This window comes from Astatotilapia calliptera, chromosome 7 (assembly GCF_964374335.1).
Source record: "Astatotilapia calliptera chromosome 7, fAstCal68.1, whole genome shotgun sequence".
NCBI lineage: Eukaryota > Metazoa > Chordata > Actinopteri > Cichliformes > Cichlidae > Astatotilapia > Astatotilapia calliptera.
The window spans coordinates 23,635,346-23,696,293 of NC_137428.1; the positions used below are offsets into that span (position 1 = coordinate 23,635,346).

At 40.5% G+C, this 60,948-nt stretch overlaps 5 protein-coding genes and 2 long non-coding RNA genes across 11 annotated transcripts in view; 5 read left to right on the forward strand and 2 right to left on the reverse strand.

Moving 5' to 3' along the window:
• Nucleotides 1–6,496, forward strand: part of fubp3 (far upstream element (FUSE) binding protein 3) — a 27,044-nt gene extending 20,548 nt beyond the window's left edge. The window contains exons 13-19 of the mRNA XM_026173745.2: nt 3,839–3,999; nt 4,275–4,348; nt 4,459–4,535; nt 4,834–4,890; nt 5,069–5,119; nt 5,236–5,360; nt 5,946–6,496. Of these exons, the coding sequence (XP_026029530.1) occupies nt 3,839–3,999; nt 4,275–4,348; nt 4,459–4,535; nt 4,834–4,890; nt 5,069–5,119; nt 5,236–5,360; nt 5,946–5,954 (554 nt within the window). The 3' untranslated portion in view covers nt 5,955–6,496. The remainder of the gene's footprint in view (nt 1–3,838; nt 4,000–4,274; nt 4,349–4,458; nt 4,536–4,833; nt 4,891–5,068; nt 5,120–5,235; nt 5,361–5,945) is intronic.
• Nucleotides 6,497–12,018: 5,522 nt separating this feature from the next.
• prdm12a (PR domain containing 12a) lies at nt 12,019–15,727 on the forward strand. The gene is made up of 5 exons (XM_026176916.2): nt 12,019–12,427; nt 13,842–14,032; nt 14,148–14,303; nt 14,522–14,636; nt 14,760–15,727. The coding sequence occupies exons 1-5, from the start codon at nt 12,202–12,204 to the stop codon at nt 15,197–15,199; spliced, it is 1,128 nt and encodes a 375-aa protein (XP_026032701.1). The 5' UTR covers nt 12,019–12,201; the 3' UTR covers nt 15,200–15,727.
• Nucleotides 15,728–17,106: 1,379 nt separating this feature from the next.
• Nucleotides 17,107–20,719, reverse strand: LOC113025692 (uncharacterized). Of its 2 annotated transcripts, XR_003272825.2 has the most exons (5): nt 20,413–20,712; nt 19,778–19,851; nt 18,542–18,771; nt 17,492–17,581; nt 17,107–17,403 (listed from the first exon to the last, which is right to left on the reverse strand). It is a non-coding gene; the product is annotated as an uncharacterized LOC113025692 (long non-coding RNA). The 2 variants fall into 2 exon arrangements; XR_003272827.2 differs by lacking the exon at nt 19,778–19,851 and having other exon boundaries at nt 20,413–20,719.
• On the forward strand, nt 20,031–31,515 carry fbxw5 (F-box and WD repeat domain containing 5). 2 transcript variants are annotated; one of them, XM_026173746.2, is made up of 10 exons: nt 20,031–20,148; nt 21,968–22,163; nt 22,255–22,412; nt 26,878–27,061; nt 27,399–27,547; nt 28,433–28,762; nt 28,855–29,035; nt 29,123–29,270; nt 29,355–29,567; nt 30,876–31,515. In XM_026173746.2, exons 2-10 carry the CDS (start codon nt 21,977–21,979, stop codon nt 31,147–31,149), a joined length of 1,824 nt encoding a protein of 607 aa, XP_026029531.2. In that variant the 5' UTR covers nt 20,031–20,148; nt 21,968–21,976; the 3' UTR covers nt 31,150–31,515. The 2 variants fall into 2 exon arrangements, with proteins under 2 accessions (XP_026029531.2, XP_080160391.1); XM_080304265.1 differs by lacking the exon at nt 20,031–20,148 and having other exon boundaries at nt 21,802–22,163.
• A 5,420-nt stretch (nt 31,516–36,935) lies between these two features.
• Nucleotides 36,936–49,440, reverse strand: traf2b (Tnf receptor-associated factor 2b). 2 transcript variants are annotated; one of them, XM_080304267.1, is made up of 11 exons: nt 49,269–49,440; nt 44,678–44,880; nt 43,515–43,593; nt 43,176–43,274; nt 41,112–41,273; nt 40,931–41,005; nt 40,699–40,777; nt 39,108–39,316; nt 38,699–39,002; nt 38,311–38,459; nt 36,936–38,223 (listed from the first exon to the last, which is right to left on the reverse strand). In XM_080304267.1, exons 2-11 carry the CDS (start codon nt 44,851–44,853, stop codon nt 38,005–38,007), a joined length of 1,551 nt encoding a protein of 516 aa, XP_080160393.1. In that variant the 5' UTR covers nt 44,854–44,880; nt 49,269–49,440; the 3' UTR covers nt 36,936–38,004. The 2 variants fall into 2 exon arrangements, with proteins under 2 accessions (XP_080160393.1, XP_080160392.1); XM_080304266.1 differs by lacking the exon at nt 49,269–49,440 and adding an exon at nt 48,839–48,977.
• coq4 (coenzyme Q4 homolog (S. cerevisiae)) lies at nt 49,388–56,372 on the forward strand. 2 transcript variants are annotated; one of them, XM_026173749.2, is made up of 7 exons: nt 49,388–49,576; nt 51,112–51,264; nt 52,279–52,375; nt 53,375–53,477; nt 53,595–53,724; nt 54,213–54,306; nt 55,945–56,372. In XM_026173749.2, exons 1-7 carry the CDS (start codon nt 49,513–49,515, stop codon nt 56,123–56,125), a joined length of 822 nt encoding a protein of 273 aa, XP_026029534.1. In that variant the 5' UTR covers nt 49,388–49,512; the 3' UTR covers nt 56,126–56,372. The 2 variants fall into 2 exon arrangements, with proteins under 2 accessions (XP_026029534.1, XP_026029533.1); XM_026173748.2 differs by having other exon boundaries at nt 49,390–49,576; nt 51,109–51,264.
• A 369-nt stretch (nt 56,373–56,741) lies between these two features.
• Nucleotides 56,742–57,179, forward strand: LOC145430014 (uncharacterized). Its single transcript, XR_013910390.1, has 2 exons — nt 56,742–56,860; nt 56,950–57,179. It is a non-coding gene; the product is annotated as an uncharacterized LOC145430014 (long non-coding RNA).
• Nucleotides 57,180–60,948: the final 3,769 nt, after the last annotated feature.

Below are 60,948 nucleotides of genomic sequence, written 5' to 3' on the forward strand. Positions count from 1 at the left end.
GCTGCCTTAGTGTGTGTGTGTCTGTGTGGGGAAGGGCAGGTCAAAGGGGGCCTCTTTACCTAAGATAAAAACATGGCAATAGAAATGTCAAGTGGCTTTTGTGCATGTAGTGGGGCGAGGGAAACAAATAAACCTGGGCGTTGCGTCCCCCTCTCTGTGCATTAGCATATGAAGTGGGCCAATATGGTGGAGATGGCGGTGGGTCTGGGTGCTGTCAGGCATCCCTTAAAGGGTGCAGTGATTAATATCTTTACGATGCCATATGCAGCTCATTGCCCCTCTGTTCTGACCTCATACACACCGCCACACCGAGCTTGACGAATCAAGCCACCCACCAACCTACTCAGACTTTACCAGAGACGTGACGTTAGTGCAAAACACATAACCAACATCACAAAGTATATATCAGTATATCCGTACATTTGCCGTAGTACATCTGTATATTTGCTTAACTTATCTGTATATAATTGCTCTTATTGCACTTCTGATTAGATGCAAACTGTATTTCGTTACCCTGTATTTATACGTGTGTAATGACAATAAAGTTGAATCCTGATCCGAAAGTTACACCGCACAAGTTTTAACCTGAAACATCTAAACCCACAGTGGGCTGCTACCTTTGCTACTGGCTAAAATTACCATTTGTGTAGGAACTTTTGTTATTCATCATAATTTCAACCACTTGTTGTTTTGTTTTTGTTTTTTTAATGATTTAAGCTTTTAATGATGTGATTTTGATATGGGGTTGTTTTGCTAATTTAAGCTGAGTGAGTAAATATTTAAAAGGGGCCTGTGACTTTTTCAGCTCTTCTTGTCAAAGAGACAAAAATAAACTACCAATAAGTACGTCTGAGACGTAATAAAAGGTTTAGTTTTTTGGCTTTTTGGGGAGGTATTTGGGTTTAAACTGTTTATATACTGAATTGTTTGCACTTTTAGTCCTTTTTTTTAAATTTATTTAATTTTAAATCTCATTAGTGACAGACTGCTGAGAGCACGAAGGCACGTTTTTATCTACTCCGTTGTTTTCTATTTCATTTTTTAAAATTTATTTTATAACTTCTATTTTAAGTTTTTAAACTAACCAATGAGATGTTAAAATAAGATGTGATCTCTAATTGTTTATTTCTTTGGTAGATTCCTAATCTTAAAAAAAAAAAAAAAAAAAAGCCCAACCCTTCATTTGACTTCTGTAAAAGGTGTTAAAAATATATATAAACAGTCTTCCCTTGGAGATTAATGTATTTGAATGGGGCTACAGGTTTGTCTGTTTCCCTGCTCTCCCAGTGGAGCAGAGACTTTCACTGTTTAAAAGTAAATAAATAAAATTTTTACCTCAGCTGCATTTAGTTTGTTATTAGGCTGGGGTTTCAGTCTCAGCAGTATTTCATTTTATTTGGCCTTCTTGGACAACAAGTCAAATGGTGCATTGGTGTTTATCCCATAACACGAGTCAATACCCATCCTTATTTTTTTAAAGTGGGAAAATACTTGCATGCAGTTCAGCGAATATACATTTCTGTTCGTGTTTTAGAAGTTTTATTTATTCCACTATTTCAGCTATAACACCCCACTGTAATGTCATATAAAGCTGAATACAACGACATTAGAAACATCGCTGCCCGTTCTGCTAATTCTACTTTCCCTTAATGCCACTAGAAGTTTTATTTTCCCCACCAGCAGCTAACCAGTCCCTTGGCTTCGCCCTGAATGCCGTCACCAGTTGCACTTTTGTCTCCCTCCTTTTCTCCACCTCGCTAAACCAGTCTCATTAATAAAGCCTGTATTATCTGTCCTCACTACAGCCCAGTCCATGAAATGAATAGTCGGGGTCTTCATTGCTCTCTGCTGTCTGACTAGAAGAGCTCATAATGGCTTCATTAAGGCAGAAGTTTCATTTGGTTGACAATGGGTTAATGGCCCATGTGCAGTCTTTTGGCAGCATGGAATAAGGCTACCGGAGGAGGAGAGATTTTTGATGAGCGCTTTCATTCGGAGGTCAGCCAGGGTCATCAGAGTGTCAGCCACAAGTGAACAAATATGTAATTGATGTTGGGACAGCCCCGGTGTCCCCCCGGGAAGCACCCTCGGAGACACCCCCCCCCCCCCCCCCTCCTCTCATCACAGAGGACAACACCGAGTCAAGAATGAAAGGGGGTAAAAGAGACAAACGATATCCCAGAAGGAGGATACGCTTCAATTTTGGCCCCCTTTCTCCTGCCAGCTATGTTTCATTTCTCCCTGCTGGTGTAATTGCTCTCCCCACACGTCGGGAAGCTGGCATCCGATGCAGAGGAGGGGCTGTCGTGCAGGAGATGTCTTCCTTTGTTTCCTGATTTGCATGGATGTTACAAGAGAATGGTAGATAAGTGGTGAGACACATGCCGTATTTTTCTTAAGGTAGCACTCTTAGATTTGGTCAGAAGAGAAAGTTGGCCCAGTGCTCGCTCCATGTGTTGTGGAGCAAAGCACCGAGTCGGACCTCAGAAGAGAGGTTACGATGACTTTGGTCTTCATGCAAACCCTGTAAGACAAACTTGACGGTCTCGTATTGAATGACCAGAAAGTGTAGTGAGCGACAACTGTTTTCTTCTCTCATTGCTTTAGTTTTGATGAAGTCACACACAGATATCATTTCCTTCACTTATCAGGTAATAACCTAATTTAAAGTAAAGACCTTTACACGCCGGCTGCGTGAAATCTGTGCAAATAGTTCATGCGTTCGAAATATTTTTCAGACTCTCCTTTATTTATTTTGTTGTTTTTTGATACAGCCGTGCACACGGATTTTTATTTTTTTAATTTATTTTTTATTTTTTCTTCCCATATCTGAATAAACCGATCTGGCCAATCAGATCATTACACTAAAATAATACAGCTTTACATGTACAAAAGCCGTCGTGATACAGCTCCAACTCTGATGAAACCACAGAAACAACAGGACCAGCTCATCATCGCTTGGTCTCATCTTGTTTTTAACTGCTTTTTATTGTAATTTCTTTTAGTTTTTTAAGGGCAAATTTCTCACAAAAAGTGTGTGTGTGTGTGTGTGTGTGTGTGTGTGTGTGTGTGTGTGTGTGTGTGTGTGTCATAGCCAGTTTGACTCTGAAAATTCTGAATTTCGTGAGTTGGGTGTGTAACGGCTTTTAGCCTCTTGGCCTTAGAAAGATGGCACGATGCATAGATGGAGTCATAAATAGAAAGAAGAGGGGAAGCTGTTATTTATGGTTTTTACAAATTCAGTCATGCAGATAATTGGGAACTAGCGGTATATGAAAGCCAATCGTTAGGAAGGGCTGTGGACATCAGTGATAGCAGTAGCATGGAGAGGACAGTGGTAATGAAATCTAAAGTGGATTACAGCTCCTGTAAATATTAGTCGGGTGCATTCATAGTCAACAATTAATAAAACTGAGACGTTACTAAAATAGTTTCCTTGTCTGGAGCTTCTTTCAGCTGCTCCCGTATTCACAAAGGGTTGTCACAGCGGAGGATGAAGGCTCTTCTTGACATAACCCTCTCAAGGATTTGTTCCTCCTCTTGGTCTAGAGCGAGGGCTCTTTTAACATGTTAGGCGAATGTGTTAACCACTGTGCTAAACACATAACCTTGTTCCCAATTAGCTGTAAGCTTTTCACTGCTTTATTATGATAAACTCTGACCAGTACTGATAGTTGAGCACTTCAGATCTTGGAGTTTACTTGGAGATTAGATCTGGAGTCTTCCAAACCCACCTCAGCCCACAAGTGTTTGGCGTTAGTGCTAAATGCACTGTTGTTTGAAAAATGTGTGCAAGCTGCATATGAAAATTGAGTGCGTTTTTGTTTTGTTTTTTCAGGTGGAGAAACCATCAAGAACATCAAAGAGCAGTCTCGTGCCCACGTGGAGCTGCAGAGAAACCCGCCGCCCAACACCGACCCCAACGTGCGCATCTTCTCCATCCGAGGCACCCCTCAGCAGATGGAAAAGGCCCGCCAGCTGATCAATGAGAGAATTGGGGTAGGTGGTCTAGCTCCAGCCCCCCACGATACTCCCTCCCCAAAATGTCCATTGTCTGGTCTGATATTCATGAGCGCACATGTCAAAGCGGGGAGCTTCTCGGTTGAGCTAGGCTGCTCTGGTCCTGGTGGCCAGCAGGATGTCACCAGAGGTTAAACATGAAGAATCCATCAAATGGACTTAATGGAGTGCATCAGCGCTCGGCCCTGCCCTCTGACCTTGCCTGTTGGCTCCTTTTAAACACAAGTGTGGTCTCCTCTCTTTATCTTGTCCAGGGCCCAGGAATCGGGGGGAACAGCACCTTCGGTATGAATCCCTACAACCAAGGACCAACCACTCCCCCGCAACAGTAAGGGTCCATTTCTCTCCTCCTCACAGTGCATTTTAACACACACCTATGTGAATAAAGATGTTCAGCAGATGCCGTTTAAACTCACGATTGCAATCTCCTGTTTGAAGTGGGCCTCAGACGTTCATGACTGGAGGATGGGGGACAACTTTTCAGATATGGCAACCCCAAGGACAACAGGATAACGGTGAGTAATTTCACCAAGAATGTGCTTCTTTATCTAGACGAATACTGTGATGCATTTTAAGAAGTTTTATTAGCTATAAATTTGAAAACTGCGACCAAAAGCTCGGCAGCAGAGCACGACTAGCTCTGTTCTCAGTCTTTGGCAGCTTTCCCGGAGGTTATCCACGTGTTTCTTGCACCGACGTGTTTTCCATTTGCTGTCGGTGGAAATCATCAGAAAGCAGCATTGCAGATGGAAAAGCGGAAAAGTAAAATCTAGCCTCAGTAACTCTGGCGGCATTATCTGTGTCTGGTTTCAGGTCACAATGGATCCCAGACGGGCCAGATGGACTGGGAGCAGTATTACAAAAAGTTAGGCAAGTGTCACTCAGGAACAAAAGGACATTAATCCCTCAGCTCTTTGTTTTACTCTTTCAAGACTGAAGTTGAATCTCATCTGTGCACATTCATTTTTATTCACACAAGCCTGTTTTTAAAAAGAAAAAAAGAAGAGAAAGTCAGTGGAGTAGAAAATAAAAATTCTGCTCGTTATAGGTCAGCAAACCCAGGCCCAGAGTACTGTTCCTGAATACAACAAAGGATGGGGTATGTAGTTTTACCGTGTTGTTTTAGGAGTGCAGTAGATACGGATTTAAGCATATGCTCAATTCCTGCATTTGTTTCTTCTTCACCTAATTTGTTTTTCCCCTCCTTCTGTTCAGGCCAGGCGGCTAGTCCTGGATCTCAGCAGACCTCCAATCCTGACTACAGCACCTGGGTTGACGTCTACAGACAGCCGATGGCCTTCTTCAGCCAGGGCGCTCAGACGCAAGCCCCGGGTCTTCAGGTGAGGTCGGACTCAAATGTACAGATGTTGAAGGATCAGCCCGTCTCATACGGCATGCATTCAGTTTTATACTCCTGGAGTAAATATTAAAGTTAGGAGGATTTTATTTTTTTTGTATTGCTGCTGATTGTGGTTTACATTTAAGAAATCATAGTAGTGATATTTTACTTTAGCCAGGTGTAGTAAAAATATGTACTGTTTTTGTTTGGTTTTTTTGTTGGGATTTTTTTTTCTTGATAAATAAAATTACATTTGTTAAAAAAAGTAAAATATTTATATAATATATATTATCACTTTTTTTTTCCAGCTTAAATTGGTGTATTTAATACTAAGCTCTTGGAAAATAGGAAGAAAAAGCAACTTTACTCCCATTAAGACTGTAAATATTTTATCCATTAACTGACTGTTAATTAGAAATGGTTCACACTCAAAATTAAAACTGTTTTTAGAAAGCTCGCAGTATGCTGCTGCACCGAACACTGTGACGATGCAGCGTTTTTGCAGTGCTGTCAGTAGTCGCACGTTTTAATGGAAGTGCCTGACAAATGTCGATGTGCTAAACGTTGTCATGTTTTAACTTTACAGGATCATTAGAGAAGGCGCCCAGGTTAAAGACTTGAATCACTGAGGATGAAAACAACCCTTCTTCTTCTTTTTTTTTTTTAAACTGGGGGTGGGGGTGGGGGGGTCTAGATTTCCAGCGCCTTGAAGACTTTTTTTTTTTCCTTTTCTTAGTGAGAAACACTAGCTGTAGAGTGACTTATATAATAAAGTAATATTTCTAAAATCAGGAACATTTATTTGTTACTAAATGCTTATGTACACTGTTATTTTGGATAGACAGTATATGGGATCCCTTTGTTCTTTGGACTTGAGAGAGCTGTTCTGTTATATTTTTTTCTTCCTATATTTTCCTGTCTTTGCTCAGTTTGCGCGCCAAAATGAACCCAAGAGTTGTAACATTTCAAAAGGCAATATGATCTATTTTTTTCTAGCTCTGTCGAAATGAAACCATGATTGTGTGCTTAGCAGTCTTGAATACAGTGTTTTGTTGTCACATGTCGTAAGATGTTTAAAACGTTTGTTTAAAATGTCTTTTCTCTCCTTTTACATAATTCAATAAAATGAAACTGTGATGTTTTTTGTTACAGGTTTTTTTTTTTTTTTTTTTTTTTTTTTAAAGGTTAAAAGGTTTAAGGTGGGTTAATGTCAGCCAGTGGCAATAGTTCTAATTTAATTCCTGTTGTGCATTGTTATGCTGTTTCATTGTCATTTTTATTGTACTCTGGTTTAAAGAAAGGTGCAATATCTTATTTCACTTTTGAAACAAAGATGGGTTCTCTAATATTTTGACAGACTTTTTAACTTGTAGTTTTAAGATGATTTTTTTTTTTTTCCAAATGCAAATGTCATGGATAATTTATTACACTGATCTGATTTAGGGGGATGTTGCAAATAGCTTTTTTGACTTTGCTACCTTGTACAACTATGTATATATATGCTCATATATTTGACTGTTTAATTTAAACATCTGTTTCATATATATAGATATATAAATACTTTTTTTCCTGCGATCAGAGTTGCAGGAAAATTGTCCCTCTTTTTCTGTTCTGTTTTCATACTGAAAATGTTCAGATTGTGAATGTGCGATTTGAAATTTGATGTTGCATCTTGTTATGAAGCAAAACAAGACGTGGTGGATTTTGTTTTTATTTTATTTTTCTCTCCTCTCCTGGGTGTGTGTTCTGTACCTGAACTATTCAAGACTGCTAAGCCCCTGTAATTCGTACCTGTGTAATAATTAATGTAGTATTTTATGTTTTAAGTATTATGATCAAAACCTGTCTTATTTGGTACCTCCCAGTTCGCCGGCGCCCCCTCTGAGCCCTTGCTGTGGACTCAGCGGGGCGTTGGACTCAGTCCAATGCTAATACCTTTTTTAATTTTTTTTTTTTTTAATTTTCTTGTGTGATCTAATATAAATGATGCGTCATTATAGCAAGTGATTCTGGTTATTAACGTCATTTCTTAATGAAAAGGGATATAAATTCAAAATGTCTAATTATGGTGTTTATTTTGTTTGGTTCTTTTTCCTCCTCTTGTGTACAGTTAACCATGTATTGAAAACATCTGGACTACCTTTATTGTGTACTGTTGAGCTGAATTTTTATTTTATTTTCTTTTTTCTGTTTGAATATTGTAATCATTTGGATGTCTTTGGTTGTATTCTGATACTAAAGTGTTAAATTTCACATCTGAAACTTTCTGAGAGCTCTATTGTGTTCGTGTGTGTATATATATACTAACAGATGATACATAGAGGATATATAGGCCAAATGTATGTTTTCATGTTTTATAAGCAGAATATCTATTTTCTATAGTCCATTGCCAGTTCTCAAATTCAAATAAATTTTCCGCAAGCCTCTCTTGTGGGTGATTTATGCTATTACACGTTCATAATGGTAACTTTCCTGCACTGCCGAGCTGCTGCATGCTGTAATACTTCCACTGCGTTACGTCCACAGACAAAAAAAATACCTGCGTGTTTAAGAATCTGTTGCATGACTTTTCATTGAAACTGATTTTTGATTTATTATTAAAATAAGCCACTGCCTTAAGTTTCTGGATGAGGACTTCAGTTGGAGTTGTACTATAGCAGACTTCACCTTCAGAGCCTGTCAGGAAATCTAAAGTTGGCCTTCCTTTTATCTTTTTTTTTTTTTTTGTTGTTGTTGTTGCTCCAAATGCTGCACTACTTGGCCACATTTCCTCTACAGCCATTCCTCATTGCACTTGAAACAATTCTTGCACTTTTTCCTTCCTCATCCTTCTCGCACATTAAATGCTTAAAGCCAGCCTCAGCTCATTCCCCTGTCCTGTCCCACCCCTCCTCCTCTCCTGCAGCTCTTTCCAGCTTTGTCACTGCACATCTTTGCCCTCAGCAGGGAGGCTCTTGCCACAGTGGATCCTGCGTGGCCCCGTAGCGGCCCCTGCTTTGATGCCGTGCAGCTGTTTCCAAATCCAGCCCTTGATTTTGATCCTCTTCGTCTTTAACGTGCCATCCCTGTGGACGTTTTGGACCTGCTGGGTCCTTTGTGGCCATCTAATAATTTTTTCTTTTTAAGCAGAGTGAGAGGGGCACTTCATTATCTGTAGACACACCGAAGCATTTTCCTGCTTATCCAAACTGACAGTATGATGGGGAATTTATGCTGAATATGCCGATCTGTTGCACAGGCAGGTGCCCCTGTATTGAAACGTTGATTTAAAAATGATCCTGCTTGTACAATAGTACTGTGGCCTTTTTAAAAGCGACTGCTTTCAGTCTGAAAAATGAGAAGAGCAGAGCATTTAAAGTAAACCACATTTTTTTTGATGTATTTATGTGCAAGTAAAATATTCCTCAAATTATTTTAATGACTTTATGCAGGTTTTGCAAATGTTGTGCCAAATCAATGTAGTTCTAGGGACCTTTACTTCATTTTGAGGCCTCTATTGTTCCACCTCACTTAGCTTGTAAACAGCAAAATGATCTATAATTTCATAAACACTCTGCAGAGTGTCTAAAATTAGATGCGTCATTCTGCATTTATCTTACATCACCTGAGCCCGAATCACTCTTAAATTCCTAGATTTTTTTTTTTCCTCCCCAATCATAGCTGAACATTTTCATTATAATTCAATTTTATTTTGGCTATATTTGAGGTAAAATGGCAATGTAATGTTGGGAATATCGTTCCAGAATAACATTTTTAATATAAGGTAATTATAGTCTACTCGGCATGAAAAAGCCTTCGCAGTTCAGAATTATTGGATATTTTTAACACTGTTAGATGGGGGGAATGGCAGCAGTGGTTGTTTTATCCTCTTCCCCCTGCTCTGTGTCCAGGTCTTGTTTGTATAAAAGAGCATTACTGATTGGAAAGGCCAACTTCGACTCAGCTGACTGTACGACTTGTTTTTATTACGTCTGCATGCAATTTGGTGCAGTTTCATTAGAAAATATTTTAGAAAACGATCAATTTGTCTCAGACTCATTATTTTTAAAAGGTAAAAGTACAGTTGTCAGTATTTGTTTATTTTCAAATCGCACTCCAAACTAATGATGAGAGAAACTGGATTTGTGGGACTTTTATCCACAGCTTAGCAGTTTTGCGGCTGCTACTAAATTTGGGTACATTTTCTCTTTAGAAGTGTGAAGTAGATTTAAGGGGATAAATCAAGTCGTGACATTTTAATTATTACTGCAGTTTCTGCTGATTGATCGAAAAAGGAGACTGATATAACTTCGCAGCTTCACGTCGCAGCCAGTGTTGGGCAGGACGAACCAAACCATGTTTCAATTAGTTTCCATGCTTTAAGTAAAGGTGGGCCTCCACACACACACACACACACACACACACAACACCTCCACATCCAGCAGGTGGCCTGTCCTGTCCCGCAACCGAGGGAGAGAGGGGTGAAGAAAAAGAGGCTCTTAGGGGTGTGGGTGGGGTGGGGGCTGCACCTCTCTCACCTTTGCAGCAGATGAGCCGGCCTCCAGGATCCGGCGCACTGTGGCAGCTACCTTAATCTGTTTTTAATGACACTGCGGAGGATCCCGCGGGAGGCTCTGCGCTCCTTTCTCCCTGCTGGTTGGACAGCGTGTGTGTGTGTGTGTGTCTCGCTGAAGCGGGCCTCAGTTAAATTCATGCGGATGTTTGGGTAAAGTGTCAGTGATTTACGTTCTTATTTCTAACTAGCAACAAAAACGGGGAAAAAAAATTCCAAGCAAATTCTTGAAAGCATCTTTTAATATTGAGTAATTTTCAGTTTATTCTCTGACATTTTAATGTGTAAAGCCAATCATGTGTTTTCTCCTGTTTTTCTTCAGGGGTGTATCTCTCCATTCTCACCCCCTCCGATTCGCGTAAAATTCCGCTATTTACCCACAAACAAACGCTCGCCTTTGATAGGTTTCCCAGCAGCTCTTTGAAATCCATCAATTACCACATTCTTTGTGCAATAATTGTCAATCATCCACATTAAATTGATAAGCTTTAAATGGACAGAATAATGGCTTAAATTGTTTTACAATGGAACGGCTAAGCGGGATGATTTGCCATTGCTGACATGCCCGCGGCTTTACCAGCTCCGCATAATGCCACAGGTTAATGCATAAATAAGCAAATCAAATCCATGCGTTACCCCAATTCAATTCATTTAATTCCTCTTTAATAAAGAAGCGGCCCACCCCCCCCCCGTCCCCGCCATTTACCTCGGATTTGTGCGATGAATGCTATAAATGTAAATCAATCTAGATGAGAAAGAATCCCATTGAAAGAGCAGAGAAATTTCATCTGGGAAAAAGGAGACAAACGTGGGAGGGGCCCGCTCATAAAAAGCAGCTGTACACGGTAATCTTTTTTCGTGCCCTGTCACTCACCTTGCCTTTTCACTATCTCTGCAGCTCAACAAAACTCTCCGCTATTGTATTTACTTGCCATATCTTCTGTGCCATTACATCGCCATAGTCCATATTCGTCCAGAGAGAAAGAGGGAGAGAGAGAGCTCAACGTTGCCCACTTTTTTTTTTTTTTCGGACAATCCCCTTGTAGTTGTTGGACTGAAAAGAGGAGTGCATGGATGTCAAATTGCCCTCAAAACACCATGAAAGATTGATTTGCAGCACTTTTCAGGGCCCTGACATTACTGGGAGGGGAGCTGAATAGGAAACCTGTGAGCCAGGGATGGAATAAAGATGTCCTCTCTGCTGGAAAAGAAGGAAAAACTGCCCATTTAGCCCCAGTCCATCAAGCCCGAAAAATAGGCAGGAGAGGAAAAAACACAGAGGACTGCGACTATATGGAGAAGAAAAGGGCCCATATATACTCATCTAAACGTCGCCACAATACCGAGTGGGGGTGGAGGGGATCCGAACATCCATGAATATTAAACCGCTTACCTCAACAAGGGCTTGAAAAAGTGAACCACGTCAAAGCAGCTTTGCATTTCTTTTGCATGCGAACAAAGCTGTAAAAGAAAGAAAGAAAGAAAGAAAGAAAGAAAACCCTAAAGTTGAGCTTGTTTCCATTCTTGTTATTCCCGCGCTAACTCTTCACAAAAAAATTAATATTACCACCACATGAATACGAAATGCATGAGAAAAAAATGGGCGAGCAACTCCCAGACGCAATGACCCACTTCTGTACGCATGAGGGGAAACTTCTCGTTCTTCTTCATCATCATTTTAACACCACCTTCTCCTTCTTTATTCTTATTTATCAAACATACATCATTAAGAAAGTCCCAACAAATCCACGGAAGCACCCCCCCCCCCCTTCCCCGGCAGCACAGGTGTGCATTTAAAGCGGTTTTTTTATTTTATTTGTGTGCCTTTTTCGATCTCACAAGCATGACTACAATGGCTTTGCGCATGTGTGTTAATTTAATATGCAGCTTTATGTGCGGATAATTACCAAAGTAAAGTTTGCCCCTCCGCTGACCCACCCTCCCTGCCTCCCCTCACTCTCCCCTCCTGTCTCCGTTGGTTTTAATGTCTCTGCTGGTTTGTTGCCGTGCAGCAGGCAGGTCCACGCGGTGAGGGGTGTGTCATTAATAAGTAATTAGACAGGGGTCACACTAGCCACTTATATAAAGAGACCCCCACAACCAGGCAGGGCAGCTTTACTGCGCACAGTTTGGAGCAGAGAGAGGGGCGGACTGAAGAGCAGCTCCCTGTGTGTCCACTTCTTCTTCTCCTTCTTCTCCTCCGCTCGCTGCAGCTTCACTTATCATCATTTCTGGGTTGATTTTTCCCCTCCTCGCTCTTTGTGTTTTTTTTTTTTACTCGTCTTACAACATGGGCTCCGTGCTACCCGCCGACGCTTTGGCTCTAAAATCTGGATTTAAGTGTCCCAGTCGCTCGCTGTCGGACGTGATCACATCGGACATCCTGCACAGTTTCCTGTACGGCAGGTGGAGGAACGTGCTGGGCGAACACCTGGCGGAGGAGCGGCAGGGCAGCACCGGCAGCAGCCCCAAGACCGCCTTTACCGCCGAAGTCTTGGCTCAGTCCTTCGCTGGAGGTAGGCTGAGCTGCTGATGCTCTACTATTTCATTCAAATGTTTACCCACACTGCAGTGCGGGTTTGTGGTTTTTTAATGCCGATTTTGGTTTGTTTTCGTTACACCAGGTTGTGCGTAAAAGGTCCCCTTGATTTGCGCTTTATGGCTGTAGGACACATTTTTGGAAGTATTTGATCAAATCATCTTTCTTCGTTAATCAAAGCCGACAATAAAACTTTGTATTTTTTCCCCCATAGATTTTCTCTCTCTCAAAATTCTCATTTATTTTCATCGCTATAAACACGGACCTGTTACTGGCCTTCTACAGCGCTTACGTCCTAAACTTTCCCTGACTCCTCGCTGCTTTCCACGTTTTCTCCCAATTTTTTTCTGCTTTTATTTCGACCCATTTAACGCGTTAACCCTTCCCCAGCTCCGAGACCTCGCGCTGGAGGCTTGTTAGGCGTGTAACTGAAAGACGCGGAGCATTAAATTCATTTGGTTAACTTTGTGCTTGACCTGGGAAAGTTTCCACTTAAACCTCGCGGAGTGAAAGGTTTCCTTTCTTTAAGATGTCCCCGGGTTTTTCTTTTTCTTTTTTTTTATCCTGCATTCATCAATCTCCGGACAGTCTCTTTTCCTCTCTTGGCAGCTATGGGGCTCCGGAGCCTTTCTCTTTCTCTCTCCTTAAAAGATTTGCTGTTCCTCACATAATGCACCGTGAAGGCTAAATCTAATGCTATTCATTGCATGTCAACCATCTAATCGCCTTTCCATTTTTTTGTTGCAGAAATTTCTGAGGCTTTTAACAAGTCCGCGTTTCATTCAGTGCAAATTTATTGCTACAAAGTTCTTAAAAGGATAATGAATTTGGAATTAGCCGTTTCTTTTCCAGTAAACTTTAATGAATATCACATCTGAAGCATGACAAATTGTTGGACCCTGCGCAATAGAGGACCATTTAACCCCTATTCGGACGGGATTTTTTTTTTTTTTTTGGCAGCCGAAGTAATAAAAAAAAATCTTTGATTTTGACATTAAAGAAGCACGATTTTCTTTTTTTCCTCCCTCCTTTCTGTTGCGGATGAAAATGCTTTCCGAGAGGCTTTTGCACAACAAAAAGTTTCAATTCAGCCAGATAATCGAATTAAACGGAGGATGAGGTGTAGCTTAATATTTCGTGACTAAAATAAGATCCAGTTCATTTGCTGCTTTAAGGACTTTTTTCCAGCAAAGCTTTGGTGCTGAACGTCTCCCGACCACAGTGATCTGGCTCCCATGCCCTTTAACTGACACAAAGATTCATAGTACGCGGTATCATCTAAACTGACCAGCTGCTCTCAGTATTTTAACTTCCTTATAAAAAAAAAACACAACAAAACAAACAAACAAAACAAAAAACATTCTCACGTTTCTTCCTCTTTATATTCGTAGAGGTGCAGAAGCTGTCCAGCCTGGTGCTGCCCAGTGAGGTGATCATCGCCCAGAGCTCGATCCCCGGTGAGGGTCTGGGCATCTTCTCGAAGACCTGGATCAAAGCCGGCACCGAGATGGGCCCCTTCACAGGGAGGCTCCTGTCCCCTGAACACGTGGACCTATTCAAAAACAACAATCTCATGTGGGAGGTGAGCTTCTAACTTCATTTGTTCATCCCGCAGCCTGATGAGGCCCGTGTTATCCAAATTCCTTAGTCGGACTCTTTATAAATTTCTCCCACTTTTTATTGCCTTGTGCGCTCAGGTGTTCAACGAAGACGGCACAGTGCGTTATTTCATCGACGCCAGTCAGGAGGATCAGCGCAGCTGGATGACTTACATCAAGTGTGCCCGGAATGAGCAGGAGCAAAACCTGGAGGTGGTGCAGATCGGCAGCAGCATCTTCTACAAGGCCGTGGAGGTGAGGACGCACTTAGGTTCAGTCCAGATAGCAGCTGTAACATGCCCATGGCATTAAAATACCTCTAAGCGTGTAAAATGCAGGTGCCACCTGCTGGCTAGAATAAGAACTTAACCCGTGATTTCTTTCTTTATCATTTGCATCATTCACAGAGCAACTAATCGAAATTTCACGATGTCTAACTGATATTTTTTTTTATCTCGCCTTTTCCCTCTCAGACCATCCCGCCAGACCAAGAGCTGCTTGTCTGGTATGGAAACACTCAGAACACGTTCCTGGGAATCCCTGGAGTTCCCGGAACCGAAGAAGAACACCAGAAGAAAGGCAGAAATGGTGAGAAGCAGGTTTTATTTCACTGTGAATGAAAAAGGAGCTACTTAAAAAAAATCACGGTAACCACGTGAAACTCGAGCTGAAAAGGTTTTCAAACATCTCCTGCTCTTTTTTTCTCCCCAGATGACTCCCACCCCTGTGACGGCCCTTCCTCGTGCTCCCCCTCCTCCTCCTCCGCCACCCCCTCTTCATCCACGAGTCGGATGCGCTGCGTCATCTGCCACCGCGGCTTCAACTCCCGCAGCAACCTGCGCTCGCACATGCGCATTCACACTCTGGACAAGCCCTTCGTCTGTCGCTTCTGCAACCGGCGCTTCAGCCAGTCGTCCACTCTGCGCAACCACGTGCGCCTGCACACCGGCGAGCGGCCCTACAAGTGCCACGTGTGTCAGAGCGCGTACTCCCAGCTGGCGGGCCTCCGGGCGCACCAGAAGAGCGCACGGCACAAACCAGTGGCTGCCGGAGCCGATGCGTCCTCCCAGGTGTCCCCTCCTCCCCCACAAATGACAGCCGTACCCCACCAGATGCCCCTGGTGCACCACATCCCAACCATGGTGCTATGATGACGGAAACACTGGAAGGACTGCCAGGCAGGACGACGTTGCACTTTAGATTAGAGCCGATTAGAGCAAAGGGTGCTCAGTGAAAGGAAAACACGAGTCGAGGTGAAAGCATTTCTCGCCTAATTTGTTTTTGCGTGTTTCTTTTTGTCAGAAATCATGCTTTAATTTTTGTGTTTTGGGAGATGAAAGAAAGAGAGAAAAGACAACCCATATTTCGTTTTTATATCATTTGTTATCAGTGATTCTGTGCGTAATCCTTAAATCTAATTGATATGTTTGCATCAAATCCTCACCAGCTCAGGTGTAAAGTACCATCACAGATGTGTACAGTCATGTGAAACTAAGGGAGTACATGGTTTCCGCTGCATTGTTCCACACTGTAAACTAAAATAGTCACTTTAACGTTGTACAGACTGGGTACTTTGGAGAGTTAGGTAATTATATAAAAAATGGAATTGTATGCTACTGTACATGTGAATGTAAATACATTTGTGCTTTCTTCTATTCTAAATAAATGATATGATATTACATGTGGTGGTGTTTCAGTTATTTTCATACATTAGTTCATCATTAACCATATGCCCAAGTTTTATTATCATATGTAAAAGCATCATGTTTCCTTGGACAGTTAGATTCTTTCTTTACTTTCCACAACAGCTCCAAATATTTAAAGGAAAGTCAACATATAAAATAGAAACATAGAATAAATGATATTGGTTTGAGTCCTCTCCCTATCGTCAGCATGCAGGAGAAGAATTTAGTGAATTAAATCAGTGAAGTTGTTCTTCTGAAATGGTGCGTGTGCCTCAGGATTAAGCTTTTTTGGCTGTGTCTGTGTCTCTGGGTTTCGGAGTGTTTGTTGCCCATGTGTTTTTTTTTTTTTTTTTAAATACATATAAATGGAGGCAAAAAGGGATGAAACATAATGTTCAAAAACGTAGATACTTCTCTAGCTCATTGGCTCATCATTTTTGGCCTGGACTTGTAATAATCTTTGCATCATAACCATTATTATAAGTAGTTAGATGGGCATCTAAGGAGCGACTGGAGTTCTTCCAGTTTCTTGAAGACGTTTCACCTCTCAGCCAAGAAGCTTTTTCAATTCTAAAACCAAATGGTGGAGAGCCCCTGGTGTTTAATCCCCAGTGGAAGTTGTCCCTTAAGAGTGTCGATAACCCACTATTGATCATTTGCCTCATCATGGTCAGTTATCAGAAGATGAGGTGCTGAATTTTAACAATAAAAAGTTAATATGCAGTGTACAGTATTAAAGTACTGACCGGCATGGATACTTTAACATATTTGGTGTAATCCCATTAACAAGTAGTTGGCGTGTTTTTATGATTAGTGCATATTTCCTGTGTTGCCATGGTGTTTTCATAAACCTTGGAAATATTTTTATAATCCTGCACGCTCAGCAGACTGATCCCCAACAAGTCCTACAGCCTGAAACAGTAGTTTCTTCCACAGGATGGCGCCAGAGACACTAGAGAGAAGAGATGGTTTCACAAAAAGGTCATTTTGTGTGTTTTTATGTGCTATCTTTGCTCATATTGGTAAATAGACTGTAGGGGTTATATGATTCTCTGTTACTGTAACTCCTGTGTGCTCTCTATTATAACCAGTCCAGTTCTTTTTGGCCACTTCAGATATTTTTATACGACTGTTATTTTATATTTGTTGCATTTTCTGCCCCACTCTTGGCCAGATCTCTCTAGAAAAAGACAATTTTTATGTCAGTGACACTTTTTAGCTCGATAAATAAAAGTCACTTTACTGAAAACTGATTGCAGCCTCACTTTGTACGAGCAATCGTCTTTCTTCTTTTCTTTTCTTTTCTTTTTTTTTGACAAATACTAGAAATCACTACTTTACTGGAAACACACCAGGAAATACAAAATGAAACATCCTGCACAACTCTTTATTGGTTAAAGTCATGATGTGACATGATGACCTGACTGATGCTGCTGTATTTGTCAGCTGTCAGACATTATCCAGCTTCCCAAACAGGAGTTTTTAGATAAGTCATCATTATAACAAGCACAGAGCAACACAAAGTCAGACCAGAGCGGAGATTAAACACTTTGCAGGGTGTCCGGGTGGAGAAAATGTGGCTGTCGTTCCTCTCCGCACCGCTGAGAGGAATTAGGAAGGCTTTTGACTGGATGTCGCTGCATCATCAGACACTGTCCACACTTGCTTTCCTGGAGAACGAGGTAAGTAACAGCATGTTTAGGACAACTCTGCAGATTATTGTTCTGAAATGATACCATGTTACCCAATGATGAACACCTTTACACTTGTATGCCTCTCCTGATGATGTCCCGTCCTTTGCTGAGGAGCAACAGCAAGACACGACCCAGGCAGCCACATTGTGCAGCGCTAAATAAAGACAGAAACTTTATCTGTCTGTTATCTGTTGCAGCATTAGCCTAGCCTCTTCTGCTGAGATAATGGTGCAGCAGGTAAACTGATCCCTATCAGGTGTAACATATGCCATTAACAGCAATATGTCTGTGAAGGTTCTCAGTCATCCAGGTCATCGTAGTCAAAGGAGTTTGCAAAGAAAAGCGTCTGGACTTCTTTAAGTTGCTTGAAGAAAAAGATAAAGGACACTCTTTCGAGGATGCCAATGTTCACATTTTGGACAGAGAGGACAGATGGTTTGAAAGAGGAGTGAAAGAAGCCATCTATGTCCACTGTGAGCGACCATCTTTGAACAGAGGCGGGGGTTTACGACACCAACTCTCTGCCATCTATAATCCAGTTTTGAGATCCCTCCCCAGACGCCTTAACGCCCACTCACATCCTGGGCCATCTGATCTCAGGAATTCGCATGATAAGGTGGGGCCAGGTTTCACAATGAACACACCCGAAACTCTGGCTGATTGGGACCCACGCCCAGTTTCACACATAAAGTTACCATTGACCACTGACCATTGGCTCAGGCGATTAGAGGATCATCAGGGGGTCCTTTTGTCCCTCTGTGGGGGGAAACTCCCACTAGGTTTATATCTGGGACTCTCCACCATTTGACCTTAGAACTGAAGAAGCTTCTCGGATGAGAGGTGAAACGTCTTCAAGCAACTTAAAGAAGTCCAGACGCTTTCCTTTGCAAGCTCCATTGACATATGCCATTAACACATTCACCCAGGATGCATGTCTATGTTTTACATCTTTATTTCATTAAAAAAATAAAACATAAAAAAAAGCGGTGAAAATGTTGCTTATCTAAACAAAAATAAATGCATTACTCACATTATTTAATTAATAAATATATTCATTAATAAATCTTTATGTTTAAAACTTTAGGAAAAAATCTAGGGAAATTTAAAATCTTACCAGAACATATCAGTCACAGCATGGCTCCACGTCAGTGTTTTCTTCACCGGTCAGTCTTGTGTCAGATCTTGTGTAGCTGGTCAGTAGTCAGTGTTATATGTGCAGCGACAGTGCCAACCTAATGACTCAGCTATTTTTCAGTCACACAGGCTTCAGTACACAACTGGGGTGTCAGTTTACCACGAGCCACCACTCCTGTTACTGCCCTTCATTTCTCCATTGTCTGCTTACTTCATGGGCAAGAAAAGAAAATGAGATAATTTACTGATGCTAATAAAATGGCTTTTTATAGGGGTGGTGTATATTTTTACACACATATGAAAAAAGTTTTCCATCAGCTTTTTCTTAATTTTCCATCCAACGTCACCATGTCAACATAAATCTTAGAGCTGAAACAATGTTGGAGAAATAAAGTGAACAGTTTCTTTTATGAGTTTTCTTTTTGCATTTCTCTTTTTGCATTCATCAAAACAATCACATTATTTGTGTATGTCTGTTTGTGTGTGTTGCATCACTTTACATAAAAAAAAACATAAACAAGAGTAAAAAACTACCCAAAAAAAGTGTTATATCTATTGGCAGAAACTGAGTTTTCTTCTCTGTCTCTCATCTAACTAAACATATCAAATTCAGAGTTGGAGATGATGATGATGATGATATGAGTCATAAAATATCCTAAGTGTAAATGCTGAACAGGCCGAGTTAACTTTGTTGAAGTTACTTTTATGTCTTAAGGAAGGAGACAAAAGATTTTGCATCGATTGGTTAGACAGAGGGATCGAGCTGGAAAGGATTAGCAGCAGCTTTGCGTGATTAAAGAAAGAAAGAGAGAAAAGTGTGTGTCAGGAAGGTGGAAGGAGGACTTTGAGGAGTTGATGAACGGTCACAGCAGATGGAAGAGAGCATGGAAAGGTGAAGGTGTCCTCTGGAGAGAAGAGGAATAAAAGTCAGTCGAAGCAAAACCGAATACATGTGTGCGAATGAGCAGGAGACAGTGGTGAAGACAAAAGGTGGAGGTGGGTGGAGACGAGTGTCAGGGTTGACTTGTGACTGATAGATAGCAGCAAGCAAAGGCTTACAAGATGACAGTGAGACCTGAGATGTTAAGATTAGAGGAGTATCTCAGCGGGTTGGGGGGTTTGGAGACACAATTAGAAAGACAAGGCTGACATGTGCAGAGGATGTTAATGATGAAGCTGCCAAACAAAAGAGGACGACCACAGAAGGAGAACATACAGAGGTTTGGTGTGACATAACAGGATACTAGAGTGATGCAGATGATCAGCTGTGGCGACCCCTAAAGGGAGAAGCTGAAAGAAGAAGAAAACGATTATGCAGTTAAATAAAATAGAGTTGCTTTAGTAATCTCAATATGACACAACATTTATTCTTTATCTTTACTTTTGACTTTTAAATCAATTTTTCCGAACTCTTCTGTCGGACTGCATACGTTAAAGTTCCTCTGTGTGTGTATCGATTATTCTGCCATCTATTAGTAGCGTCTGTCCGTCTCGTAGCTGCTGCAGGATTGTTGTCATTTTCTGTGGCTAGCGTTTAGCGCTGGCTAGCCGTTGGATTTTTCTCTCCAACATACTCTGATCCAGCAGGTGGGTTGTGTCATTAAACCTGTATGAAGCGAGGCTCTTTAAATTAGTCAACGAAAGCTTTTAGTTGTAAAATTAGCAGCTAGCAGTCAATATTGAGTGTTGCCGGGCGCAGCTAAAAGTTGAAAACAAATGTCAGCTAACAGCTAGCTGCATTCTTAATAAGTTAGCTCGCTTAAAGCTAGCTACATAGTCTTCTGCAGTAGCTGAAAACGAAACTCTTTTCCAATTTAGACTGGCAAACAAATACAAACGTTTATTACTTACAACGTATTTCTACAGATGTCCGGTTTGTGAGGAGGAAGGCTAGACTGGTTTGATTTCACTGTAAACATAGTACCCGACATAAAATGTCCATGTTAGGTCATCGTTTCACGACGGTCCCTCACGGAAGAGCTGGGGACGTTTACTCCAAAGTTGGAGAGGGTGTCGATCACATTTTTAAAAACTCAGTTCACGTAAAATTTTCCGTTTTGCACTTTTGTGATGTAAGGAAATGCCACGCTAACATGGCCCTGTTCCAGCTGCTGTGAAGAGGACTCGACATGTCAGCTCCCCCTTCCTTTCAAAATTCTGCAAATAAAGCAGGTTTTAAGGAAGAGGGCAGGTCGTAGGTTCACTGACATCACGATGATGTCTTTAATGGGCCGCTGTCTTTGCGCTGCAACAGCTGTCAACAGCTGTCTGGCTTCAGATAATCTCATTAATGGTGGAGCCACAAAAATATGCAGCACCCTGACTGGTTATTTTATTTTAAAAGTGTAGCTGAAATTTTCATTATAATTGAGCTGAAATGAACAGAAAACGCTAATGCTAGAAGCTGGATCTGTATTTGTTCTTTATAGCTCGTGCAATAAATAATAAAAATAGAATTTCAGTCATATCTCAACTGACTGGAGTCAGAATAGGAGTTAATCTCATGGAGCCTGAGTGATGTCTTTATTTTACATTGTGTGTTTTATAAAGCAGTGAATGAGGTTTTTTATCCTTGGTTGAATCTCAACCAAAATGCAGCAAATAGAATATAAAATGCAATATACTCACATGGATAACATAAAAAGGATTATAAATGTGCAGTCATAAAAATATTTGTTTGGACAGCTTTAATTTGGAGTTGAAAGAAGCTCACAGAAACTGTCCAGTTTCCTTCCTGGCTTAAAATGGGCTTTTGGAGTTAGACCACATAGATAAGCGTGATTGGTCAAGATAAAGTTGCAATTCTGTACATTTTCCTGCCATTTCTGACCATTTAATGATCAAAAATATATTTTAAGTTTACTTTACGGACGTGTAGACTGTTGAGGGTGTACCCCCATCTCTTACCTCTTGGGAAATACTCCACAAACCTCATTTAAAGTGCTTAAAAATTTATTTTTTTAATCATTGTCCTTGTGGTTTTTCTCTGGCCAAAACCTCTTTGCTATTAGTCAGAGAATGGCTTATATTCAGATGAAACCCTGAGATATAATATTGCTGCTAATTTTTCTAACAACAACAGGGACTAATTAATCATCATCACCTAATATGTAGCAGTCCGGGAATCCATCAGCTAATTTTTCCCTCTCGAGACAATGGTCAATATTTCCGGGCCAGAGATATCTGAGACAAGACTTCCTGTTTTGATGATTTCAAGATGCACATCGACAAATGAGTTCCCTATTTTGGTATCCTAGCAGATTTTTTTTTTTTTTTTAACCTGAATGCAGACACAGACTGCTCAAACACAAAACCAAAAAGCTTCATAAAAAGTTGGCTCTTTTATACTTTGTGCCTGAAACCTTTGCACAGCACTATACTATACCCGTGTGTGCGTGTTACTCAGGATGTTAGGATGGAGTGTGGCCCAGTTCTGCCGGACAGCCTGGTGTTGGAGATCTTTCTGCGTCTGCCCCATGATGCTGTGCTGAGAGCTGGTCTGACCTGCCGACAGTGGCTGGCTGTCTCCAGAGATGAGTTCCTGTGGAGGGAGCTGTTCTACAGCTACTACCGCATTCCCCGCTTGGTACCCCGGCACCCTGGTAAATATCTTTATTATTTATTTGTTTCTGAGAGGAATTTAGTTACTGCTGAAATGTTCTCTCATTAATTCCAAAACCTGCCTGTGTGCAGCGGCTGTATCGTGGTACAGGGAGTTCAAGCGTCTGTTTGACTGCATCCCCTGTGTGGAGGTTCAAACTCTGAGAGAGCACACCGACCAAGTCCTTCACCTGGCTTTCTCTCATCGGGGTCACCGCTTCTCCTCCTGCTCAAAAGACTGTACTGTTAAGGTAAGATATGCTGCTGAGGTTTCTTATTGTCTATGGAGGACAAGGGGACACTTTTACTCAATTTTAGGTATTTTACTCATCTGGGGGGGTTGTTGCAGAAGATCAGTGGCAACTTGCACAAACAGTGCAAACAGAGTAAGGGAAAAATGTCTGACTACCTGTGCAGCAATGTCTTGCTGTCCAAATACATAGTGAGTATTACTCCAGGCCATAAAGTGCAAAGTATGCAGCAGTGCTCGCGGAAATTAGTGGACAACCAATGGCACAACTGAAGTACTCAATACCATCACGCAAAGAAAAAAATACAGTGTTGAGAGGACGAATAGAAGTGTAGTGGAGAGTTAGTCATGATTCCTGCTCAATCATCCAGCGCTTCCCACTGAAAACGCTTCATCCAGATGAACAGAGTCAACTTTCTGGGACAAAATATTTCAATTTTTTGGTTAAATACTGTTCGTAGAGTCGTGATTAATTAGAAAAAAAATTATGTTGGTTTTTATTTATTTGTCTAACAGTGATCAGTCTCATCTGTGACTGCAGTGGTTCAAGGAAAATGATGAGTAGTGTCAAAAAGTTTCGTGCTCTAAGACGTTTTTATAGAAATGGTGATGCTGAAAGCTTGCATAGGCCATTTTTTATTTCTCACAGAATATTACCAAGAATAGACGAGGGACTTGCTAAATATTCAGCCCTGTGAGCAAAACCGATAGTGGCAAGGCAAGGCAAGTTTATTTGTATAGCACAATTCAACAACAAGGTGATTCAAAGTGCTTTACAGAGACATTAGAAACAAGAACAAATAAAAAGCATGATTTAAAATTGATTAAAACAAGCAAACAAACTAACTAACTAATTAACAAACAAACAACAGTATATAAAATCAGAACAGTAGATAAAATCAGTAGTTAAATGTAAGTTTTGAAATTTAAGCTTAAAGTGTGGATTTGGTGCTTTATTCAAATGCAGCTGAGAACAGGTGAGTCTTCAACCTGGATTTAAATAAACTGAGTGTTTCAGCTGATCTGAGGCTTTCTGGGAGTTTGTTCCAGATATAAGGAGCATAAAAGCTGAATGCAGCTTCTCCGTGTCTGGTTCTGACTCTGGGAACTGATAAAAGACCGGATCCAGATGACCTGAGGGATCTGGATGGTTCATACTGGGTCAGGAGGTCATTGATGTATTTTGGTCCTAAACCATTCAGAGCTTTATAGGCCAGCATCAGAACTTTAAAGTCTATCCTCTGACGGACAGGCAGCCAGTGTAAGGACCTCAGAGCTGGACTGATGTGGTCCACTTTTTTGGTCTTAGTGAGGACTCGAGCAGCAGAGTTCTGAATGAGCTGTAGTTGTCTGACTGATTTTTTAGGTAGACCTGTAAAGATGCTGTTACAGTAATCAAGCCTACTAAAGATGAATGCATGGACTAGTTTTTCCAGGTCCTGTTGAGACATCAGATCTTTTATCCTTGATATATTCTTGAGGTGATAGTAAGCTGACTTTGTTATTGTCTTAATGTGTTTTTCTAAGTTTAGGTCTGCATCCATCACTACACCCAAATTTCTCGCCTGGTTTGTGGTTTTTAGATGTATAGATTGAAGTTCTCTGGTGACCTGTAATCGTTTTTCTTTGGCGCCAAAGACTATTACCTCAGTTTTGTTTTTGTTTAGCTGGAGAAAATTGTGGCACAACCAGTCATTGATTTCCTCAATGCATTTACCAAGAGCCTGTACAGGGCCTCGGTCTCCTGGTGACATTGTGATATATATTTGTGTGTCATCTGCATAGCTGTGATAGTTTATTTTGTTGTTGTTTATAATCTGTGCCAGTGGGAGCATGTAGATGTTAAACAGAAGGGGTCCCAAGATGGAACCTTGGGGAACTCCACATGTGATACTTGTCTGCTCAGATGTGAAGTTACCTATTGATACAAAGTATTTCCTGTTTTCTACGTATGTTTTGAACCAGTTTAGTACAGTTCCTGAAAGACCTGTCCAGTTCTCCAGTCGTTTGAGTAATATGTTGTGGTCAACTGTATCAAATGCTGCACTGAGATCCAGTAAAACTAGGACTGACATTTTTCCACTGTCTGTATTCAGACATATGTCATTAAACACTTTGGTCAGAGCGGTTTCAGTGCTGTGGTTCTGTCTAAAACCTGACTGGAAGGCATCGTAGCAGTTATTCTGTTTTAAGAAGTAACTGAGCTGTTGAGAAACTGCTTTTTCAATGATCTTACTTAAAAACGGGAGATTTGAGATCGGCCTGTAGTTGTTCATTTGTGTCTTGTCAAGATTGTCCTTTTTCAGTATAGGTTTGATTACAGCAGTTTTTAGTGATTCTGGAAACACACCTGATAATAAAGAAAAGTTGACGATCTGTAACAGGTCTGACTCTAAAGTCTTTGAGACCTTTTTGAAAAAACTTGTTGGCAGGACATCTAAACAGCAGGAGGAGGAGTTCAGTTGACCTAAGATGTCCTCCAGGTCTTTGCTGTTAATAGGTTGAAACTGTTTCATGGTGTTTAAACAGTTTTTTGGTGGACACAGTACATATCCTGGATCTGCTGTTGATGTACCAATTGCTTGTCTAATTTTTTGGATTTTTTCAGTGAAGAATTTGGCAAAGTCATTGCAGGCCATGGTCGAATGAAGTTCAGCTGCCACTGACACAGGAGGGTTTGTTAGCCTGTCAACTGTAGAAAATAAGACCCGAGCATTATGGCTGTTTTTAGTGATGATGTCAGAGAAGTAGGACCTCCTTGCACTCTTCAGTTGTAAATTATAATTGTGAAGTTTCTCTTTATGATGTCATAATGAACCTGGAGGTTTGTTTTTCTCCATCTGCGCTCAGCTTTCCTACACTCTCTTTTTTCATTTTTCACTAGTGTGGAGTTTCTCCATGGAGACTTTTTCCTTCCAGAGATAACCTTCACCTTAATGGGAGCAATAGTATCCATTACATTTAACATGTTAGCATTGAAGCTATTGACGAGCTCATTGACTGACCCTCTGGACAGGTCAGGTGTTAATGGGAAGACCTGGTTAAAAATTGCACTACTGTGTTCAGTTATACACCGTTTTGTGATCACTGTTGTTGATATATTTGTGTGGGCTGAGATTTTACTTTCAAAGAAAACACAGTAATGATCAGACAGGCCCACATCAGACACAGTAACCTTTGAAATGCTCAGGCCTTTGGAGATCAGTAGGTCAAGAGTGTGTCCTCTATTATGTGTGGCCCCTGTTACATGCCGAGTCAGCCCAAAGTTGCCCAGAGTGTTACTCAGGTCTTTAGTCACTTTGTCCTGAGGGTTGTCCACATGAATGTTAAAATCCCCAGCAATAATTACACAGTCAAAATCAACACAGATCACAGACAGCAGTTCACTAAGGTCATTAAAAAAGTCTGTGCAGTATTTGGGAGGCCTGTAAACATTAAGAAACACAACTTTGGATGGGGCCTTCAGCTGTAAAGCCACATATTCAAAAGACTGAAAACTTCCAGGAGATAGCTGCTTACATTGAAATGATTCATTAAATAAGACAGCAACCCCTCCTCCTCTCCTGCTCGCCCTGACCTCACTGATAAAACTGTAGTTAGGAGGGGTCGTCTCGATGAGAACAGCTCCACTGTTACTTTGGTCCAACCAAGTTTCAGTTAAAAACATAAAATCAAGGCTGTGCTCAGTGATTAAATCATTAATTAAAAATGTTTTCCCAGCTAGAGATCTAATGTTTAATAAAGCCAACTTAAGTGTTTTAGAGGTATTACTTGTCCCCTCGTGTTTGGGAGCAGTCTGTGGCACACAAGGTATGTTTACTATGTTTAAAGATCTTTTAGAGTGCAGCTCTCTGTGTTTTGACCAGGCCACATGTCTCCTGTCACCTAAAAGTACAGAAATTTTAAAACCTTCTAGTAAACAGGGTCCCAGCTTCTCCTGGGAAAAGTCACCACTGCCATAATCCTCACAGCCCGGAGCCTTCACACATCACGCATCAGACTGCGGAGACAGGGCATGAAGAGGAACTAAGGGGGGCGAGGCTGGGCAATGTGACTTCGATTGCTCTGTTGAGGGTGGGGCTCGATGGCGAACCTTTGGCCGCTCTGGTGGGGGGTTTATGGGGGACAAAAAGGGATTGGGACGGGGGGTAGATCTGAGCCCAGCATTGACCCGCTCCATCATCTCCTCAGTGAATTTCAGGTGTGGGGAGGAGGGAGAAAGGGAGGGGGAGGAGGGTGATGGCCTGTCAGGGGTTTGGGGGACTGGGGAAGGTCGTGGTCCCTTGTCCTGGTCGTTGGTGTTGTTGAGAGAGTTGGAGGCAAATAGGGACCCCTCTTCTTGCCTTAGATGTCTCTCCTTTCTGAGGCTCTTCCTCAGATGCCATGGATGTGGCGTTGGTTTCTCTAAAGTCTTATCAATATCCATCCTGCACATTCTCTCACATCTTCTCTCTTCCTGTGTGCAGCTATGGGACACTGAGCGGCCAGATGGTAATATCTCCTTGGTGCACAGCTCCAGCATGCGGCAGTTTAACTGGGGCTACACCCAGTTCTCCCAGTTCAACGCTGATGACAGCCTGCTGCTCGTCTCGGGTGTCTACCTGGGACCACACCACTCGTCATCAGGAGAAATCGCTGTCATCAGTCTAGGTAGGAACCATGAAATACTCCAAATTGCTTTTGAAACCTCATGAACATCATTAAATAGCTTGATTTGATTTACATAGTTCAGGCTCAAAGAAGGAAAAAATACTTTTTTTTAAATTTTGCGATTAATGATTACATTTCTGAATGAACTTCCATGTTAAATGCCATTTTTGGTCACATTTTATGGTGTAAGAGCTTTCACCCAACTTCATTATCCAACTCTCCAACTATGAGGTTATGCTCAGGGTTACTCATTTAAAACGTCACGTGCTAGTCTAAGCTGCATTTGTTCATTAATGTGTTCTCTGTGACGCTCTCCCCATTCGATGCGTTGCTACAGAAAATTACACGCTGTTGTCGCGGGTCAGGAACAAGCCCTATGATGTCTTTGGCTGCTGGCTGAATGAGACCCACCTGATATCTGGAAACCTGCACTGGATAGGCAACATGACATCCTGCTCTGTGCTCTGGCTCAATAAAGCCTTCCAGGTGAGACCATAGACTGTAGCCTTGATATTATTATTATAAAATCTGCCATGCAGTTATCATAAAGGAGGAAATGAGCAATATGTGTAGTCGAGTGGAAAATGTGTGTTTCCCCTGATTTAACCTATTTTCACTGTCAACATGTGAGTCTAACTAGAGTGTGTTTGCACAGGTAGAAAGCAACTAATTGTAAGATGCGTTTGAGATCATGAAAAGCCCTCAAAGACAGCTTACATTAGTCTATGAAATTAAAAACATATACACGCTTAAATGATAATAAAACACATAAAACCACTAAACTGTAAAAACTGATCAATAGATTGTAGACTAAGGCCATGTCATAATGAACGGTTCTGAATACATGGTACCGGAGATCCGGTGTAGGCATATCCCAAAGTTTTGGGGCAGAGAAACTAAAGGCTCAGGTTATGAAAGTGAGGAGGAGGATCTAGAAAACAGGATCTTGTGTGTTATCAAGTAGGTGCTTACATGACCGTGAGCGGAAAAACCTCCCAACAGCTGAGAAAACAAAGATTGCATCCACACATTAGTAGAAAGGTGGTGTTATTTTTCTTTTTCAGTATCAAAGACTGTTGGTGAGGTATTAATCCATTTGGTTTCTTTCAATAACTCTGAGAAATTTGGTTTGTTTTCTTTTTTTCAAAGCAGCAGACTGTAAACATATTTGTTTCTATTTAATTTTAATATGGCAGTGCTCTGTGGGTTTGCTCTTGTTTTGGAGCACAGACTCACACATCTCTAAAATCTTGCGTATATTCAGCAAATTCAATAAAATCGAGGAGCTCGTGGTTATGAATATATGTGAGCATGTGCAGCGGTGGGTTTCCAGGGGAAAAACAAAAAATAAACGTTCCTTTCCTGCAACAGGATATCGAATCGGAGAACGTCAACGTGGTCAAGCGCCTTTTCAAGATCCAGAACATCAACGCCAGCACCATTCGCACGGTGATGGTGGCCCACTGTCGGCGGCACGATAACCCGGACTTGCTGTTGGACTATGAAGCTCAGTCTCAGGCCCGAAGGCAGAAGGGGCAGCACCACCACCAGCCTCTCCTCTTTGACTTGGCAACGTCCGGTAGCGAGGAAGAAGAGGAGCAAGAAGAGGAGGAAGAGTGCCAGAGGGGAGCGAGAAGTCACGGCCTCCCCAGTCCTCGTCTCCCTCAGCCGACCATGTCGGGACTGGAGCACGTTATACATGTAAAGAATCTGTTTGGCTTTTGTTTTGTTTTTTTAGCTTTTTCATTTTTTTAATTCAATTTCTTTTGTTGCACTTTCCTTCTTCCTCCCAGAGCCGAAAAAACGTGGGGCAGAAGGAGCTGGAGATTGAGACCCAGGTGGCTCAGTTGATGGGCAGAGCCTACACGAAGCCCCCTGACCCCAGCCTCACTGAGCCGTCCGAGTCTGGGGAGGAAGACAAAACGTACTTACTCTTCACCACCGGCAGCCTTACATACTCCCCTCACCAGATAGGTAACAAAGTTATTCAGCAACGCTGCGATATTTTCTCAAAATTGTGCCAACCCTCTCTCACCTGGAAGCTCCTTTTTCACTTTCCAGGCATTAAGCGAATCAGGCCTGAACAGATGACCACTTCGGGTCCTGTTCTCGGCGAAGAGCGAAGTTCAGACGAGTTTTTTGATTCCCTGGATCATGTTATTGATATCCACGGTCACATCATTGGCATGGGCCTTTCTCCAGACCACAGGTAATTAAATGAGAAACATTTGAGCTTATTTGATCCTGTATCAGCTTTTTAGTTTAACATCACTTCTCCTCTGTCATTGGTCAGATACCTGTATGTTAATAGCCGGGCTTGGCCAGCTGGATGTGTGATCTCAGACCCCATGTCTCCGCCCCCCATCGCCGAGGAGATCGACCTGCACGTGATTGACCTGAAGAGTTTGAGAGAGGAGAGAAGAAGCCTGCGCGCTCATCGAGCTTTCACACCCAACGATGAGTGCTTCTTCATCTTCCTGGACGTCAGCAGAGACTTTGTTGCCAGGTGTGTTTGTTATTTTATTCCTCAGACACAGAAGTTTTTCACACTTGAGCCACTCTCCACTGGGCAACAGAAAAGGAAGCGATACTGCAGTGTTGGGTAAACGTGCTCACCATTTCACTGCTCAGGATGTAAGAAATTCCCTTTTTTTCGTTTTGGCACAGTGCGTCACAGTGTGTCAGTTGTACATGACGTTATTTCTAGTAACAGGGGTGTGTCAGAATTTAAAACAGCAATCAGACAGCTCGTTTGAATGAAGACGCTGCTTTCGGATGTTAAGGTTTACACTCAGGACGTGTCAGTCGTGAGTTTGAGCAAAAAGAAAATAATGAAGCAGAAACAAAATCTTCCCTCGAAACCGAGAAGAATCTGTTCAGTATGATGGGTGCTGTCATGAAGAGATTTTCCACTTACTGTCCATATTATTCCCCCACTACTTATATAAAAACAAATATTTCCCATGGCATGTGAAGATTTTTGTTGAGAGTGACAAGGATAGAGGGACAGCTCGGATTGAGCTGGTTTGGATATGTACGGAGGAGAGATGGTGGGCATAACGGACAGTAGATGTTGAAGAGTTGCCAGGCAGGAAGAAAAGAGGTAGACCAAAGGTTCATAGATGCAGTGAAGTGACACCCATTATCACTATAAGACAAAATGTAGATCCACAGCCGATATATCAGCAAGTTTGATTTGCTTCAGATTTCTCACAAGATAGAAACCCACAACTGAGACTCGGTTGGTGTCTCCTCCTAGTCCCAAACTGGTGATCTTTTGCATTTTAGGGAAATACGATACCGCATACTGTACCATACTACACGATACTATAGCAGGTTTATTTGTAAAGCACTTGAAACCAACCACATGGACCAAAGTGGTGTACAGAAGAATAAATAAAAGACAAAAAAAAACCTAGTAGATAAACACAAATGAAATAAATGAAATAAAATGTGTTCATAGATAAATATTAATAATCATATGCTGTTGTTTTAAGGGGTTTGTGGGCTGTGATTGTATGTTTATGTCTGAATAACTCAAATTCTGAACTCTGTGGTTTAATAGAAATATGTATAACACAGTTTTGTTAAACTCACTATTCACGATTTATTTGATTGAAACATTGATGAGGTAAAAGCGCTGCGTAACCACACACAGCTCCAGCTTCACAGGGGACTACCTTGATCTATTTCAAAGTAAAGTAAACGTATTCATGTGTTTGTCAGTTTTAATTGATATTCACTGCAAATGTTTACACATTAAATCAAACGCTCGGTAACCGCTCTGACTTACCCTCCAATCTCCCACCTGTAGTGGAGCCGAGGACAAGCACGGCTACATCTGGGACCGTCACTACAACATCTGTCTGGCGCGTCTGGCACACGACGATGTGGTGAACTCGGTGGCGTTCAGCCCCGCCGACCAGGAGCTGCTGCTGTCCGCCAGCGACGACTCCACCATCAAGGTGTGGCGTTCGCCGCGAATGATCCGCCTCGCGCAGGCCTCCGCCCGGCCGCCCAGACCACGCAGCCTCCTGCCGTCCTGGCTGAGCCGCAGCAAGAACTCCTGCATCAACGGAAAACCATGAGTCAGGCTGGAAAACACTTGAAGCGGGAGGGGGAAGCATGGTGAGGAAAGTCTGATCTTTTCCCTTTGTGGTATGAATATATACACACCCCATGTATGTGTACAGCGTGGGCACAGTCTGTTGTTTTCGCTTGAGCTCACGGTGTCGTGACCTAAAGCAGTGACTGATTCAGCTGACAGGAAACGATAGCGGCTCAGACACAAGGGGGCGCTGTTGTGCCAGCAGAACTGACTGCAGACAGAAATGATACGCAACGTTAACACAGGTAGAGATGTAGAGAGTGTAGAGCTGACGCCTAAACACAGATGCCCAAAAACTGCTCCCCTGAAAGATGGTTGTTCTCCTTTTTTTTTTTTTTTTTTTTTTCTTTAAAAAAAAAATCAGTAAAGTTGCGTCCGAACAGTTTGGACTCCTGGATGTGACGTACACATGTATACAAAGGTCCTGCTCCTTTAGGGCAAAGTGCAACTGAGAATAAGCTGAGAAATGTTCGTTTTCCTATCAGCGGCTGTATCCAATTGACGTCTCGAGTTAAAAGTTCCTCATAAACGCTTTTCTCAAAGATTTTATAAAAGAGTATAAAACGAAAAGGGAAAAGGAGTTTGAGCTGCATTTAATGCGGTCTGCTTTTTTTGTTTGTTTGTTTTGTTTGTTTGTTTGTTTTTTGTCTGTGCCCGGGAAATGATTCATCACTATTCTATTAAATGTAGAATTACTGAGCAGTTTAATATAAGAGGAACCGCTGGCTGTGAAGAAGAGTTGTTTGTGTAGCTGAGTGTTTATTGGATCTGTATAATATAAAAATGTATTTAAACCCTTTTCATTCATTAGCATCACAACGCTGCACCCTTTATTTTGCAGAATTTTGTTAATTAATTTTGCTTTCCTTATTTAGCAACATATTGTGTCCCCCCTCTGGAGAAAGAAACTTTACAAGTAGAGCCTTTTTAGGCAATTACCTAAATCGGGGATGTCAAATTCATTTTATGCTGCGGGCCACTTTGATCTGAAGAGAACCAGACCAGTAAAAACATTTAAGTAAACATTTAATCCCTGACATTCAACACTACATGATCGTTTTTCTACATGATAAATGTGTAAAATTGCAGAAAAAGTGGTAGCACGTTGCCCAGACTGTCCTGTATTTATAAAACGTAAAGGTTTTGTTAATTACTCTTTTGTTAAACTGTGGACCCACGTTTTTTTTTTTGTTTTTTTTGGTTGATAGTGTAAAAACAGGAATCTGTTACTTAACTGCTTTGGTGTAGTATGAATGGGGGAGGTCTGTGTGAGTCAAAAAAGCTGCAAAACTTATGAAAATACAGTAAAAATTTCCAAATCTATGCAATCTTTTCCAAAGCCGTCCATTGAAGTCTTTGCCGGGCCCATTATGGTCCTCAGGCCTTATGTTTGACACCCCGACCTCGAGCTCCAATTGGTCCTGTGGATTTTAAATGAAAGCCGCCGTTCTCCAGTTTGTCCACAGACTGCTGAACAGTGCTGTAGTGTATAAATAACTAATGTATCTCCTTAAGGATTAGAAGGCAGTGTTAATCTTTATTTTAATGTGGCACACATGTAACTTTTAATATCACTCTTTTTTTCTTTTTTTTTAAACATTAATATGCTGTAATAAAGATATTCAGTGGATTTCATGTTGTAACTTACGTTGCGTACCAGTGCCACAGACTTTTACCCAAAGCAAAGCAATAATGAGTTTCATGGACCTTTCAGGTTGCACAAGTGGCGCCTATTACTTGAAATTAAATTCAGTTTAGAAATGCTTAAAAATATTTTGACTAATTTTATTAGTCTTTTTTTGGTAAGTTGACAAGAAACAACAGATTAAAAACACTTCCACAGAAACAGACAGAAAGTATAAAGGACTGAAGACAAATTGTGTTGAAATGTCTGTTGGTATTTACATCATACTTTAAGTCCCCTTTGAGGTGCTTTTGCTGGTAAACACAAAGCAAAACAAAAAGTAACGCATGGTTACAGCTACAGTTCAACCAGCACAAAGGTACTTTACTGGCTTCTTATTTACATTTCCACGCAGATGCCTGTTTAAAGAGGATGTGACTGATTTTAAAACATGGCTTTAATTATGATTGGGCGACTGTTTCACTTGTTGACTTTTCAGAATCCCCTGTGAATCCGACACTTGAACAAGCAGGTTTCATTCAACTGAACAGTGTTTTGTTTTTTTCCCCCATGTTTTTAAATTTGTTTAAAAAGTCACAAACTTTCTCCTTTTTTCCCCCCGAGCTCCCCTTTCACTTCCTCCTCATCACACTGTCATGTTTTGCCAATGTTTGCTTCCTCATGATCATTTTTTTCCAGCTTGTGTTCTATTCAAAATCTCCACGTTAATAAAGCGCATGCCCTGCAAATCCAGAAAACTGAACATGTGTCAGACTGATATTCTTTTCTGCCAATAAAATGTTGCTTTCTTGTGCAGTTTTTGATTAAAGGTTTTGAAAAGAGAGCTCAATGCATGCTTAGCCTTATTGTTATTGCCTGTTTGCAAGTATTTGTCAGTTAATGAAGTTTAGAAATCGACCCTGAGCGCTCTATTGGTGCAGTTTGAGTTTTCTCCAGTATCAGAGTCAAATCTAAAAATAGACACATACTACACAGGCATATTTTTAGCTTCTGTGTGAATTAAATTTTCCATCAAAGTGTCAATGCCGCTTACTAATAGTCATGTAGGGGGGGAAAAAGTACATCCCTGGTAACTGTTGTCTCTATTTTTGACATTTTTAGACATTTTATTTTTGATACAGCACCTACAGCACAGATAAAGATGATATATGTGAACCATACAGCAGGGAAATTTAGTTGTTGTTTTTTTGTTTTTGTTTTTTAAGTAATTCATGAAATAATTTTATCCTGTGCATCTGAACTTGTATTGCCCACCTTTTCAGACAGCACTGGGCTTCTTGCACATTACCTACAGGAGCTGCGTCATGCCCTGAAGCCCCCGGCGCACAACTCTTCTGCTGATGCCGCAGGAGGTTTGGAGCTCTGCAGTTAGTGAGTCAGCAGAGAGTTGGTGACTTTTCTGTGATTTTTGCACCTCAGTCCTCAGCAGACCCGTGCTCTTTGACTTTGCGTGGTCTGCCACTTCATGGTTGAGTTGCTGTGGTTCCTAAATGCTTCCACTTTTCAGTAACACGACTTATAGTCAATTGCAGAGTATCTAGGAGGGGAGAAATTGCACCGACTTGTTGCCTTAGAGCATCACCCTTGAATTCAGTATGATCTTTAGAAAGACTCATTCATTTTTGACAGATGTTTGTAAAGGCAGACTGATCAGCTGGGTTTTTGATTTTCTTTATCTGAGGTGATGGGACTGAAAAGAGCAGAATTAAAATAGCACAGTCTTTAAATATTTCATCACCTATCTATAATATCATCTAAAAACTGGAGAAATCTTTTATGCATAAAGGGTCCTGCATGATTTGGAGCAACACCAGTTTTTACACAACTAGGATCCTACGTATATCAGACAAGAACCAGAAAGAGCCCAGTAGCTGGTCTGCTCGCTTCCAGATGTTGACAGAAGAGGGGATGTTGTTGCCATCAAATTCAAAATGAGCTCATGTTTTTCATGCAACAATAAAATGTCTGTTTAAACATTTAATATTTTTTATGCTCTATGATAAATTAAAAAAAATGAGTTAATGAGATTTACAAAGTCACCGCATTCTGTATTTATTTAAATTTCACACAGTGTTGCAGATTTTTTAGAATTCACTTTGTATATTTAGATATTTGACAGCAAAGTGTCGCAACTTTACTTTAGACTACATCTCTAAAACATTTCAACTAGAACAGTTTCTAGTTCCGTGGATTTGTGATAAGTAAGGGGCTTTACTTTTGTACGGTTTCAGTTTTGTGTCATTTGTTTAGCACTCACTCTTGGTCACCATCTAAGAAACGATACACGATAACTCTGGGTGAGAACAGAAGCATCAACCAAAGTGTATCAGTTATAGCTGTGTGTAGGTTAGTGGATCAACAGTTACCGGCAATAACTAATTTCAGTTATAAGGGGGCTCGAAAAAAATAAAAATAGGTCAAAAACATGGCACAGCTGCACTTGTTGTGATATCATCTGGTGACCTCACAGCCTCTGACTTTGAAGATTAGATTAGAAAGTGCGTCACCATCTAAATACTTGAGAATCTAACCCAGGGGCTTTCAGAAGAAAGATTTTCATTCCTCACGTAGTCATCGATCACACGTGCGCCGTCCCTCTGGCAGGTTCTTTCCAACCACATTTATCTCAACCATGATGAGGCATTTCCACAGCCTCAGTGAAGACCATCACTGGCATGTATAATGAGTCATTTTGTGTTCTTCTATCATGCTAGTGGGGTTTCATTTTTGGTGAACATGCTTTGTGTGGTGAAGCTGATGTGACTGACATGAAACCTAAAAAGTGGCTGAAACATGGTTTAAATGGACTGGTTAAAGTAAAGGGGTTGCAGTTCTGGTTTTATTTGTAATTCAGCACACTGACATGCTACACATTAACACAGTCAACATTTTCAGTTTTCACCTATGTTAGCCTGAGGTACAAAGGCATTGCTGAGGCTGCTGGGAAGCAGAGTGGTCTTAAATTTCATAATCCAAGTGAAACATTTCACTCGTTCTTAGGAATTTGTTCAGTGAGCTCAGTACCTTCAGATCTACAAGGTCTGAGTGGAAGAGGTTGTTATTAAACTGTCATACACTTACATTGGAAACTCTTTGGACCTCTATTAGAGCCTCACAGAAGTCAAAGGTGCAACAACAGGACAGCTGTGCACACTACTTCTGCTGATTTGGGCATTCACCAAAGCAGGCTTTGTGTTTCTTTGCAAGGCAGGAAGGCCGGCATATGTTTTGCTAAACAGGCTACTTAAACTTGGTTTTATGTTCACACTCTGCCCTAAAACGAATAAAAGTTCACACATTTCCCATCATTTAAAGCGCCTCCTTGACGACAGAATGGGCTGACGAGCACTTTGGATATCAAACCTTTTATATGTGAAATAGCTGGAGTTCCCCTAGAACAACGTGAAGCAAGGAAAAACAGGTACACCACATCTATATTCACAACAAACACAGCTCAACAAACACAGCTATGTTCCTTTGCTTTCGACACTGCAGCGTGGTGCTTGGGTTTTTTTTCTTCTCTTTAGCGCCCTTGCTAGTTTGCATCATCCGTTTGTTTTAGGAGAAGGCATCAGAGTTTTACATAAAAGGAATCACCTGTAGTGTTATTCCTGTGTGTGTGTGTGTGTGTGTGTGTGTGTGTGTGTGTGTGTGTGTGTGTGTGTGTGTGTGTGTGGGGGGATTTTCACATTCACACGTGGTTATTTTAGGAAAAAAAAAAAAAAAAGACAAATATAAGAAAACATGTGGTTAAAAAAAAAACCCCTTTTTTTTGTTTACAAGATATGTTTGACTTAAATTATTTGTGGTGCTTACACCCTTGTGCCTACATTTCACGTTGCTACATCCAACAATTATTAATTTTTAATAATGAATTAATCATGTTTAGGTATAAACAGGATTAAAAAACAAGTCATAAACAAGAAGACAAAAATAAAACAAGGAAATAGTATTGTTATGCTTTAAATGAACTTTTAATTAAAATCAAATAGAATTTTGTGAAATTTTATCTTAAATGAAACACACAAAAAATGGTTAAATTAATAATGTACCTATGGTCAAATGGTACTTTAGCATCCCTTAAAACACTTTATAAATAATCACCAGTCATCAGAGTCGTGAAAGATTCAAAACTAACTTTATATGATTGAGTACAGTATGAGTACAACTGATCAGGCATTATAGTTAGCAGTAGCACTGACATAATACAATAAAGTGTGTACATGTATATATTTATTTATATATTTGCTACTCTGTGTAACAGTAGATGCTTCAGGATTATTTAGTAATACAGTATTAAGGGATTATTTGAAACAGGCTACATATTTTATCATCGTTTTATCCCCTTTAGATTCATTTAAAATTTGATATAAAATGTTTACCAGATCGAGCCGTTTAAGTGACAAGTGCACGCACCACGACCTCATCAACACGAGAGCTTTGATAATCTAGTATTTTTGATTCCTTTCCATCAGTGCTTGTTTGGTTGTCATTGGTCGTTGTTTTCCTATACTGCATGAGAGCTAACACAGGCTAAAACTAAACACATCTCCCATTTGTCTAAGTATGTGCCTGTAAAAACTAAAACATTTTATTAGAACTAGTTAACTTTAATTATCTCGAGCCATAAATAAATAGTAACTGGAGATAATCTCACAGTGGTGGGAAAAACAAAACACACACATACACACTCCCACAAAGCTAAATAAGGTGTATTATATCTATTATGATATTAGGCTGCTTATAATATAAGAGATAAATTATCGTCTACAAGATGCAATACAGATATAAGGAGGGTAACATCAGGATAACAGATGACTTCAGACCCTTTTTTCCTCAGAGAGCTTTTCTCAGCTCTCACCGCTGATTCACTGATTCACTGCAGATGGATCCTCGGAATGAGTGCAGATGTCACATCGCACGCCCTCAAGGTGTAATGACATCCTAATGATGCTTTTAATGTGATAATATATAAATATAGTAACCTATATGATAATAACATTGTATTTTTGTCATATATATATATATATAATTATTATTATTATTATTATTACTGTTATTATTAATATTACTATTAAAATGATTCATTATTTGGTTTAGATTTTTGTTTCTGTGTTTTTGTATTTTAAAAAAACAAAACAAAGCAAAACAAAACAAAGAGTTTTTTGGTGTTACTTCCACAGTACACCCTTATAAGCCTGTCAGGTCTACAATGGCTTTAATGAAAATTGTATCATCTCTGAGGTAAGGGCTCTTTCCGGCCAGTTTGGCCAGCGGGCAGAAGAGTGGGCAGCCGCTGGCGATGTTCATCTCACTGATCGGCCGCTGGAAGGACGAGGAGCTGACGTCTGGTCGGAAAGCATCGATGATGTGCTCCCTGTTGTTCTGATCCAAGAGCATCAGAGTCACCTGGCGGGGAAGAAGAAGAGAAGAGGAGTTGGTTTCGTGCCGCTCATTGAGAGTTTCGTGCGTAAACGTATTAAAATGGTTCCCCACCTTCTGACTGAACGGCCACTTGAGCAGGGCGTCGCACTTTCCCCTCATGACGACGAAAAACAGCGAAAGGTGCGTTCCCCGGCCCGTCCCGTCACCATTCAAATACAACCTTAGACACATTTTGTAGCCATATTTGCTGGAGTAAAAAGCTGCGTGGAAAAAACAAAAAAAAGAAGGGTCAGAAATGGAAACGGAGCCTAAAACAGCATCATGTGAAATCAGCAGAGCCATGCACGCTCCCTGAAGAACAACAAGGGTGTAGCGGCGTGGAATTCCCCTCCGTCTACACGCCAGAAGATAATGTCATGTGAACTGTATGACCTCAAAACAAAACAGAAAAATCCCTCTCACCTAAAAGCATACCACACGTGATGTTTTTCCATCCTACCTGGTGAGAACATTGCAGGCGCTCGACCAGCCACGGCATCCTGCCTTCGGCGCGAGAAGTCGGAGATTTTCCAGACGAATACTCCGTCGTAGGTGCAGAACTGGAGTTCGCGCATCAGCTGTTCGGTCTCAGACAGCTGCAAGTCTCTCATGGTCAGCGTCCTCTCCAGCTGTCGGACTTTGTTAGACAGATTTTCAATCTTCTCTTGGTCTAAGCGGTGTTGGTGTGCGAATGCTTCCATTGTAACAGAACTGCGCTCCACCTCGCGGTTCAGGACGCACACGATGTTTTCTAAAGCGTTCACCTGTTGGTGAAAGAAAAAAAAAAGAAGAAGCAACAAATGATTACTTTCCCATTTCACCAAATGAACAGAGTGGTTACAAGCGACATCAAACCTGCTGAGACTCACTTTTTTTTCCAGGTCAACAGACTGCACCGAGGTCATGGGCCCGGCTCCCTCATTAGGATCCCTGTACAGGCCCACTCCGGAGTCCTCCTGCCACTCCCCGGCACCAGAGCCCTCTGAGCGAGCCCGAGTCGCTGACAGCACCAGAGGCAGCAGCAGACGCAAGTGCTCCATAGTACTGTTGAACTCGTGGTCACAGAGCTTCCCGTTCTCTACCTGACACAGAAACACGGGAGAGCTCGTCTAAGTTTTATTGAGACAAAGGTCAAACCAGTTAGTTTTGAGCTGTGGTGTCCAGTTTGTGCCTTCAGTAGGACAAATTTAGCTCTAGGTGTGGTGACTACCAAACTAGGCGAGTGGCTCCAGCAGTTCCCAGGAACAACATCGGAGATCTCTGTCCACAGAGTGCAGTCCTAGGAACAGTTAAGATACTGCACAGGACCCTCAAGCTCCCAGGCCTCCGGTAGAGGACCCAAGCTTGAAGGATAGACCGGATAGCGGGGGCAAGCGGGGAATGTTTTATATATTTTTAAACAGGTTTCACTTGAGTATTTACATGCAGCTTCTTTTGTTCTGTTGGCTCAATGAAAGTAAACCCAATTTAGATAAAGCTTAAAATAGCTCTAAGTATGTGTCTGGAGGCCTTTTAAGATGCCTGCTGAGTAGTGCTGATTGCTTCTAGAAGAACTGAAGAAACAGCCTTATCTAACCTTTTAGACGGCTTCCTGGCAGCATGAGCAAACACCTCCTTAACTGCCACGATAGTTTGATTCAAAGGTGCCTAAGCTCTCATTGGTGCTTGGGTATAATATCATATCACATCACATTTGCCAAACTGAGCTCAGCCAACTTTAAACTACTGACGAAAGCACAGAGAAATATCTCATGTGAAAGGGTCACGTGACTAACCTCAGGGAACACATTAGGAAGAAGGAGATGAGAAAATGCATTTAATAGCATTAAGTCTGCTCTGCAATGACACCAATTTATCCAATGACCCCCGCCGAAATCTTTTCTGTGTGCAACATATTCTAGCTTTCACGAGATAACTCACATCTATCTGTGCTCCAAAAACAAAGCAGCTGGTGGGAGATGATTAGCCTTGTTTAGTTGGAAACTCCCTGGCTCTTTTGGAAGTTAAACCTCTAACAGTGGTTTTAGACTTCTGTGTTAAATCTACGCTCCTGAAACCCTATAATCAGTATAACTACACAGTCTGCACAGGTATAAATACTGGAAACAGCGTGTGCCGCTTACGTAGGCTACATCATACGCTCTACACAGATTCACGGCATACATCAGGCACAAAGCAGCCACTCATATCTTATGTTGATGTAAAACAGAACAGTAAAAACACCAAACAGTGATGCTGTGACTTTAGCCAGGCCAGCTCCTTCATCTGATTTCAACTTCATAATTTACTTACAACAGGAAAAGTATAAGCCACATTACTACCTTACTGTACAGGACATACATTTAGACTCCTTATTAAACCACAAATAAGCATCGAAATGAGAAAAATGAGTTCGATCACACTGGTCAACCCTCTACGATAAAACATAAGACAGGAGTTTTGGTGATTATGTAACTGCACCTACCATAGACTTGCAGCCCACTTCACTGAATGGACACGTGCTCTTTGACTTGGCGCAAGACTTCACATGATCATTGAACTGAAATGCAGAATGAACAAAGATAAAAGACCATTTATAAACAGTGCATCAACAGGAAAGTGGAAGTGAAGGACTCCTAGTCAAAAAGAAACTAAGTATCATAAGGAGACTGCCCTAAACCACTTAGATTACATTGAAGGTAACGGCGCTAACCTTTTCTCTTGGTATCTTCTTTTTTCCACAGTCCTTGCATTGCATGGGAAACTTCAGACAGATCTCATCATGGGCCTGAAATGCATCGTATAGCAGAACGTCACTTTGTGTCCATTAATGCCAACAAAGAAGAAGAAAAACAAAAAACAGTGTATTTTAGTGTAGTCTCTTTATGTCCCACCTTTATCTCTTTGAAGTTGAAGGTCATTTTGCAGTACTTGCAGTTGAGAGTTCTTGCCTCGCATTCTCTCTCATTGTGTCTGTCCTTCTCCGTGAGAAGGATAAGGGTTTGGCAGCCCTCGCACAGGATCCGCTCGAATTCACAGCGACCTTCGTGCTGAGCCTGAAAATAACAGACATTTTTTATTTGTTATTATTTTCGAACTGCCTGTTTGTTACTTGTAAAGCAGGTTTTCAGCATTGTGAAAGAGCAAACTGACAGTTGGGTCAAACCTTTCCCAATCACTGATAAATAACCGCTTTTCAGGAAGTGTTTAAATGCAGGTGTAGCTGCTCTGGTACAGGGTGTATCCTTAGCTTCTATGTGGAAAAACAAGTGTTTTTTGTTTTGTTTTGTTCTTTAAAAACAAAACAAAAAAAACCAAAAAACCTCCAACTGACAGAAAAAGTGAAAGTAAAAGCACAATACACTGATTTGAGTATGAAAGAGATAACTACGGTTCTATGATTGCGCACACGATTGTGATCAAGATTATTTTGATATTTACTTGTTTTTCATTGCAACCCCCATTATATACACTTTTCTTACTTTCGAATGACATGCTAAGCAAACGAAATTTAAACAAAAAGCGAGCTCCACAAACATCTGATAGGAAAAAAAAGGGATGAAAATGTACCATAGAAATAGAATTATAATGAAGAGAAGATAAAAGGGGAAGTAGAATAATTAAAGAAATATATTTAAAGCTGTGTATTCGCCATTTAAAAATACCGGGAATCACGCAGAGCTTAAGGTGGGGTTAATCAACAGGGAAGTTGCAGTCTTTCAGAATGACTACCAAAGGCATGCTGCAGACCCAGAAGCAGAAGCTCAGGTACGTTAGCCGGTTTTTCGCTTTGACTGCTGACTTTCCAGACTTGCTACGCTCAAAAATCTTGAACCGGATCGCGTCAATAAAAATGACTCACATTTAGAAGATTCCTAATCTCATCCCTGTCCTCGGCACAACACTCCAACGCCTTGATGTGACTATTTTTTCCCCAGCTTCAGAAGGCCTCGCTATGGGTGTGTGCGACTAGCAATTTGTAGCTTTTCCCACACAGTGACAGTGACTAAGATACCAGGCCAAAAATATATGCAAAGTGGGTGTATCACACAGCATAATAGTTTGCGAAGCAACAATAAGAGGTTGGCATGTTTTGATCTTTTGGTGTCTTCTTTTTTATTGTTTTTTTAATAAGAGGAAGATTCATCTGCGTGCTAGTGCTTGGGATTCCATTTCCAATCCGTGCAAATCCCACACATTCGCCTAGCGTTTTCATTTAAACAGCATATCATTTTAACATTTCCCAGGTGAAAAACACACACACGCGCACATACATGCACACTCACAAAGTGATGTAGATTAGGTCACACTGGTACGCTTAGTTAAAACCACAAACAGACAAGAATTGTTGTAAACATCCTTTTCACAGTGTAAGCATCATGGTGCCATCTGCTTACTACACAAACTACGTAGCTCATCTAAAACTGATGCTTACAGTAGAAACACAGCTGCAGACAGACACACACACACAAGGCTCAGTCGCACACACACTAACCAGCTTTATTTACTTCACGTGTCTTTCATGCATTTTTACAAACTCCAGTCTGTGTTCAATGAAATCTGGGTTTCTGCTAAACTGAATGAATACAAGCAGTTTCCTTAACAGCTCTATAGTTTAATGGTCAGTAACCCAGTCACGCTAAGCTCAACAGGGTTGTTCCATTCTGGTACTTTCCACTGAGCTTTTGTTGATAAATGAGGAGAGGCTGGGACTTTCCAGCCGCCTGTTAAGTTTCACTTCCTGTTTGCAGCAACGCAGCACATAGTACAGAGCGTGCTATGAAAGCTGAGCTTTTTTCAGGGAACACAGTGACCCGGGAACGCAGATTATAGGTCAGATTACCCTCTCACGTAGATTAATAAATACTGACAAGGCTCTTTTTTGGTAGTGTAAACCTACACCCAGGTAAAAGGCAGCAATGCCCATGCCACAGGAAAAGACAGATTTCATACTTTACCTCATACTCTTTAATAGATCCAGTCCAGTTACAGCCCTGGTTCAAACACCTGGCTGGCAGGCTTGCTATTTCTCGGCCTGCTGCATTGTCTGGGAAAGCCTGTGAGGTGGGGGGTGGGGGGAGAGGGCAAAAACAAAGAGATCAGTGAACTCATAAAGCCTTCAATGCTCTTAAAAGAAAGCAGACAAGAGTAGGATGCATTGATGCATTGTGTGGTTAGGGAAACCCCCGCCAGATTGCAGTCATATTTTTTCCTCTAAAGGGCAGTAATCACATGCTGACTACTCCTAGCATAACAAAGACAGTGGGTTTGAAACCTGAATACATATAAAGGCTTACCTCACTGCTGTTTAGAATGGAAATGGGTTCCTCGTATATCTCCTCTTGACGGCAGGCTTCACATGGCTTTGGGCCAGAACTACCAAACAAGACAGGTTTGTGACTTTACTGTAAAAGCAGCGGCTCGACACCAACAGTCAGCAACAATTTCCTGCTGATCCAAAACTGCAGCAACTGCTGACCAGTGTGGATCACAGCTCGAGCAGAGGAACGTTTAATCAATACAAGGGAAATGAAAAGAAGCTTGTAAGCATCATATCAGTGGGACAAGAAGAAAAAAAAAAGAACTAAAAACAAAAAAAAGTTGCTTTAGCAAGTTTGAAGGCGATTAAATGAATAACCAAAACACACACACAAGCATAAACAAAGGGCACGTGTGGGTGCGACACATCACATGGTGAATTTATAACGTACATGATCTGGTTATTTTGAAACAAATAAAAGCACTCGGACAAATCACATGCGAAATCCACACATTTCACAATCACTTGTGTTACTGTTGTTTAAATGTTTGGGGAATTAACAAAGAGTCTGCCGGTTTAAAAAAAAAAGAAAAAAAAAAAAGGTAAAATTCCACATTTTCTGTCACATTTTGTTTAATTATACTTTCATTAAACATTAGATAACACATAACTGAAACGGACATCAACTAGAAATGAATTAGTGTATCCATGTATGTATCTGTAACGAATACACATCACAAATACTCATTACAAATACGTTGGTGTGACACCTCTTTGTACTTGTAGTGAATATTCAATACAAATCCAGCGTTTTTCCTCATGTATTAGTTTTTGTTAATATTCTTTACGATTACTCTGTAATGAATTTGAATACATAAGGCAATGAAAACACTGGATTGGGTATTCATTACAAATACACCTCATGCATTAACAATCCACAAGTGTGTGAATGACTCAGAAAGAAGGTTTTAGAAAGAAGACCTTTAGAATGAATCAGCAACACCACATCCTTGTGATTCACAAACATCAGTATGACAGGTCCATCATGTGGGGCATGAGTCTGCATTAATAACTGATCTTGTCTGGACAAAACTCCCAGAGTTGAGGAAAGATGAGGAAAGGGTGTGCTGAAGCATGTCCAGTAAGACAGGAAACATTAGGTGCGGGGTAAGCAGTTTGGTCTAAGGACCTCCGGTCTACCTGGTGAGCTGCTTGAAGCAGTGTACACAGAAGCGGTGGCCGCACTGAGCCTGGACAGGCTTCCTCAGGACCTGGAGACATTGCTGACATTTATATTTATTTTCCATGGGCACTGACAGGACACTGAGGGGAATCCCTGGTAAAGAGTTGGGACAGTCCAAAGAAATACGGGCCATTCTTCTCCATCAATCTGGTGCTATATCCTGTTAATGAGAACACAGAGAAACAGCTGTCAACAACCAGGCAGGAACTAACTGCAAAGATGGAATATAAACTCAAACTAGCAGTGAATTACCCGCTGGCAAGCTTAACTATTTAAAAGATCACCATGAGAATCTGTGTGACCCTCGAGGAAATATTTGTCCACGCTACTGTGTAAGTCTTGGCACAGCCAGCAATGCCACACAAAAAAAGAAAAGCATGGTAATAATATTCAAAAATATGGAAAACCCTGCTTAACACTGCAACGGCTGAAACAAGATCAGCAAGTCAAATGACTTGAAGACATAGGTACTTTTTCTTTTTGAGTTATCAGAAAAAGTCTTGTGATTGGTGGGATAAACATAGCTGTGAGAGAAGCAGCATCAGGATATACAACCTAATCTATTTAAACACGTATCTAAACCCGTTTAAAAAAAATCCCCTGCCAATTTTCTTTGTATGTCCAGCTTACAAAGAGCTGAGTAACTTTAAACTGTAGAACTTGGTTTTGTTGTACAGCATTTCCAGACAATAATCAGATAAGCATCTTTCTACTGAGAAATACTAGTGAAATATTTCTCACTTTAATGCGGTGTGAAATGCAAACACAGCATTTACACGAGCTTTGCTGACATCTTTTGTACTTCACAGAAACGATGATGATGATGCCAGGCATCAGACAGCATAGCACATGTATTTTGGGTCTTTCCTTTAAATACTTTTCCTGCAATGCTGTCAACATTTCTCACCCTCCACAAATAGTTTCTGTTACCTTTGTTTCAGTTTCAAGCTCGCTTTAAAGCGTTAACACTAAAAGATCACTTAAGTCACGGTTTCTTACAGGAATGGCACTTATAGGGGTGCTGGCCACAGCTCCACCATGTGCTCAATTTGAGTAAGTTTAACTAAGTAATAGCGGGTACTGAAGGTACAGTGAAACACAGTGGCATAAATTAAAGGACGAGAAAGACGCAGACCCTTTTAAAAATCGTTTTAACATTAGCTACTTAAGTCAAAGTTACCATTAACCGTGTTAAAAGACTAAGACCCAATTACACTGCTGCCTGTTTTCCCAATTACCCCAATTAGATGTTTGATGCTTCACCAGATTACACAATTTGTGTCTTGACTTTTTCAAACCATGTTGCTGGCATCAAATTCACAATCAGCTCAACTTTAAAACAAAACTAAATTCTGTTCAACATGTAATATCTTTGCATTTTAAAATATAATGTCCAGCAAAAATGTCCAATCAATATCTGGGCTTTACATGAATTCAATTTTTAAATGCATTAACTTGAAGCTCCTTTTTGAATATATATTCTACAAGTGGAAAAGGTTTGCCAGCACCCTCTCTCCACACACACACACACACACACACACACACACACACACACACACACACACACACACACACACACACACACACATATATATACTTTATATTATTTTATACCTGGTTAAATTAAGGCACCAAATTTAGGAAACCCTCATGGTCTTTGGTTAAAATACCTCCTTTAACTGTGTTCAGTATGTCTTAGAAATTATCAAGAGTTATATTCTGGCAATCAGAAGATGGTAAACATATTTTTTACATTTACATTTAAACAATATCTTCCCTCACTAATTCTAACTGTTTAAAATCATTCTTCCATTAAAGTACTTTATGGTAGGAAATCATTTTAGACTGAAATCTGTGAAGAAAAAAGTGAATAAAGAAAATGCCCAACTGGCAGAAAACTCACCCCACCTGGTTCACAGACACCAGAATATTATGCACTGTCTGCTTCCTAATCACTTATCACTGCCAGTAATAATCTGGCACAGTTCACCTCACGCTTCCTACATTTGTCTACCTCAGACTAAAATCACAGCATATAGTGGCAGCTATTTCACCCACTGCATAAAGAACAGCACCAGGGCTTATTTTGTCTTTGCAAATATCCCTTCTGTCACAAATTTCTGTAAATGTTTATTCTGTCGGTATTATGCAATTTTTTATATATATATATATATATATATATATATATATATATATATATATATATATATATATATATATATAAATAAATAAATAAATATAAATTCCCTTATGAAAAAATGTGTGGGGAATGTCTAGTGTTTGTTTTTCCCATAACCAGCAGATGACAACTCTTACTGATATATTTCATATATTTCCACTGCATGTGTAAGTGGGTTTTACAGGTGTATAAATTATATATAATACACGCCTGCATGTCAAAGAAAACTGCAAGGAATGTGGACAAAGTGCACCTTTGCATGTCACAAACTTGAAAATATGGTTGTTTAAGTTTGTGGTGTTTGTAGGCTTAAGGTAATATGTGGCAAAAGCCACACAGCTTAACAGTGCTGTCTCACCATTCAACCATTTATGTTCTTAAGTCAAAGCAGGTGCTAAGGTGAACAGAACAACACCCATAAAGTAAATGTTAATGTTTAACTAAATGTGAATGGTGTATGCAATTCCAACAAAACAGCTCAGGTTTTTCCCCACAAAGAAATAAAGTGGTAAATTCCAAATTGTGTCTACAAAACAGCACCACTCCTGATGGTCACGAGTTTTCAATGAACTTTTTGCAGACGTGGTCTCCAAGCAGAACATATCTGAATCGTGTTTTCAGTGGATTTTTCCTTAGACCAATTTAGATCCTTTTCAAACAAAGCAACTAACTTTCATGGGGGGAAGTAAGACCACACAGAAAGTGGATGTTGAATCAAAAGATAGATGCAAGGAAAACCCCTATGTTTTAATTTCAGTGGGAGTATTAACACTGAAACTGGAAATAGTTAATCCAACTCCAATACATCACTCAATAAATAAATAAACATAATATATGTAAATCCAAATACCCATAGCTAAAAAAAATAAGAAGCTTTGTGTCCTTCCTACAAACTCATCTACAAGAATTTTTTTTAGATGAATCACATTACAGCCAAGATCAGCTTACTGTCTAAAGATCCAGCTTTTAGAGTTTCATTTCATTTTTATTTATAACTGTGCTTCACATAAATTTAACCTCTTAACTGTTACTTAAATCTTAGAAATTTCTAACAAAATGAAATACTTTGGCATCTTGTTTGTATATGTTTGTTTTAAATCTAGATTTCTGTTGAACCTTTATTTTTAGAGTTTTACTTATCTCACCCTGAATTAGAACATATAGTAATATATGATTTGAATACACTGTTAATAATTTCATATTAAGGCAGGAAACGCTGCTTTTCTTTGGAAGCTCTTTCTTCCCGCGTGTATTTATTTGAACGCAATTCAATTCTGCCACTCACCCCATTCACATTAAATCATGAGTAACTTTTCTGTTACTGGTATTGCGTAAGAAGTTCAAGCCTAACTTCATTCTTACAAAACTTAACTGAAAAGCTGCGGCAACCTGCTGTGAGCGAAAAGGCGTGCAAGCTCGTGTTTGGATAATGTTGTAATTACAACATCAATTCAGCGCGATCACTGGATCGCGTGGAAACTAGTCATAATTGTCAGAGAAACACACAATGAAACACTGTGCATTGAAATATCAGAAACAAGAATTTAAGTTATATAAAAGGTAACACACACGAGGCCTACGTACAGCTAAACCTTGAAAAGTGACCTTTGTCATGTACAGCAGCATAAACTTTTCTGTGAAACGAACAACACAGCCAGCAACAACGAAATAAAGCAACAACAACAACAACAAAAAGAATACAAAATTTCAGTCTCAACATTTCAGCTTCTGTCTCAGACAAATAACCACAGCTGCTCTTTAAAGCTACACCCAGCGTTGCTCAAAGCCTAAAAAACATCCTCTTCCTGGGGAGACTCGTCCTCTCAGCTCGCCATGTTGCCCTGCGTGTTAACGCTGAACTTCTGCGAGTTCAGTGTGAAAATGCAGGGTGCTTCAGACCCTTTCTCATACAAAAGCCCAAACCTGAATGTTTACTCACCGAGTTCGCAAAGACTGTCAGTGGATCTTACAGTCGTCACCACCACGGACACTATTTCACCTCGTAACTTAGCTACACCCTTAACACGTAAGCATCGGAAACTACGGTATATAAACCCGGCCAGCGCGTTCAGTAGCAGAGAGCTTACAGAGAGCTCAGCCACTGTGATGTAGGCTGTTTAGCATCTATTTTACTAGATTAGCTCCTGTAATATTTTAAATATTATTTTAGAGTTTGGGCTATTGCTTTTATTAAGCAATTGTGTACTTTGGCACGTAAAAAACACTTTAATTATTTTAATGAGCACCTGCGAACTTCAAACAGCTAACATTAAAGTGTGTTTGCTTTTACGACTTATACGTTTACCTACTCAGACAGCTAATTGCTAGTGAGTTATAGGAAGGGATTCACAGCATGCAAACTGACTAACCTTGGAGTCTGGCCTGTGTTTCTCAACGAGGGGAAAACGCAACTCAACTTAGAACTCGCTCTTTATCATAATTCACGGACGGGTGTGTCACTAAGTGCACTTAGTTTTAAGCTGCTGTTAGCGAGGGCGCAGTAACGGCTGGGTTTTTATATGAAAGCCCAAAGCCACCCCTCTCAACGTAGTTTGGGCTGCTCCGAAGCCGAAAACAAGTGCTCCACTCACGCATGCGTACTACCGCAAAAGAATGTGGCCGCTGATACCCTTCCGATGGATCAACCGGCGGCGACACTGTTTTACAGTTTCTAAAGGTACGAGTTTAAGCAGGTGTCCTCTGTGTTACAGCTTAGTGTTCTTAAAAATAAACCTGGTGGTAAGTTGATAAAGGAAAGAAGTAGTGTGGGAGCCTTGCTGTCAGCATACACCAGGCACAGGGCTACGCGTTACTTAGCAGTATGTCAACCAACTGTTAGCTTAACGTCAGGGAAATGTTCATCATTGTTTACCGAATCACTCTTAAAGAAAACGTTGTAGCAGGCGAACAACACATACACTACACTGGGATGATCTTTTGACACGTCATCAAACAGTGCTGAATGTCAGTGATTTATAATTCATATAAATCAAAGTGTTCTCCAGCTTTGTGTCCCATGTGTTTATGGAGCTATCTATGCTCTTGTAGCTCATGCAGATCATTCATGGCGTGTACAGACTCAAAATGTGACGTAAATTAAGCACACGTTTCTGCCAAAACACATACACAAGACAGGACTGTGGCTTTCTTCTCTCAGAAGGAGCCAACATTGTTGTCATTATTGTTTTGTGTTTTAGTTTTTGATTTTATCACTTACGTCAATCAGTTTTTCACTTTAAGTTCAGGTAGGTTTTATTGCTTGAAAATACTTAATTTTACAGGTTTCAGTGTTACTTTTAGTCCCTATAATCTTTGTTACATTGAGGCCACACATTAGAGGAAAGCTTTAGGAAAATCAGTGCAGGTATTACAATAAAAACTCGTCTGATGGCTGAAACACAACCCTCCATCATATCATATGTGGTTGCAGTTAGAATTTGGGAACTCTAACTAATGGAACATATCTCGAAAAGACTTGTTTATGAGGAGACGGAGACCTATTTTTGCATTATTTGAACAATGAAGGGAGAGAAACACATTAGCTTCATCTATCTATTTATAATTTTCATTTTTAGATTTATTTATATTTAAGCATTATTATTATTATTATTATAGAAAAGTAATTCTGTGAATGCTATATTCTGCCGCCATAACTGTAAATGTGACAACTGTAATATAACAATGAATGACTAATTTTTTAAGTGTTAATAAAAATTAAGTAAAAAAAAAAGATCTTTTGAAAGCAGTTGATTCACATTGTTCAAGACATCCAGAGTCTCAATACACATATCCATCAATGCCTCATCAGCCAAGCTATTATAAAATATTTGCCATACTAACAGATAGTTACTGAGGATATTTCCTCTGTATTTATTTAAATGTAATTTTAGTCAGTTTTCCAGGTTCAAAAAAGTCATTTAATTTAGTTTTAATCTGTTTCAAAAGTCTAGTTTTTATTTTAAATTTAATTAATTAAAACTTTTTTCTTTTTTCCCCTCTAGTTTTAGTTAACTCTAATAACTTTGATGTGCAGTGCAGTCTGTTACTACAAATAAATGATCTGAATGGTTTATCCTGCCATAAAGGTTTTGGTATTTGGACACTCCACTATCAATAATCGGTTTAGTTGTTTTTTGTTATAACAGCAATAGAATAAATATGTCTCTATAGAATAGTGCAGCATTTAATACCACTCCATCTTTTCCGTAGTAGTTTGTGTTCAGCAGCTGCACAGCAGCAGCACTGAGTTTGCAAACATCCACTACGATGGACTGTACCCTGGACATATTCCCACCACCACCGTTCAAAAAGCTCTCTTGTCCATTGGGTCAGGTGTGGCGGCACTGCAAAACCCCTACAGACATGGTGAGACACTCACGTGAGCATTTCCGTGTGCACTGATTTTCTTTCTGTGTGTTAGGGACTATAAATCGGTTAAGATGAGGATGTTTAATCAAAGTGCTGTTTACAAGGTCAGTTATAAACCTTAAAGCACAGCTGTTTTTGGGTTGAGGGGCTTTGGAGTTAACTGTATAAAATTTAGTGCCAAAATTTACATTTGAACTTTTTTGCCTTTGTGTCTGAATCACAGAGATCGGAGCCTAATCTTAATTTACATGTATTTTTTGAGCCAGTGTTTTCACTGTACAAACTGTCTTCTCGATCTCCAAAAAAGAACAAAGTAGCACAAAATATGTAAGAATAAAAAAAGCTGTGTATTTTTGGTATTTTGCTACTTTGAGGAATTCAGGCTTCTTGGTAAAACTGATGTCAGCCAGTCTCCAACTGATAGGGATGTGAACAAGTCTGACCTTGATGTGGCTTCAGATTGTGGGATTGTTTTCCATTTTTCAGAAATGATACCACTGATTAGTTTCTTTTCCCATGTACTGATAAAGCGTTTTGTATTCATCCTCAAGGGCTTATTCTCTGGAGACCTTTAGTACGTGACTTAAAATGTCTTGGAAACAAAAATGAGACTAAATACAAATTACAGCCACATATTAGTTACCCTGAAACTCCAATGAAGGAACAGAGTCATAACACCTGTCAGCTGACATTTAGTGAGGTTTCTCATGGCATCCACTGCTTAGTATCGATTCATGTCCAAAAATAAATTGATAAATAAATGGATTTTTTTTTAAAAATGCATTTTTCATAGGCACAGAGGTCTTTCCCAGCTCCGTCTTTAAAGCAGACTGATTAAAAGTTTGTGAAGTTTCTGAGTATTGCTTCCATGATGAGTAAACAGTAGTGACCTGTTTAGAATTAACACATGGTTTCTTTACTGTAAATAAAAATATCGTCAACTTTTCACTGTACTGTCATGATGTTGAACTCGGTGCCCTTGGATTTCATGAAACTCTGGGTACTTTACAGACATGGTTGCAGTCCTGGGGGAGACAACGGGACACCTAGCACTCATAAAGCTCAGGGACAGGATGAGAAATGACCCTGAAGGCTACGCTGTCCTAACGTGAGTCAGTGTGGCAGAACGTCATAGTGCTTTCTGCTTCGGGCACATTAAAAATATGTGTCCTGTCTTCGAAGGACGCTGTTTAAAATGTAAAAAAAAACAAAACACCACAATGGTGTGATGTGCAAATCTGATAAACCCGTAGTTTATTCACAATAGAACATAGACAACAAATTAAATGTTTAAACAGAGAAAATGTATCATTTTTATAATTTGATGGCAGGAACCTGACTGGGTATAAAAAGAGCATCTTTAAGAAGCAGCATTCCTCAGAAGTAAAGATGGTCAGAGGTTCATCAGTCTGCAGAAAACTGCATCTACAAGTCATTGAACAGTTTCAGAATTAATGTTCCTCAGTGTAAAATTGTGAAAACTTTGAGTTGCTCATCATCAACAGTTTAGTTGGAGAATCTGGAGAAATCTCTGTGCACATAGGCAAGGCCAAAATTAGTACTACATTTCTGGTGTTTTTGGACCCTGGCAGGAACCCTGCTGTCTTCTCTAAGCTATCCATTTAAAGTGGATCGAGGCAAAGACAAAGACAGTTCTGTAGTCAGAAAAATCCAAATTTAGAATCTTTGGGGCGAAAACATGGATGCTGCAAGACTAAAGAGGAGAGCGACTATTCAATTTGTTATCAGCGCCTGCATCTCTCTCTAATGGTATGGGAGTGCAACAGTGCACATCTGGAGAGGTAACATCAAGCAACTGAAAGGTATATACAGATTTTAGAGCAATATACGCTCCCATCCAGATGATGTCTTTTTCAGGGAAGGCCTGAAAGCAAGACGATGCTAAAGTGAAAATATGACAAAGAAGACCCAGGACTGCTGAGCAGCTGGAATCCAAAAGTCCAGCAGCTGGTTTCAGTTTTTCACAGTTTAAACATTCTATATGGTTAAGCTTGCATTGCATTAGTTTTTATTTATATTTTACACAGCATCACAGCTTTTTTGGAATTAGTGTTGCGCTTTATTCTTATTTGATTTGATCTTGCAGAGAAAGGCCGAGGATCCGGCTGTCTACGCTCGATCTGACAAAGATGGCTTCGCTGCCTGACGGCTCCTTTGGGAGGGAATACCTCAGATTTCTGGAGGACAATGTGAGTATTTGCTGATGTGATGTGCATATATACTTGTTTTTTTGTGCATTTGTAAACACTTATTGTTTGGTATAAACACGCTTCCTTCCTTCTTCCGTTTTTTAATTTTTCCCTCAGGATGTGACTCCTGACTCAAGAGCAGACGTGAAGTTCGTGGACAACGAGGAGCTAGCTTATGTCATGCAGAGATACAGAGAGGTCCACGACTTGCTGCACACCTTACTGGGCATGCCCACTAACATGCTGGGTGAGTCGAGTTCTGTGTAATCTGAAAATGCTATTTTCTGACATTTACTTTTATCAAAGTAAAGGTTTATTTATAGAAACTTCACAGCCAAGCCACGCATTGTCTTTATATAGTGCATACCTAATTGTATGTCAGTGAGAGTTATTCTGTGCATGCCTGAACAAATGTTTCCAGTTTTACAGCAAAAAGATTTGAACTTCATTTCTTCGCTCCCAAGTTTTCTCATCCAGTTGTCTCTACAAACCTACAAATCTCTAAACATACATTTTAAGTCCATTTGATATAAAGTGTTGACCTGAGTTTTCAGTTTTGCAGGCATCTCCTATTTGACCAATTCTATATCAGAATAAACCTGCCAAAAACTCTGAGAAATAGGGTTCACACAGAAGTTATTTTAATACACTGTTGGCTGACAACTTCTCCTTTTCTTTCTCCTAATTTAATCTTTAATTTGCATGTTTGTGTCCTTTTCTGTGTCTTCCGTTCAGGTGAAGTCGCTGTGAAATGGTTTGAAGCTACTCAGACCGGGCTTCCCATGTGTGCTCTTGGAGCTGTGCTAGGGCCACTACGGCTAAATGCAAGGTATAGTTGGGATAACAGGAGAGTTACAGTTTGACTGACTTGCTGAAATTTCTGTAAGTGCTGGGTTGAGTCTGATTACAGGCTGACGTCTGTTTCAAAAAGCAGCAATAATGTTGAGTTTAGAACTAAACTCCTTATATGATTACATTTTTGTGCAGCTTATGAAAAAATGTGACATCATCAGTGGAGCTCTGATGCCAGGATTCTCCATTTTAATGCAGTATTTCGATTCAATTCAGTTTCATTTATAAAGCGCCAAATCAGAACAACAGTCACCTCAGTGTGCTTTATGTTTTAAGGTAAAGACCCTACAATAACACAGAGAAAAAAACAACAAGATTTCCCACCAATGACTAACAGGATGAAAGAAAAACTCCCTTTTAACAGAAGTAAACCTCCAGGAGAACCAGGCATCTGCTGCTTTCAGTTAGGAATGACACACCGAAGAAAGCCAGAGATTAATAATAACTAATGATACAAATATAAAGCTGTGCTCTACATCCATTACTATTTAATAACAAATCGGTCACATCAAAGGCTAAAGAATTTATATTTAACTGGAACTTCAACATGAACATCGATGCGCTCTGTGGATGGCTTTCATATTAAAGGAAATGAAATCAGAGCTGCCTCAGCAAGAGGGGAAGAGTCAGAGAGAAACTCAGGGCTCAGTGAAAAACCCCACCAGAGCATCTGTTACCTTGGTAACTAACCCAGACTTTAAGTCAGCTCTCTTCCTGCAACAGAAATCTAGCTAAAAAAAAAAAGAGAGAGAGAAAGAAATCCAGCTATTAAAGATCAGATAAATATTGTTCTAAAAGGGGAACAGCAAGCTCAACAGGAAGGAATTCAATGTTGTAATCAGTTGTTCTCGTGAAATATGAGAATAAAAAGGGAGCCAGAGGGAGAAGTGAAAACCCGGACCACTCTCCAAGTGGAGATGGAAGTGAATGTTAGATTGTAGACAAAAGTGTTCACTCCCAAATCCAAATCATTTTCAGGTGTTCTGATCACTTCCATGGCAGCAGGTGAATAAAATCAAGTACCTAAGCATGCACTCTGCTGTTATAGGTGCAAAGGGTGGGCCAATATGTTAAACCCCATGGATTAAGAATGGGATGTTACTCAAGTTCATATGCTTGTGAAAGTAGACGAGTGAATACTTTTGGCAATGTAGTGTATGTAAATCCATTTAAGTCCATTTCTGGAGTATTTGACGTGTCATTGTTTCTTGAAATAAAAAGCAATAAACCATCTCAGTTACCCAGAAGCCAAACTTGCATTTACTGTCATCACCGAATGACCGCCTCGTCTTTATAACAGTTCTTCACTTTCAGTTCAGCACAATGGAGAAACTAATCGAGATGATCAGAAGTCCTTTTGTACTCAGATTTAGTGGATACAGTGTAAAAAGTCCAAAATAAAACATCTGGAAGCAGTAAAATCCTGTAAGTGACTAAATTGTGCGTGGGTGTGGGATGATGAAATGTATGTGGGCTGTTTTCCTGCAAATATAAAGTCTTCCTCATTTAATACCTGTGAACTTCCTCAGTATCAGGGGACTTTGTTGTTTATTGGCCAGGTTTCCTCATTATTGTTATATGACGCTCTCATCTTCCTTCTTCCTCCTTCTCCCAGTCGTTTACAGTCACTCTTTACATCTTTGGGCCCGTGGGCTCTCCAGAACGGACGGTGTGCTCGCTGCGTCCTCAGCATCTTCTACGAGAGGCGCTGGGAGCAGAGCCTCGAGGACCTCCGGCGAGAGCTCAACATCGAGCCACCTCCTGTCATACCAAAGGCTAAGAAGAAGAAGACCTGAAGAGGGAAAACATAATGAATGTTCTGGAAATTGCTCTACAAGAGACTAAACCAGAAATATGTAAAAGATTCTGTGGAAATTTGTAATGCTGGGGGGAAGGGAGAATTTCCCTCTGCAAAGATTTGAAAAATCTCCTTTCCTGTTTTTCTGGTTTTAACGGAAGATGATCTCAGCTGATGAGACGCTTTTATTTGTGTCTGATTCTGCCATGTAACTAGAATTATTAAAGTTGTTGTAGTTATTAAAACAGGCTTATTTTTTGACACTAATATTACTTTTTGCTCAGAAGTTGTAACCTCAGCCACTGTGTTTTCTATTGTGTGCATGTGGCAGAGTTCATTGGATACAGTGAAATACATCACAGTGTTTAAGTTGGATTTGTGGTACTTTTACAGAAAGATGTATTTACACAAAATATCTGCACTTGTTCATCTGTCATTGCTCATTAACTGAAACTTGAAATGTGCTCTCAGGGGTATTCTGACTTTTTGTTTTATCGCCTGGTACTTTTCACTTTCTGTGTTCTACAGGGTGGGCCATTTATACGGATACACTGTAATAACATGGGAATGGTTGGTGATATCAAAGTCTTGTTTGTGGCACATTAGTATATGTGAGGGGGCAAACTCCTCAAGATGGGTGGTGACCATGGTGGCCATTTAGAAGTCGGCCATCTTGGATACAACTTTTGTTTTTTCAATAGGAAGAGGACCATGTGACACATCAAACTTATTGGTAATGTTGCAAGAAAAACAATGGTGTGCTTGGTTTCAACGTAACTTTATTCTTTCATGAGTTATTTACAAGTTTCTCTTTGTTCACAGCCATTGACATGTCAAAGAGGTTAACACGTGAGGAGCGGATCGAAATTGTGTTGATATCTGGTGAACGCAGTAACCGGGTCATTGCAGCAGATTTCAATGCAAAACACCCTACGAGACCACCCATCTCCCATGCTACAGTCAGCAAACTGCTTGCTAAGTTTCGTGAAACTGGTTCAGTGTTGGATTTGCCAAAATGTGGACGCAAGAAAACTTTCACTAATGAAGAAACATCAGTGGCTGTCCTAGCTTCATTGAGCAAGAGCCCACAGCGTAGCACTCGCCGCATGTCACTGGAGAGTGGCATTAATCAAACATCCCTTCGGCGGATATTAGCTACTCACAAATGGCACCCTTACAAACTCCAGCTACTGCAGCATCTCAACGAGGATGACCCAGATCGGTGCACAGAATTTGCAGAATGGGCAAAACAAAAATTGGAACAGGACCCTCAGTTCACGCAGAAGATTTTGTTCAGTGATGAGGCAAACTTTTATGTGAATGGTGAAGTTAACAAACAAAACCACCGCTATTGGTCTGACACTAACCCACATTGGATGGATCCCTCCAAGACTGCTGGAACAACAAAAGTGATGGTTTGGTGTGGTATATGGGGTACAACGATAGTGGGTCCATTCTTCATCAATGGAAACCTCAAGGCCACTGGATATGTGAAATTGCTACATGATGATGTGTTTCCCTCTTTATGCACTGAAGCTGGCACGTTCCCTGAGTTTTTCCAGCAAGATGGTGCACCACCACATTATGGGTGCCAGGTCCGAGCATTCCTAGATGAACAGTTTCCTGGAACGTGGATTGGTCGTCGTGGGCCAGTTGAATGGCCCCCAAGGTCCCCCGATCTGACCCCCTTAGACTTTTATCTTTGGGGTCATCTGAAGGCAATTGTCTAAGGTGTGAAGATACGAGATGTGCAGCACCTGAAACTACGGATACTGGATGCCTGTGCTGGCATTTCTCCTGCGGTGTTGCTATCAGTGTGTGAAGAGTGGGAGAAGAGGGTTGCATTGACAATCCAACGCAATCGGCAGCACATTGAACACATATGTGTTATAAAATATTTTATAAGTGGTCAGAAACTTGTAAATAACTCATGAAAGAATAAAGTTACGTTGAAACCAAGCCCACCATTGTTTTTCTTGTGACATTACCAATAAGTTTGATGTGTCACATGGCCCTCTTCCTATTGAAAAAACAAAAGTTGTATCCAAGATGGCCGACTTCTAAATGGCCACCATGGTCACCACCCATCTTGAGGAGTTTGCCCCCTCACATATACTAATGTGCCACAAACAGGACTTTAATATCACCAACCATTCCCATGTTATTACAGTGTATCCATATAAATGGCCCACCCTGTACAACAAAAAAACTAAACAGGATTATAAAACGAGATTGCAGGTTAGCAAAATCATAGTATGATCCAACTCTGGGAGTCGTGAGGGGGGAGCGAAACACCTCCACTGGGGCGGAGCCAACCTTTCCTAAATCTCGTGCTCAGGTCTCTCATACCTTGTAGTATAACTACAACGTTTTAGTTTTTTTATGTTTTGTTATTATATTGGTCTAAAAATCCCCAAAGGACACAAATTGAAATTGAATTTACAAAACAAAAATAATCTAAAATGCTGATCCGATTGAGCAATACTTTGTAAGGTTATAATACATTAGTGGCCACTTTATTAGGTGCATTTTGCTAGTAGCAGGTTGGCTTTTTTTTTTTTTTGCTTTCAAAGCTACCTTTATACTTCATGCTGCTGGAAACGGTCATCAGACAATCAACAACACCTGAGTTATTGAGTGTCATGTAGGCTGTAGGGTTTAACAGATCCTCGGTACTACGGGTCTGCAAAATGAACCAATGTATTTATACAACGCAGGATGGATCCCTGACTTCTTGTAGTTCACACCATGTAGTTTTCTGACCCAACCATCTGAATGTTGCAGCACAAATCGAGACTCATCAGAGCAGGCAATGTTTTCTAACCTTCTGTTATCCAATTTTGGTGAGCCTGCATGATCATAGCCTCAGGATTTGGTTCTTCAATAACAGGAGTGACAACTGGTGCAGTCTTCTGCTCGGCAAGTGGTTGTTTGAATTACTGTTTCCTTCCAATCAGTGTCACTCAGAGAACTCCCACACACTCTTTTTCAGATCATTCTCTGTAAACCGTAGGGATGGCTGTGCAGGAAATCCCAGTAGATCTGTAGTTCCTGCAATACTCATACTGTCTGGCAATAACAAACATGCTAGATTCAAAGTAGCTTAAATCCCCCTTCTGATGTTCGGTTTGATAATCAAAAGGTAGCTTTTAGTTGTAAGTAAAACACTGTACATAATAAAGTGGCCATTTAATGTGTAAATATTGCCAATTGTTTAGGGTTTATATAAATGCTAATATTGATCTGATATCCATGCAGTGAGTAATTGCAAAACTGAATGCAGTTGTCAAATGACTGAGGAACAAAAGCACCTGATGATTCATGAACTCTGATGGGGAAAGGAGTGTGTGATAGGGCAGCTGTATTCCTTGACCTTTTGACTGTCTTATTGCAAACTTTACTCTCCTTTTTACAGTAATAACGACACGAGGAGGAAGTAAAATTCTGTACACCTGTCGAGCTGTAACGGCCGAACAGAAGCAGCTTTCCTGGTAAAAACATACATGTCAGTGAGGTCACAAGAGATGTTTTTAAATCGTCCCTAATTCACTGCTCAAAAATATAAGAACAGAAAATCTTTGTTTAACTTTTCCAATGTAGTATTTCAGATACAAAATATAATTTTCTTTGGGCAAATGCCTGATTTTGTCTCAGATGTTAAAGTGCGCTCGTTATAAATGAAATTATCTGTTGCAGAAGACACTTTTGTATGCAGAGTCTACGGTCTTATAGTGATTGCTACATGCTGGAAAATTTACTGTGTAAGATTGAAATAACCGTTTGTTTCACATCCTAATGACGAAGCATGATTTGTATGATCAACGGTCTTTGATCAGTCATTGCACAAATATACTCTTGATAAGGTTGCAGCTGCAATCAGCTGAGACTGAAGAAGTCACTTGGATGAGTGACGAAACGTTTCTCCCACTGAAAACGCTACGTCCAGATGAACAGAGTCAACCTTTAGGGATCGCTTTTTGGAGGTTTACATGTTTCCTCTCTGGTGCTCGTGAATGTACAATCTACTTTCCAATTTAGGGTTATGAGGGGGCTGGAGCTAACTCCAGCTGTCACAGAGACAGACACACCCATGACCCATTTGGAATTACCATTTAACCTCAAACATGCATGTCTTTGGATGTCAGGAGACACCCGGAGTACCCAATCACACAGAGAACATAGAAATTCAGCACGGAAAAGCCAAAGCCTGATGGATTCAAATCCAGGAACTTGTTCTGTGAGGCATCAGTGCCAATCACTGCACCACCAGCCACTTGTCTTGGGCAGCCATGTCAGTTTCATTTATCTTAAAATTTGGGGAAGTTGTTTCACAGACTCTCATTGACAGTATGTACCCAGTTTGGGAATATCCTGTATTTTTGCATGACTGACTCTATCCGTGATCCTCACTGTTCTGAGAGGAAACTTGGAGATCACAACCAACATCAAGCTTATGATGTCGGTTTCTAAGGTCGGACAGTGGTGCCCTCTAGTGGTTAAAAAGTAGATGGCGCTTCAGTGAGTGGGAAAACACTCCCTGGCCACTCTGTCAGTCACACCCTGTTAAGCTGCACGCAAATTCAAATATCCGGTCGGTCAATCACATGCCACCAATGCATTAAGATGATAGCCAGTCATGATAGACAGCACACACATTTAAATCTTCATTAAAAACACATTTATTTTCACATTTATTCTCCTTGGAATTTGGCACCAGTTGACATCCTCATCCTTTGTTGTCTGATTTTATTTGTATTTACGTTTTTATTTCAGTTTTTTAATCTTATTTTATTTTAATGTTAAGTATTATATTAAAATTTC

Coding starts and splice junctions, on each gene's coding strand:
- prdm12a (XM_026176916.2), top strand. CDS start 12,202: ATGGGCTCCGTGCTACCCGCCGACGCTTTGGCTCTAAAATCTGGATTT. Junction 12,428..13,841: donor GGCTCAGTCCTTCGCTGGAG/GTAGGCTGAGCT, acceptor TTATATTCGTAG/AGGTGCAGAAGCTGTCCAGC. Junction 14,304..14,521: donor TCTTCTACAAGGCCGTGGAG/GTGAGGACGCAC, acceptor TTTCCCTCTCAG/ACCATCCCGCCAGACCAAGA.
- fbxw5 (XM_026173746.2), top strand. CDS start 21,977: ATGGAGTGTGGCCCAGTTCTGCCGGACAGCCTGGTGTTGGAGATCTTT. Junction 22,413..26,877: donor CAAAAGACTGTACTGTTAAG/GTAAGATATGCT, acceptor TCCTGTGTGCAG/CTATGGGACACTGAGCGGCC. Junction 29,271..29,354: donor GGCCTTTCTCCAGACCACAG/GTAATTAAATGA, acceptor GTCATTGGTCAG/ATACCTGTATGTTAATAGCC.
- traf2b (XM_080304267.1), bottom strand. CDS start 44,853: ATGGCCCGTATTTCTTTGGACTGTCCCAACTCTTTACCAGGGATTCCC. Junction 38,460..38,698: donor GCCTGCAATGTTCTCACCAG/GTAGGATGGAAA, acceptor TTTTCCACGCAG/CTTTTTACTCCAGCAAATAT. Junction 38,224..38,310: donor AGTGGCCGTTCAGTCAGAAG/GTGGGGAACCAT, acceptor CTTCCCCGCCAG/GTGACTCTGATGCTCTTGGA.
- coq4 (XM_026173748.2), top strand. CDS start 49,513: ATGTGGCCGCTGATACCCTTCCGATGGATCAACCGGCGGCGACACTGT. Junction 52,376..53,374: donor GAAGGCTACGCTGTCCTAAC/GTGAGTCAGTGT, acceptor TTGATCTTGCAG/AGAAAGGCCGAGGATCCGGC. Junction 53,725..54,212: donor CATGCCCACTAACATGCTGG/GTGAGTCGAGTT, acceptor TCTTCCGTTCAG/GTGAAGTCGCTGTGAAATGG.